Here is a 70,893-nt window from a genome sequence, read left to right on the forward strand (position 1 = left end):
GGACCATGTGGTTCTTCTCTCTTCTTGTATTAATTTGTTCCATCACATTGATTTATTTGCGAATGTTGAACCATCCTTGTACCCCAGGGATGAATCCCACCTGTTCATGGTGGATTATCTTTTTAATGTGCTGTTGGATCCTATTAGCTGAGATCTTGTTGAGAATCTTAGCATCCGTATTCATCAGGGATATTAGTCTGAAATTCTCCTTCTTGGTGGGGTCTTTGCCTGGTTTGGGGATCAGGGTAATGCTGGGTTCACAGAAAGAGTCTGGAAGATTTGCTTCTGCTTCAATTTTTTGAAAGAGATTCAGGATAATAAGTGTTATTTCTTCTTTGAAAGATTGGTAGGATTCCCCAGGGAATCTTTCAGGTCCTGGGTTCCTTTTTGTGAGGAAGATTTTGATCACTGCTTCAACCTTGTTAGTAGATATTGGTTTATTCAGGTTGTCAATTTTTTCCTGGTTTAATTTTGGAAGTTTCTAGTTTTCCAGGAATGCATCCATTTCATATAGGGTGCTTAGCTTATTGGCATGTATCTGTTGATAATAACTTCTGATGATTGTTTCTATGTCCTTGGTGTTAGTTGTGATTGCTCCCTTTTCACTCATAATTTCATTAATTTGGGCCATCTCTTTTTTCTTTTGGATTAATTTGACCAATGGTTTATCGATCTTATTGATTCTTTCAAAAAAACCAGCTTCTAGTTTCATTGATGCGTTCTACTGTATCTCCAGTTTCTATCTCATTAATCTCTGCTCTAATCTTGATTATTTCCCTTCTCGTGTTTGGAGGTGGTTTAATTTGTTGTTGATTTTGCAGTTCCTTAAGGTGTAGAGACAGCTAGTGTATTCTGGGTTTTTCAATATTTTTGAGGGAGGATTGGGTGGCTATGTATTCCCCCTTAGGACCGCCTTTGCTGTATCCCATAGGTTTTGGACCGATGTGTCTTCATTTTCATTAGTTTCCCCTAATTGTTTAAGTTCTTTGGTCTCCTGGTAGATCCAAGCATTCTTAAGCAAGGTTATCTTTAACTTCCAGGTGTTTGAGTTCCTTCCACACTTTTTCTTGTTGTTGAGCTCCAGTTTCAAAGCATTGTGATCTGAGAATATTTAGGGAATAATCTCAATCTTTTGGTATTGGTTGAGCCATGATTAGTGACCCAATATGTGGTCTGTTCTGGAGAAGGTTCCATGTGCACTTGAGAAAAAGGAGCATTCTGTTGTTTTAGGGTGGAATGTTCTGTATGTATCTATGAGGTCCTTCTGGTCCAATGTGTCATTCAATGCCCTTGTTCCTTTATTGATTTTCTGCTTGTATGATCTGTCTATTACTGAGAGTGGCATGTTAAGATCTCCTACTATTAATGCATTCATATCAATATGACTCTTTATCTTGATTAACAGTTTTCTTGTGTAATTGGCTGATCCCATATTGGGGTATACATGTGTACAGTTGTTAGATCTTCTTGGTGGATAGTCCTTTTAAGAATGATGTAGTGTCATCAGGGAGATTCAAATTAAAATCACATTGAGATACCACCTTACACCAGTTAGAATGGCCAAAATTAGCAAGACAGGAAATAACATGTGTTGTAGAGGATGTGGAGAAAGGGGAAACCTCTTACACTGTTGGTGGGAATGCAAGTTGGTGCAGCCACTTTGGAGAACAGTGTGGAGATTCCTCAAGAAATTAAAAATAGAACTTCCCTATGACCCTGCCATTGCACTACTGGGTATTTACCCCAAAGATAAAGATGTTGTGAAAAGAAGGGCCATCTGTACCCCAATGTTCATAGCAGCAATGGCCACGGTCACCAAACTGTGGAAAGAACCAAGATGCCCTTCAACGGATGAATGGATAGGGAAGATGTGGTCCATATCCACTATGGAGTATTATGCCTCTATCAGAAAGGATGAATACCCAACTTTTGTAGCAACATGGATGGGACTGGAAGAGATTATGCTGAGTGAAATAAGTCAAGCAGAGAGATTCAATTACCATATGGTTTCACTTATTTGTGGAACATAACAAGTAACATGGAAGACATGGGGAGATGGAGAGGAGAAGGGAGTTGAGGGAAATTGGAAGGGGAGGTGAACCATAAGAGACTATGGACTCTGAAAAACAACATGATTGTCTTGAAGGGGAAAGGGGTTGGAGGTTCCGGGAACAAGGTAGTAGGTATTGGTGTGGGTATGTATTGCATGGAGCATTGGGTGTCGTGCTATAACAATGAATACTGTTACTTTGAAAAGAAATTTAAAAATACTCTAATTATCAGAAAGATGTATTTCTTCTGTGTATTAATAAAATGTCATTTTTTCCCAAAAAATAATGAAAGACCAAAATGTGAGATATGAAACCATAAAAATCCCTGATTAAAGCACAGGCAGCAATTTCTCTAATGTTTGACATAGCAATTGATTTTTCTAGATATGTCCCATTTAGCAAGTTAAATAAAAGTAAGCAAACAAACAAATAAACAAAAATCATTTTGGGGCTACAACAAAATAAAAAGCTTCTGCACAATGAAGGGAACCATTGGCAAACCTAAGAAGCAACTTAATGAATGGGGAAAAATTGCAAATGGCTTTCTAATAAGGAGTTAGTATCTAAAATATATAAAGAACTTAACTTTACACTCAAAAACCAAATAATGCAATTGAAACATATGTAGAAGTCATGAACAGACATTTCTCCATAGAAGACATACAGGTGTCCAACAGACACATGAATATTTGCTCAATCACTCATCATTAAGGAAATACAAATCAAAACTCCAATGTGATATCACCTCACACCTTTCAGAATGGCTCAAATCAACAACCCAGGAAACGACACATGTTAGTGAGGATGTGGATGAAAAGGAACACTTATGAACTGTGGGTGGAAATGCAAAATGGTGCAGTCACTCTGGAAAACAGTATCAAGGTTCCTCAAAAAGTTAAAATAAGTCTACTTCACGATCCACTAACTGAACTGCTAACTATTTATTATAAAAAAAAGAAACTAATTCTAAGATATGCATGCACCCCCATAATTTTTGTAGCTTTTCATACAATAATCAAATTATGGAAGGAGTCCAAGTGTCCATCAATGGAAGGATGGATAAAGAAAAAGTGGTTGTTTATAGGAATATTATTCAGTTTTAAAAAATGAAATCTTCCCACTTGAAACAATACAGATAGGACTAGAATAAAATGCTAAGCAAAATAAGTCAGTCAAAGACAAATACCATATAATTCCACTGATATGTGGAAACTATTTTTTTCAGTTTGTCAAAATCATAATTTATTTTAATTCTACTTTTCTGGATATAAATTAAGCAAATGCCTATATGCTTAAAACATATTTGTTATCTTCTTTTTTAATGTTTCATTTTTAAATTTAAATTCTAGCTTGTTAGCTTATAGTGCAATAGTAGTTTCAGTAGAATTTATGAATTCATCACTTACAAATAAAAACCAGTGTTCATCACAATAAGTGCCTTCCTTAATGCCCATTACCTATTTAACCCAACCCCCCACCCACCTTCCCTGCAATAACTCTTTATTCTCTGTAGTTAAGAGTCTCTTTCATGGTTTGCCTCCCTGTTGTTTTTTTTTCTCTCACTTTCCCCTATGTTCATCTGTTTTGTTTTTTTAGATTCTACGTATGAATAAAATCATATGATATTTGTCTTTCTCCACCTAATTATTTCACTTTGCATAATATACTCTAGTTCCATCTACTTTGCTGCAAATGGCAAGATATTATTTTATGGCTGAGTAATAGTCCATTGTGAATTTATATCACATCTTTATTCATTCAACTTTTGATAAACATTTGAACTTTTTCCATACTTTGACTATTATTGATAATGCTTCTATAAACATCAGGGTGCATGCATCTCTTTAAATCAGCATTTTTGTATCCTTTGGATAAATGGTGCAATTTCTGGGTCATAGGGTATTTGTATTTTTAAATTTTGAGGAATGTCCATACTGTTTTCCACAGTGGTTGCACCAGTTTGCATTCCCACCAACAGTGTAAGAGTGTTCCCCTCTCCATATCCTCGCTAAAATCTATTGTTTCCTGTGTTGGTAATTTTAGCCATTCTGACTAGTGTGAGGTGATATTTCTTCATGGTTTCAATTTATATTTCCTTGGTGATAAGTGATGTTGAGAATCTTTTCATGTGTCTGTCAGCCACCTGCCCATCATCTTTGGGGGAAAAAAAAAGTTTCATCATGCCAACTCCCCATTTCTTAACTAGGCTATCTGTTTTTTGGGGTATTTGATGAGTTCTTTATAGATTTTGAATACTCTTTATCAGATATGTCATTTGAAAAAATATTTTGCCATTCCAATAGTTACCTTTTAGCTTTTATTATTTTCTTCACTGTGCATAAGTTTTTTTATTGATGAACTCTAATAGTTCCATTTTGCTTGTGTTTTCCTGGCATCCAGAGATGTGTCTATTATTATGTATTGAATTTAATAAATAAAACAAAGTGAAAAAAGTGACAAGCCAAAAAGCAGATTCATAACTATAGAGAACAAATAGGTGGTAATCACAAGAGTGGGTTGAAGGACTAGTGAAATAGGTGATAAGTATTAAGGGTACATATATCTTTCTTTTTGTTTTGTTTTAGGTGCTTTGTTTTTAATTTACATTCCAGTTGGTTAACAGTCTTCTATTAGTTTATTGTCAACAATATAGTAATTCAACACTATACAATACCTGGTGTTCATCACAACATTTGCATTATTTAATGGGGATTAAATGGTACACTTATCTTGATGAGCACTGAGTGATATATGAAACTATTGAATCACTATATTGTTCACATGAAACTATAAACCAGTGTATGTTAAATATACAGGAATTAAATTTTTAAAAGTGTTATACAAAAATTAAAGAAATATATTAAAATGGTATATTTATGTAGTCAATAGAATATTAATCAGCCACAAAAAAGAATGAGATATTGCTCGTTGCAGAAACATGAATGAATCTTAATTGAGTAATGTTAAATAATGTATATCAGGAAAAGACGAATAGCATATTATTTCACTTGTATGTAGAATCTAAAAACAAATGAACAACCCAACCAAAAATGCAGAAACAGACCTATAAATAGAACAAGCTAGTGGTTTCCAGAAAGGAGGTGGTGGGGAAATTTTTTAATTGGGTGAAAGTAAGTAGGTGGTACAATCTTTAACCTATGAAATGAAGAAGTCACAGAGATGAAAGGTACAACATAGGGAATATAATCATTAGTAACATTCTTGGTGACAGGGTCATCACTTGTGACCATCATAGCATAATGTAGAGAGTTGTCAAATCACTGTATCTTACACCTAAAACTAATATAACATTGTGTTACTTGAATACTTGAAGAATATATCTTGTTATGTAAGTATATAGAACACATATCAAAAAACACATAAACTTATGGTTGCATGTGGAGTATGTTATGTCCATTCATATCCCATGGTTGAAACAAGGATGTTGCAAATCCTGAAAATTTGGCAGAAAAGTGTATGAATTCAGAGATATATTATGATTCATATCCAAACAGTATTCTTGTGTTTTATTCTTTCTTCACATCCTTTAACAATAATCTCAGACATAATATCTGAGATACTGTTGGAAAAAAGAGTTAGTTATATAAAATCAAGTCTTATGCATATTCAAATTAATAAACCTTGAACATATTAAAATACAGATGACATAAGTGATATTACAAAAATAATATGCAAAATGCAATTAAGAATAGAATAATTAAATATATAATAATATGAACAATTTAAAATTCATTTCATTTTTTAATTTTTATTATTTTTAAGATTTTATTTGTTTATTTGTAAGAGAGAGCACAAGAGTGGGGGCAGCAGGCAGAGGGAAAACGGGCTCCTGCTGAGCAAGGAGCCAGAGACAGAACTCCATCACAGGACCCTGGGATCATGGCCTCAGCCAAAGACAGATCTTAACTGACTAAATCACCCAGGCTTCCCATTATTTTTAATTATTTTATTTATTTTACTTGATAAAGAGAGAGTGCATGAACAGGGGGAGGGGCAGAGGGAGAGGAATATAGATTTTCTGAAGCCAACACCAATCAGAGCATGAAGCCCAAAGCAGGGCTCTATCTCACGATCCTAAGATCATGACCTCAGAGTAGGAGGCTTAACCAACTGAGCCACCCAGGTGCCCAAAAATGTATCTCATCTTTAGTTCTTTGCATTAAGTCAAATTTTGGAAGTAACATATGTTGGCATTGCCCAGACATAGTTACTAAACTCTACTTAACTATAAGGAAGATCAGCACTGAATTCAATAAATGAGTCAAGAAACATAAACAGGGTGTTAAAAAAAATCTCTGTAAAAAACGTGCACAACTGCTTAATAAGAGAATGAAAATATTTCTGAGAAAAATACAAAACAACTGTGTAAATAAAAAAGTTATTTATTAAAAGATTCACTTTATTAATCTGTTAGAGCTGGTAAAGCAAAATATACATAATATGCTATTTAAAAATATTTCTGTCACAACTATAGGCTATAACTCAAAAATCAAGGCATCACCAGTCTTAGTTTATGGTGATGCTTCTTTCCTTTCTTGTAGATAGCTGCCTTCTTGTGTCTTCACATGGCCTGAGAGATCAAGGGAGAGTTCAGTGGTGTCTCTTACTCCTCTTATGAGGACACTGGATCTATTAGATTAGAGATCTGAACTATAAATTAATTTAACCTTCAGCATCTACTTAAAGTCTTATCTCCAAATACATCACATTAATGGTTAGAGCTAAATACAGTTCATATTAGATTTTAGGGCTTCAGTATATCAAATTTGTGCAAACATGGTTCAGTACATAATGCTCACAATTTTTTGATGTCTGTTTCCTTCCAAATTAATTGATAGCTTCATTGCCATTTAAGTAAACATTCTTAGAGCACAAATGGACAATTTCTCTAAATATATATGGAAATTCAAAATGCTAAGAACAATGAGAGCATTCATAATAAATACAGAATAATACATGGATGGAGCTAGAGTGTATTATGCTAAGTGAAATAAGTCAGTGGCAGAAAGAAAAATACCATATGATTTCTCATATATGTGATATTTTTTTACATATGTTGAAATTTAAGAAACAAATCTGATGAACATAAGGGAAGTGAAGGAAAAATAAGATAAAAATGGAGATGAAGACAAATGGTAAGAGACTCATAACTATAGGGATAAAAACTGAGGGCTGCTGGAGGGGGGGTGGGTGGCAGGATGGGGTGTTGGGTATTAAGGAGGATACAATGTAATAAGCACTCATGTTATATGTAACTGATGAATCACTGAATTCTAACCTTTAAACTAATAATTCACTATATGTTCACTAACCTGAACTGAAATTAAATTTAAATATATAAAGTGTGAAGAATTGCTATTGTGATTTTATACTCTAATTTAGAACTTCGTTATTTAAAATAGTAGGTGTTAGCTCAGGGAAAACATACAAACATAGGAACAAGTATGTGACTATTAAAACCTCACTAGTAAGAATGATTTACATAATACGTGTCACCTTACATTGAAATGAGGGAAATACTGTCTTTTTGGTAGACTATATTGAAAATAAGGATGTGTATATGAAAAAAAAAAAATAGGATGTGTCCCACCCAACTTTTCTCAAAAATCAATTCCATGTATAGATCAAAACGTGAAAGACTGATGAATAAAAAATTAGAAGAAAAGGTACCAAAACTTCTTTAAGAACTCTTATAGAAAATATTACTCCAATAGACACAATGTTAAGTTCAATTACCTTTAAAATAATAGCATATCTCCGAAACAAAATGTGTCAAGGATTAGAGGACAAGTGTCAGAGTAAGGTATTTGCAACAAATAACTGAAAAGTGGCTTATAATATAAAGACCACCTAAATTCCATAAAAATAAGAAAACTACAGTAGAATAAGTAGTTTTGAAATTATTTTCTCCTACAAAAACTTATTTTGGCCTGACTAGTTTTTAGGTCTTTTATCTCTGCAGTAAGGGACTCCCTGGTGTCTTCTATGCCTTTCTTAAGCCCAACTAGTATACTTATGATTGTTGTTTTAAATTCTGGATCAGGTATATTACTCATATCTGTTTTGATCAGATGCCCGGTAATGACCTTTTCTTGTTCTTTCTTTTGGAATGAATCCCTCCATCTCAGCATTTTGTCTAGGTCTCTGTCTTTTGTGTGTTAGGAAAGGCTGTTATGTTTCCTGCTCCTGAGAATGATAAAATTGTTAAAAAGAGGTAATGTGCTATCTAGGGCCTGGCACTTCAAGAAATGTATCTGGCATATGCTTTGTGCACTCTGCCGCTGTGTTTTGGCTGCTCTATCCTTCAGGTGGGTCACCACAGAGTTTCTCCTTGGCCAGAATGTGGCAAGGTTTAACTAGATGTGCTGTGGATGGCTTGTTAAAATAGAACCGATGCTATTTCCACTAGAACTGAAGCTTTACAGGACTTTATCTTCAGTAGACTTGGTTTGTGTGTGGGGGGGAGTAGTTATGCTGGTCTTCTGGAGGAGAGGTCCATTGCTCTAGTTCTCACACTTGTCTGAGAAAATCAGCACCTGCAGAGCACAGTGGGGCAGGTGTTGTGGAAATAGTTTATGCCACCATTCTTGGTACTGTGCTGCTTTTTGCAGTTACTTTATACTGAGGTATGGAAGAGAGAAATGACACCAGCCCCCACCCTTGTCCCTAGAAAAGTGAGTTCATGCCCACCACTGTCTGGGAAGCACTCCCAGAAGAATAAACAATTTCCCCACATGTGCCCTGGATATCCCTCAGATGCCTGCCTTCACCTGACCATGTCCAGTCTCTCTGCCCACCTAGTATTATAGTGTAACTGTGTTCTATCCCAGGCATGGTAGCTGAGTTTTAAAATTCCAAACTTTGGGGACCTGGGGACCTGGTGGTGGGGACCCACTCTGGTCCTCTGGAGGAGGGTCTTACCATGCTGCAACTGATGCAGGTTTGTCCAATAAGGACAGTGACACCAAAGTCCAGGGACATGGGAGTTTGGAGTAAAATGCAGCAAAGAGCCAGTGTCCAGGTTAGCTGACCTTAGAAGGTGTCTTTGTGTCTCTGATGAGTGTCAGGGGAGGGTAATGGCATCTGTCAGCCCTTTTGTTCTCAGAGAGACAATGCAATCTTTCCTACATGCACTCCAAGAAGCGTGAGCCATCTCTCCCAGTGAATCCCAGGCAATCCTTAAAATCACATTATCTGTTCCTGGGGTCTGTGCCCTCCTTTTTCCATAGGAGAACTACAGTGACCTCAGCTCCATACCAGCCATACTACACACCTCTAAAAATGGATAAAGAAGATGTGGTACATATATACAATGGAATATTACTCAGCCATTAGAAAGGGTGGATACTCACTATTTGCATCACCATGGATGGAATTGGAGATGATTATGCTAAGTTAAATAAGTCAAGTAGAGAAAGATAATTATCATATGGTTTCTCATATGTGGAACATAAGGAATAGCATAGAGGATATTAGGAAAAGGAAGGGGAAACTAAAGAGGTAATAATCTGAGAGGGAAATGAACCTGAGAGAGACCCCAGGAAACAAACTGAGGGTTTCAGAGGGGAGGGGGTAGCAGGATGGAGTAACCCGATGATGGGTATTGAGGAAGGCATGTGTTGTGATGAGCACTGGGTGTTATATTCAATGAATCATTGAACACCACATCAAAAACTAATGGTTTATGTTCAGTGGCTAACTGAACATAAAAAAAAAAATAAATTTCAATAGTTGAATGCCATTCATAGTAAAAACTGACAAAAAAAAATCAGCCTCTCTCATTTCCCCAGTCAATAATTCTGGGGAATTGTTTTTCTTGTGTGATCCCTTGTGGACTCCCTCCTCTCTCTCTCTTGTCTCTTCCATGACCAGTGTTCCCTACTTCCCATGACACCCATGATACTTTTCTCCCCCCAAATAACATCTCTGCACCTCTTACCTTTCACAGTGTGGCCTCTATTCTGCCTCTAGTTGTGCAGTTTGTTTTTTTGTTTTGTTTGTTTGGTTCTTGTCAGTCCTCAGACCAATTTCTTCACTATTTGGAATTATTTAATATTTATCTATGTTTTTTAAAGATTTTATTTATTTATTTGACAGAGAAAGAGATCACATATAGGCAGAGAGGCAGGCAGAGAGGGGGAAGCAGGCTCCCTGCAAAGCAGAGAGTCTGATGTGGGGCTCGATCCCAGGACCCCGAGATCATGACCTGGGCCGAAGGCAGCAGCTTAATCCACTGAGTCACCCAGGTGCCCCAATATTTATCTATGTTTAAGGAATGAGGCAAACCTAGGGAATTCCTACTACTCTGTAATCTTCATAACCTTTTGAATTTACTTCTGCATATTTTTTAAGAAAGTGGTCCAGATTCATTGCTTTGCAAGCTGCCATCCAGTTTACCCAACACAGGACATTCTCCAGAATATATCACATACTAGATCACAAACCAGACTCTGACAAGTACAAAAAGATTGAGATTATGGTATGCATATCTTCAGACCACAACAAATGAAATTTGAAGTTAACCACAAGAAAAAAATTAGGAAGACCACAGATATATGGAGGTTGAAAAATATTCTACAAAAACTGAAAGGGTAAACTAAAAAATTAAAGAAATAAAAAAAACAATACGTGGAAACAAATGAAAATGAAACCGTAATATTCCAAAATCTATAGGATCAGCAAAATCAATCCAAGAGGGAAGCATATAGCATTATATACTTGAGAAGCAAGAAAACTCTCAAATAAATAAACCAACTTTACACCGTAAGAAATTTGAAAAAGACAACAAATGAAAACTAAAACCAACAGAAGGGAAATAAGAAAGATTTGAGCAGAAACAAATTAAAACAGAAACAAAAGCAAAAAATTTTTAAAAAGTAGAACAGAATGAAACAAGAGGTTTCTTTGAAAGAATTAATAACCTAGATAAACCCCTAGGCAGTCATCAAAAATAAGATAAAGTAACCAAATAAATAAAACCATTAATGAAAGAGGAAAGAACACAACCAATACCACAGAAATACCAAAAATTATAGGAGAATATTATGAAAAATTATACGTGAAAAAAATCGGGCAATCTAGAAGAAATGGATAACTTCCTAGAAACATAAACTACCAAAACTGAAACAGGAAGAAATAGAAAACTTGAACAGACCCATAACCAGCAGAGAAATTGCATTAGTAATCAAAACTCTCCCAACCAACAGAAGACTGTGACCATATGGCCTTCCAAGATAAATCTAAGAAGTGCCTGCCACCAAGGTCAAAGACTATCTAGAATTTCTATGTTCTCTAAGATTTTGATGGATTCATGTCTCACATTTAGGTCTGTTCTCTAGAATTTTGCCCATGTTCTCTAGGATTTTGATGGATTCATGTCTCACATTTAGGTCTGTGATCCATTTTGAAATTATTTTTGTGTATGGTGTCAGAATATGGTCCAGTTTCATTATTTTTCATGTGGCTGTGAATAAACTGTTATCCAAAGAAGACATACAAATGGCTCTCAGACACATGAAAAGATGCTCAACATCACTGATAACCTGAGAAATCAAATAAAAACAAAAATAAAATATGACCTCTTACCTGCCAGAATGGGTAAAATTAATGACAGAAGAAACAACAGGTGTTGCTGAGGATCCAGAGAAGGGGGAAGCCTCTTACACTCTTTGTGGAAATGCAAACAGGTGCAGCCCCTCTGGAAAACAGTACAGAGGAACATCAAAAATTTAAAAATAGAATTACCCTATGATCCTGAAGTTGTACTACTAGCTATTTATCCACAGGATAAGAAAATACTAACTCAAAGGGATACATGCATGCCAATGTTTATAGCAGCATTATCTACAATAATAAAATCATGGAAAAATAAACAAATATCCATCAACAAATGAGAAAATGAAGAAGTGTGGTATATATACAATGGAATATTACTCAGCCATAAAAGTAATGAAAACTTGCCCTTTACAAAGATGTGGATAGAGTTAGATTCTATTATGCTAAGTGAAATAAATCAATCAGTGAAAGCTAAATATCATATGATTTCACCCCTTTCTGGAATTTAAGAAACAAAACAAATAATTGTAGGAGAAAAAAAAAAAAAGAGTGAGGAATACCAAGAAATAAATTATTAACCTGTAGGAACAAACTGATATTTACCAGAGAGGAGGTAGTTGGGGAGATATTGTAACATGAGTGATAGGTTGGGATGCCTGGGTGACTCAGTCGGTTAGGAATCTCCCTTTGGCTCATGTCACGATCCCTGGAATTGAGCCCCACATTGGGCTCCTTGCTCAGTGGGGAGCCTGCTTCTCCCTCTCCCCCTGCCCACTGCTCTCACTGTTTCTGCTCTTTGTCAAATAAATAAAGAAAATCTTAAAAAATAATAAAATAAAATGGGTTATAGGCATTAAAGAGTGAATTTGCTGTGATAAACACCAGGTGTTGTATGGAATTGCAGAATTACTAAGTTGTATACCTGAAACTAATATTGCACTGTATGTTAAAATGAAATTTAAATAAAAACTTAAGTAAAAGAAGTCACATGATTTTATTGATAAAGTGTAATGTAGAAAATTACTTTTGCGGGGTGCCTGGGTGGCTCAGTGGGTCAAGCCGCTGCCTTCGGCTCAGGTCATGATCCCAGGTCCTGGGTTCGAGCCCCACATCGGGCTCTCTGCTCAGCAGGGAGCCTGCTTCCTCCTCTCTCTCTGCCTGCCTCTCTGCTTACTTGTGATTTCTCTCTGTCAAATAAATAAATAAAATCTTAAAAAAAAAGAAAATTACTTTTGCAATCAGACACAAATTTGAAAATGTATTGAACCTACAGAGGCCTAAGAAACATTTTTAACACTTCCAAATATAACAGAAGAGTCTATGCTAATGTTATTGTTAAGAAAATTTACCAAAATTTAGCTAATCTCTAAAGTATAGCCAGGAATTGGAGTCAAGATGGCCTCTAGAGGGTGAAGTCACCACTTCACCAGAGTTTTCCAGAGGTTGACCCATATGTGTGCTTTCTAGGGAATTATCAAGCTTATAAAGCATCCAGGTGCAGATTGTTCATGTGATTTAAGGTAAGTATGAACCTTCCTGAGAAGTATCTCCTTGAATTTTACTGACTTAAGAAAGAGGCCAGATCACAAATTTTTTCATGTCACTTTATTTTTTTTAATTTAATTTTATTTTTTCATTGTTCCAAGATTCATTGTTTAGGCACCACATCCAGTGTTCCATGCAATATGTGCCCTTCTTAATACCCACCAGCAACCCTCCCAATCCCCCACCCACCTCCCCTCCAAAACCCTCAGTTTGTTTTTCAGAGTCCACAGTCTTTCATGGTTCATCTCCCCCTCTGATTTCCCCTAACTCACTTCTCCTCTCCTTCACCCAACATCCTCTGTGTTATTCCTCATGCTCCACAAGTAAGTGAAACCATATGATAATTGACTCTCTCTTCTTGACTTATTTCAATTTGCAAAAATAATATAGCCATTAGTGAAGGTAAACTTGTTACTTCAATTCACAGATATTTTGTGTGTTGACTTATGTTTCTTTGAAATTTGCAAAGTAACTTAATATAGTAGCTCTGATATGTCTCAAGATCATTTTTATACCTTAATGTTCCTGTCCTTACGATAAATGTATTCTCACAGAATAGACTGAAGCTTTCTGATTTTATTATTTATTTTAGTTATTTGCTTTTATAAAGGGTGACTGAAGATTTTTTTACACTTTGTACACAAGAGTGAAAGATGAAAATATTTATCAAGAATTGAAATACTACAGGTGCGAGGAATGAACTTTTCCTTGAGCTTGATTTTAAAGAATAACTTTAATATTTATGGGCACTTCATGGGAATAAATCATATAAGGAAAATGGTCTCTAAAATATTGAAAGAAATGTTCAAATATCTATATAGTTATTATTAAGAATTTCTCATATTTCCTGTATATTATGAAGGAGAAATTCTATATGCTGATTATTTAATATTTTATATGTTTTACAATCAATTTACAATTTATAATTTCTTTTTTTTTTATTTTTAATGAAGATATATTTTTATCCCCAGGGGTACAGGTCTGCGAATCGCCAGGTTTACACACTTCACAGCACTCACCATAGCACATACCCTCCCCAATATCCATAAACCCCCCACCTCCCTCCCCCCAGCAACCCTCAGTTTGTTTTGTGAGATTAAGAGTCACTTATGGTTTGTCTCCCTCCCAATCCCATCTTGTTTCATTTACTCTTCTCCTACCCCCTTAACCCCCCATGTTGCATCTCCTCTCCCTCATTTCAGGGAGATCATATGATAGTTGTCTTTCTCCGATTGACTTATTTCCTAAGCATGATACCCTCTAGTTCCATCCACGTCGTCGCAAATGGCAAGATTTCATTTCTTTTGATGGCTGCATAGTATTCCATTGTGTATATATACCACATCTTCTTTATCCATTCATCTGTAGATGGACATCTAGGTTCTTTCCATAGTTTGGCTATTGTAGACATGGCTGCTATAAAACATTCGGGTGCATGTGCCCCTTTGGATCACTACGTTTGTATCTTTAGGGTAAATACCCAGCGGTGCAATTGCTGGGTCATAGGGTAGTTCTATTTTCAACATTTTGAGGAACTTCCATGCTGTTTTCCAGAGTGGTTGCACCAGCTTGCATTCCCACCAACAGTGTAGGAGGGGTCCCCTTTCTCCACATCCTCGCCAGCATCTGTCATTTCCTGACTTGTTCATTTTAGCCATTCTGACTGGTGTGAGGTGATATCTCATGGTGGTTTTGATTTGTATTTCCCTGATGCCGAGTGATATGGAGCACTTTTTCATGTGTCTGTTGGCCATCTGGATGTCTTCTTTGCAGAAATGTCTGTTCATGTCCTCTGCCCATTTCTTGATTGGATTATTTGATCCTTGGGTGTTGAGTTTGCTAAGTTCTTTATAGATTTTGGACACTAGCCCTTTATCTGATATGTCATTTGCAAATATCTTCTCCCATTCTGTCAGTTGTCTTTTGGTTTTGTTCACTGTTTCCTTTGCTGTGCAAAAGCTTTGGATCTTGATGAAATCCCAATAGTTCATTTTTGCCCTTGCTTCCATTGCCTTTGGCGATGTTCCTAGGAAGATGTTGCTGCGGCTGAGGTCGAAGAGGTTGCTGCCTGTGTTCTCCTCAAGGATTTGGATGGATTCCTTTCTCACATTGAGATCCTTCATCCATTTTGAGTCTATTTTCGTGTGTGGTGTAAGGAAATGATCCAACTTCATTTTTCTGCATGTGGCTGTCCAATTTTCCCAACACCATTTATTGAAGAGGCTGTCTTTTTTCCATTGGACATTCTTTCCTGCTTTGTCGAAGATGAGTTGACCATAGAGTTGAGGGTCTATTTCTGGGCTCTCTATTCTGTTCCATTGATCTATGTGTCTGTTTTTGGGCCAGTACCATGCTGTCTTGATGACGACAGCTTTGGAATAGAGCTTGAAGTCCGGAATTGTGATGCCACCAACTTTGGCTTTCTTTTTCAATATTCCTTTGGCTATTCGAGGTCTTTTCTGGTTCCATATAAATTTTATGATTATTTGTTCCATTTCTTTGAAAAAAATGGATGGCACTTTGATAGGAATTGTATTAAATGTGTAGATTGCTTTAGGTAGCATAGATATTTTCACAATATTTATTCTTCTAATCCAGGAGCCTGGAACATTTTTCCATTTCTTTGTGTCTTCCTCAATTTCTTTCATGAGTACTTTATAGTTTTCTGTATATAGATTCTTAGCCTCTTTGGTTAGGTTTATTCCTAGCTATCTTATAGTTTTGGGTGCAATTGTAAATGGGATGGACTCCTTAATTTCTCTTTCTTCTGTCTTGTTGTTGGTGTAGAGAAATCCAACTGATTTCTGTGCATTGATTTTATATCCTGACACTTTACTGAATTCCTGGACAAGTTCTAGCAGTTTTGGAGTGGAGTCTTTTGGGTTTTCCACATATAGTATCATATCATCTGCAAAGAGTGATAGTTTGACTTCTTCTTTGCCAATTTGGATGCCTTTAATTTCCTTTTGTTGTCTGATTGCTGAGGCTAGGACTTCTAGTACTAGGTTTAATAGCAGTGGTGATAATGGACATCCCTGCCATCTTCCTGACCTTAGTGGAAAAGCTTTCAGTTTTTCTCCATTGAGAATGATATTTGCAGTGGGTTTTTCATAGCTGGCTTTGAAAATATTGATGTATGTGCCCTCTATCCCTACACTTTGAAGAGTTTTGATCAGGAAAGGATGCTGTACTTTGACAAATGCTTTTTCATCATCTATTGAGAGTATCATATGGTTCTTGTTCTTTCTTTTATTAATGTGTTGTATGACATGGATTGATTTGCAGGTGTTGAATCAAACTTGCAGCCCTGGAATAAATCCCACTTGGTCGTGGTGAATAATCCTTTTAATGTACTGTTGGATCCTATTGGATAGTATTTTGGTGAGAAATTTTGCATCTGTTTTCATCAAGGATATTGGTCTGTAGTTCTCTTTTTGGATGGGATCCTTGTCTGGTTTTGGGATCAAGGTGATGCTGGCCTCATAAAATGAGTTTGGAAGTTTTCCTTCCATTTCTATTTTTTGGAACAGTTTCAGGAGAATAGGAATTAGTTCTTCTTTAAATGTTTGGTAGAAAGCCACTGATTTCTGTACATTGACTTTGTATCCTGCCATGTTACTGAATTGCTGTATGAGTTCTAGTAGTTTTGGGGTGGAGTCTTTTGGGTTTTCCATATAAAGAATCATGTCTGCGAAGAGAGAGAGTTTGACTTCTTCATTGTCAATTTGGATACCTTTTATTTCTCTTTGTTGTCTGATTGCTGTTGCTAGGACATCTAATACTGTGTTGAGCAAGAGTGGTAAGAGTGGACATCCTTCTTGTGGTACTGACCTCAGCGGGAAGGCTCTGAGCTTCTTCCCATTGAGGATGATTTTTGCTGTGTTTATTTCATAGATAGATTTTATGTAGTTCATGAATGTTCCCTCTATCCCTATACTTTGAAGCATTTTAATCAGGAACAGGTGCTGGATTTTGTCAATTTTTTTTTTTTGTATCAATAGAGGACCATGTAGTCCTTCTCTCTTCTCTTATTGGTTTGTTCTATCACAATGATTTATTTGCGGATGTTGAACCATCCTTGTAACCCAGGGATGAATCCCACCTGGTCATTGGGGATAATAATTTAAATGTGCTGTTGGATCCTATTTGCTAGGATCTTGTTGAGAACCTCTGCATCCATATGCATCAGTGATATTGGTCTGAAATTCTTTTTGGTGTGGTCTTTGCCTGGCTTGGGGATCAGGGTAATGCTGGCTTCATAAAAAGAGTCTGGAAGTTTTCCTTCTCCTTCAATTTTTTGAAAGAGCTTCAGGAGAACAGGTGTTATTTCTTCTTTGAAAGTTTGGTAGAATTCTCCAGGAATATGTCAGGTCCTGGGCTCTTGTTTTTCGGGAGGTTTTTGATTACTGCTTCAAACTCATTACTAGATATCGGTCTATTCAATTTGTCAATTTCCTCCTGGTTCATTTTTGGGAGTTCATACATTTCCAGGAATGCATCCATTTCATCTAGGTTGTTTAGCTTATTAGCATATAACTGTTGATAATAACTTCTGATGATTTTTTCTATTTCTTGGTGTTAGTTGTGATCTCTCCCTTTTCATTCATAATTTTATTATTTTGAGCTTTCTCTTTTTTCTTTTAGATTAATGTGGCCAATGGTTTATCGATCTTATTGATTCTTTCACAAAACCAGCTTCTAGTTTCATTGATACTTTCCATTGTATCTCTAGTTTCTATCTCTTTGAACTCTGCTCTAATCTTGATTATTTCCCTTCTTTTGTGTGTGGAGTTTGTTAAATTTGTTGTTGATTCTCCTGTTCTTTAAGGTGTAGAGGCAGCTGGTGTATTCTGGATTTTTCAGTTTTTTTGAGGGACGCTTGGATGGCTTCGTATTTCCCCCTTAGGACCGCCTTTGCTGTATCCCATAGGTTTTGGACCAAAGTGTCTTCATTCTCATTGGTTTCCATGAATTGTTTCAGTTCTTCTTTGATCCCCTGGTTGATCCAAGCATTCTTAAGCAAGGTGGTCTTTAGCTTCCAGGTGTTTGAATTCTTTCCTAACTTTTCCTCGAGATTGAGCTCCAGTTTCAAAGCATTGTGATCTGAGAATATGCAGGGAATAATCTCAGTCTTTTGGTGTCAGTTGAGCCCTGACTTGTGACCCAGTATGTGGTCTATTCTGGAGAAGGTTCCATGTGCACTCGAGAAGAATGAGTATTCTGTATTTTTAGGGAGGAATGTTCTGTATATATCTATGAGGTCCATCTGGTCCAATGTGTCATTCAATGCTCTTGTTTATTAATTCTGCTTGAATGATCTATTACTGAGAGAAGCTTGTTAATGTCTCCTACTATTAATGTCTTCATATCAATTTGACCCTTTTTCCTGATTAATAGTTTTCTTATGTAATTGGCTGCTCCAGTAATGGGGGCATAGATATTTACAATTGTTAGATCTTCTTGGTGGATAGTCCCTTTAAGAATGATGTAGTGTCCTTCTGTATCTCTGACTACAGTCTTTAGTATAAAATCTGTTTTATCTGATATGAGAATCGCTACCCAGCGCTCTTTTGAGGCACATTGGCATGATAAATGCTTCTCCATCCCTTCACTTTTAGTCTGGGTGTATCCCTAGTTTCAACATGGGTCTCTTGTGGACAACATATGGATGAGTCCTGTCATTTTATCCAACCTGCAACCCTGTGTCATTTTATGGGCACATTTAGGCCATTCACATTGAGAGTGATTATTGAAAGATACATTTTTATTGACATCGTGTTACCTTTGAAGTCTTTCTTTCTGTAGATTGTCTCCATATTTCTGTTCAATGATATTTTTAGGGTTTTTCCACTTTTATAGAACCCCCCCTTAATATTTCCTGCAGTGTCGCTTGGTGGTCGCATACTCTTTAAAGCCTTGCCAGTCTTCAAAACTCTATCTCTCCATCCATTTTGATTGTTAATCTTGCTGGATAAAATATTCTTGGCTGCATGTTCTTCTCTTTTAGTGTCCTGAATATATCTTGCCAGCCCTTTCTGGCTTGCCAGGTTTCTGTGGACAGGTCTGACTTTATTCTGAGGGGCTCTTCTCTGTACGAAGAGAGCTTCCTTTTCCTAGCTGCTTTCAAAAGAGTTTGACTACAATTATGATTCCTCATTCTTACTATCCGGTGTCTCGAGGACTTTTGAGATTCTTTAATCTTGAGGGGAGACCCTTCTGCCTCTAGTACATGACCACTGGTTCCATTCGCAAGATTGGGATAATTTTCATGGAAGATTTGTTCCACTATATCTTCTAGACTACTTTCTTTCTCCTCCCCCTCAGGGATTCCAATAATTCTCATTTTGGAATGTTTCATGGCTTATTTATTTCCCTAATTCTGTCTTCGTGGCTTTTAAGCTGTTTGTTCCAGGCTTCCTCCTGATCATTTCTCTCTATCTGTTTGTCCTGCAGATCACTAATTCTATCTTCTGTCTCAGTTACCCTAGCTTTTAGGGAATTTAGATTAGATTGGAACTCATTGAGAGCATTGTGAACATCATCCCTGGTGGCTCTCATTTCTGCCATAATCAATTCCATATTGTCGTCCATGACTTTCTCCAACCTAGCTATTGCCTGGATAATTGTTAGCCTGAATTCCCTTTCCGACATATTGTCTATGTCGATAGCCATTAGCTCTGTTGCAGAAGGCCCAGCCTCTGAATTTTTCTTCTGTTGGGCATTCCTCCTCCTAGTCATTTTGGTGAGAGATGGCTAAATGGATGTAGCTGGCTGTATTGACTGTGGTGCAGTCAAGATGTACCCTGGAACACTTCTGAGCAATCAAGAGTCCCCACCCAAGTGAAAGAAAAAAGAGAGATAAAAGAACAAAAAAGAGAGAGGGAGAGAGAGGGGAAAAAAAAGAAAGATAAAATAAAAGAGAAGGCCCAACCCAAATGGGACCCAAGGTAAGATTTATGAAGTATATATTCAAAAACAGACAAGCAAAAAGACTGATAAAAGTAGATGACAAGAGGAAAAAATATATATACACACATTATATACACACATATACATATATGTATATATATGTGTGTGTATATAATGTGTATATATATTTTTTTCTCTTATCACCTACTTTTATGTATGTATATACATATGTATATAATATGTGTGTATATATATATATATATATATATATATATATATATATATATATGTATATATATATATATATATGAGCAAAACAAAAAAAGAACTTCGTCAAAAAGAACCCCAAGTATAAGATTTATATACTACCAGGACAAACAAAAAACACACAGAAACACTGTGGAAGAGAAATATGGAGAGTGGTTATAAATTCTCAGTGTTGGCGGGGAAGGTTATTTTGATTCTTCCTGGGTGTACCTTGAAATCTTTGTTAAAGGACTCAACTTTCCTAAGATAAAGGGGGATTAAAAGTTGGTTTACCTATAGGCATAGAATTGATTGGGGAAAGGGGATTACCTTGAAGTTTAACTCTATATGAATATTAAAAAAATAAGAAAAAAGAATAAACTAAACTAAATTTAAATTTAAAAAAATTAAAAATGAAAACCAAAGAAAAACATGGGTGTATGTGTCAAAAAGTTCAGGTTAAAATTTTATTATGGAATTTGATGAACTGGACATCTCACTGTGATGGTAAATAGGTTGAAAAATTATCTATAAAATAAATAAACCAGAATAGTGGGAACGAATTAAAAATAAAAGTTGTATCCATGAAATAGTGGTAGTTGTTCTCTTGTCTTTTTTTTTTTTTTTTCTTTTTTCCCACTTGGCTTTCTGGGGAGGGGCCTGCTGCATGGGTTTTCAGGTAGTGTTTCCTGAGTTAAGTCCTCCTGCCTCCCTCAAGGGGGTGGGCTCTGAGTAAAGCGGATATCAAGGCTTTTGTTCTCTGGAGGTTTATTTGTTTGTTTGTTCTTTTGTTTTCTCTCACCTTGACAGCTTTTGATGGTTTTTAGACGTTTAGAGGAAAGCAAACAGTACCCAGGTTTCCCTCTCAGAGAGAAGCCTCACTCAGTTACCATCTGGGTGCTGCAGAGCACATAAATTCCCCCAGGCCGCTGACAGGGCAGGTTCCCAGTCGTGGTCCCTGGAGACGCAGGAACTCCTGGTTGTAGCCAAAACCAAGACAGTTGTGGCTGTCTGGGTAGCTCCAGACCTCCAGAGAGGTCCCAGACAGCAAAAGCACATTGAGATTGTCCCTCAGGCCTGAGCTGGGAGTACACAGACTTTCTAGTTGCAAGAGCAATGGGCTTGCGCCCACATGCACCTCTCTTAGGGGAGGGTGTGTGGCTCGACTCAGACTCTGATAGCATGTCATGGACCTTGCATAGAGAGTGCAAAAAGGCTGTGATTCTACTGGCTGGCAAGGCTTCCAGCCCCTCAAGGGAGCCACCACCCAGGTGCTATTAGTTGCTCTCACAGCTCAGGGACTAAGAACTGTTTTTTTTGCCCCACTCTGTCAGGCTCAGCAGCAGAGGTGGCTGTCCTCAGGCGGGGACTTAATCCCCTATCCGAAACTGCCCCGATTCTCACAATTTTCCCCAAAATACTTTGATCGTTTTCAGTGCTTTCAACCAGACTCCAAGTTAATGCTGGTTCAACGTTGAAGGGCACTCTCATATTGGGATATTACAATCCAATGGATTGCTTCTGGTGGCTACCTCCCCCTTTATTTATCTTCCAGTATCAGAACGAAGTTCCCACACTACTTTATGTGCTCACTGGTGTCTTCTGCCCCCGTAGAGTTCCAGACATGAATAATTCTAATCTCAGACTGATTTCATAGGTTATCATTAAAGTTCAACAGTAGGTAATAAACTCATTTTAGGGGAGAGGTTGAAAAATCACTTCCTCTGAGTTTTCTGTCATTTTGCCTCCTTGCATTTAATTTATTGAGTCCAAGCCCAAATCCAGCAGCAATAGAATTATGTGCAAAGTTGAAAGGAACAAAAGAAGAATAAACTTGGTCACTTCCATCCAAATGGATCTCTATCGCTATCCACACTCGCTTATGCACAAGTATATCTGTAGCCCCACGTTGCTAGGGGCCGAGGTCCACAGGTGGATCGCTGATATGTCTCTGTGGATGGAGCTTGTGCTGGAAACCCTCCACACCTCACCCGCCCTAGTGTTTTGTTCTTCAGTTGGCTCTATGGACACATCTATTCGAGGATTTGTTAGACAGGGTGGAAAATAGTGTCTCTCCCTCCCCGAGCAGAATGGGTTAGGATACCTGCAATGTGCCTAGCCAAGGTGTCCTCGGGACAGATGGGGTTTGGGTTTTGTCTAGAGAAGCTACGTGGCGGAGTGGCTTTCTTGTGGCATTGGCAGGACCTCGGTCTCCTCTGATAGTGTTTGCAAGGTCTGTGGACTCTTGGGGCTGGCCGTTCTGCACACATGATGGGGAGGCAAGAGCGGGGCTGCAGCCACATTGTGGTCCAAGGCCAGCCACACCAGATTCTCAAGTACGGACATGAGCCCTGGAGCCTGTCCTGTCCATGCGTGGCCAGTGCCACGCATATCAGTGAGGTCTCAAGCCCCTGGCATGTGTGAAACACGCAGCACCACTCTGGAAAAGAGCTTGCCAGAGGAGATGTCCATGTGGAAGCTGGAGGAAGTCTGCCCGTTAGCGTCTTGATACTCGTGGCCCTGGAGGACAAGGGCCCAGGGCCTCTGATCTGTGAGGGCCTCTTCACCAAGCTGTGCCACCCCAGGGATCCCTCAAAGTGATCGTCTCACCCTCCGGTAGAGATCACCCAAGCCGAAGAAGGAGGGACCACAAACAGGATCCACGTGTCTGCGGGACATCGTCTCGGGGCTTCAGGACTGCTCTTCGACTTGTTGAGGGTCAGCCTCAGGCAGTGCCTGGAGACCACCTGCAATGTCAGGACAGCAATGTCTGGAAAAGCCACAGAGAGCTGCGCCAATGGTCAGGTGCCCCGACAGGCTCCAGTCAGGACTTGGCACTTGACCATCGTGGGGGTTTGGGGCATTCTTCAAACCACTGTGTTCAGGACACGGCGCCCAAAAAGCCTAGGGCACCCTCTGTGGAGGCCCCCTGCCCCCCTGTCTCCTCGTGCTGCAAGCCACCACTCGGACGAGCCCAGTTAGGAGAGCCACCAACTCCCTGGCCGGGGAGATCCCCTCGAGCTTCCAGAAGATGCGATTCCTATTTTTCTGCAGATGCTCTTTCTTGACTGAAAGCCACTGGTTTCTCTGGGACAGAAGCAAAAGCACACCCTCTGACCCCCACACACACTCACCCCTACCATTAGGAAATGCTCTGGGACTGCCGTCACGTCCTGCGAAAATGACCCCTTCGCCGCCTGTTTCTACTGGCTTCTAATTGTCTCCCTGTGGTTCACCTGATGGAATTGTGGAGCCCTGTGAGCCAAAGGCAACGGGAGCATCATTTGGTCCTCTGTGTACTGTTTCCTTCTGGGCCGCTGGTTGGTTGTTGGGTTGCTTGGTAGTTGCCTGGCCGATTCAATAACTGGCCGGTTCTGGGAATCCACTGTAGTGGTCGACTGATGGCACATTCCAACTCATCTTCCTTTTAACCACTGAAGGGACCACTACAATGTAAGCGGAGTTGGGTATTTTGTAAACACACGCGCGCACGCGCCTGCACGCGCGCGCGCGCGCGCACACACAAACACACACACACACACACACACACGTGCACAGCAGCAGCACCACCACCACCCTTCCAGCACAACTGAAAAACCCCAGCCTCATAGGAGAGGCAACTTGGCCCTTCCGTTTCCATTCTGTTTTGAATTGATCTGAATCTCTCCATCTGCTTCCCAGGTTATGGGAGCTGTCGTCTCCTCCTAGGTCATAAGGCAGGGCTCTCCACTGAGAGCTCAAGTCTCTCTGGACACGCCCTGCCAAGAGCAGTCAAGAATAGGAACACCAGGTGGAGCCAGTGGAAACCCAACGTGATGCAGTCATCATAGCACAGACTATTTCTCTCTGGGAAACCTAGGGAGGCCTGAATCCGTCTCAGACGGCGGAGAGCGTTGATTCCCTTAGACCAGGACATGGTAGCATCTCCACTGGTCCCAAACACTGCACGTTCACACGTCCCATGCCTTTCCTCCGAACTTGTGGTTCCCTTGTCCCCGCAAGCAGCTAAGGCTGTGGACCAATCCATTCCACATACATGGCGATGGCTGGCTTGAAATCTCTCTCTTACGTGCCTCCTATCTCAGCTGTGTGATCTCAGTCTCCTGCCTGGCTCCACAGGGAAGCGTTGCTTCACCAGCTGCCTGGGACCTGCCTGGGTGTCTTCGGAAACGGATTCCCCAAACGTGGAGGGCGCCTAGACACCGAGCGAAGTGGGTGACCGGTCCCAATTGGCGGGGGAAGGTGAAAATACCAGGGCATTTGCCACATACTTTTTTTCAAGTAATACAAAAATCAGCAAACATAAAATCAAAGGGGAGAAAAGGAAAGCTGTCCAACGAAACATGACCGACGTCCCGATAAATACACAGTACGTGTAAACGGTGGAAAGAAAGATAGAAAGCCATGCGATGCAATAGACGGGAACTTAGTTAGGAGGCTCGTCTTGGGTGGCCAAAGGGGACTCGCGTTCCACACCCACATGCCAGAATCTGAAACAAGAGTGGAAAGGCCTTCACCGGGCCCAGTCCTAGACACAGTCCCACATGGGGTCCGTTATCAAAGGAACGAGACTGAGGCAAAGCGAGAGCTATGCAAAGCTTTATACTATGGCAAGCATTAGAAGTCAGACTGACCGGCCAGGGGAACGAGACTGAGACGAAGTGAACGTAATGCAAAGCTTTAGTCTATGCCCAGCATTAGAAGTCAGACTGACGGGCCAGGGCCGCCTCCGAAGAGAGCGACCCCGTCCCGATCTCACAGGCTGGTTGTATAGAGCATAACCGCAGACCTCAAGGCACGTGGCTTCTGTGGTTAGGGCGTTTACGGCCGGAATCCATACCCGGAACCGATCCCAGGAACTACTGGGGCGTTGATTCCGGGAAAGAAGTCCGTGGATGGAAACAACAGTATGGCTACCTAGGCAAAATGGAGTCGCTCTGGCTAAGCAGGCCCTAATAGTTAAACGGGCTTGAACACTAAATCGGCCCTAACCGTCCCCAGAGTCTCAACAGCACTGTTCGATGTCAGGGCTGTCATCCTGGAGACAAGCTTGCGGGAGTGGGAGAGGCACGTTCCATGCAGAGGAGGGTGGGGCGGGCACATCCACCGGCCCAGGTCCAGCTCTCAGCTCAAGCGGTCCCGAAGTCCTGCTGAACACCTCTTCTCCCAAAGGTCGGAGCCACTGAAGGCAGGGCTACCGCCGGGAGCTGTCAAACTGATTGGGGGTGGGCCATCCTGGGCTTTGATAAGTCGCACGCTCCAGGGTCCCGCCCAGTCGACCGGCCAGGGCTCTGGGACCCGAGGCACTCCAGCGGCATGGCTCCCACCGGCACATCAAGGAGTAAGTTCCCCTCAGGGGTCCCGCTCCCTGCTTGGATTCCCCAAAGGCCCCGATTACTTTCCGGCCTTCAGGACAGTGAGAGGGTCCACCCTGCCAGCCGCGACACATGCTGGAAGGTTCTGATCCACAGAGGATTGGGGGAAGGGGGTCGAGAGAGGCTTGCGCATGGCCGCCGTCGGAAGCAAAACTGAAGTCGGTGGCCAGGAGTCCCAACAAGAGCCCCTCTTTGGAAAATAGGCAAGCTAGATCTCAGGCGGCAGGGTATGGGTCGAGATTCGGCACCTCTTTTAGGTGTCACTGACGAAAATGGAACTTTCACCGCCAACGCAGCAGCACTCGGCGGGATGTACTGCCGGATTTTTCCTGGATGTTTCTTAGGAGCAGTGGGGTCCTCTTTGCTCCTCCTCAGGTGCTTTGCTCCCTCACTGCCGGCGCGGGTCTCCTCATTCGTTGGCATGCCATCACATGGCTCGGGAGAGGTTGGTATCTCCCTAGATCCCGGACTACCACCCGTTCCCACGGGCAGATGGCAGGCTGCCAGGGTCCTATCGAGCAGGCTCTCCGGTGAATCCGTGGGTGGCCAAGGGACAAAAATCTCCGGCCTGGGAAGGGGTTGGACAGGGCAGAAAGTGAAGAGCTGAGACGGCACAGCCGGTTCGCATTCCTATGCAAGCCTTTCTAACCCAGTGGCCATTTTCCCTGCAAAAGGCCCACTCCCACCAGGATCCCGACGGAGGCGGCTTGTTTTGAGGCCGTGGCAGAAAGAGGCTCTGCAAGCGTCGTTTCAGCAGAACCGGTACCCTGGCATCACCACCAGAGAACGACTGGCCCGAGAGCTAGACATTCCAGAGTCCAGGGTCCAGGTAGGCTTGCCCTTCTCTTCCCTTCTCCCTGGGGCACAAGTTGTGGACACAATCTGGCTGAAGCCAGTGCATGTCAATCTCTATGCCCAGCAGGGAGCTCAGATGCTTTGGCTCCTGCATGGGCATCCCCGGGGACCCCATGCCCTTTGAAGTCATTCCCAGTCATTCAGTCTGAGAGCACGGGGACCACTGGAGGGCAAGGCCCGGGCACTCCAACGGGTCAACGCATCCAGGCCGACTTCCCCTAGAAATCATTTTCCCAGAGTTATCGCGTGGCCCACACAAAACACTCTGAGACTTTAGGTATGAGGGAAACAAAGGGATGGAAGATACGGAGGTAGCCAGATGATAGACACAGAGATAGACGTAGATGATGTACATTCAGATACAGATACAGATATAGATAGATCCTGTTCACCAGTGCTGCCTGACCATCGGTTCTTCTTTTGCCTCTTAGGTGTGGTTCCAGAACCAGCGCACGAGACAGCTCAGGCAGAGCCGATTGGGGTCTGCAAACGCCCAAGTGGAAGGGCCATCGTGTGGACAGGAACAGCCTCCAGCTTGGACTCCAGGTGAGTCCCCAGCATACCAAACGGGTCCCTTCAGGAGCTTCTCCTTCACACAGGAACGGGTCTGCGTGGGCTTGTCAAGGGTTTGGCAAGAGGGCTTAGGAAAGGAACCCCTATTACCGTGTTGCCCCTGCCTTTCGTGTTCCCAGCGATGGACACTGTGTTTACACCGCCTCTTGGGCAGGTGCGTTGTTGGGCTGGGACAGAAAGGCTTTGAGTCTTCTTGTCCTGAAAGTGCCAGAAAGGACGGAGTCCTTTTCTTGGGTCACCTCAGGCTGAGAGGCAAGTGCTGGCTTGTGTGGGTGGGTCCATGGTGACCTAATGGACTCAGGGAAGGAGAAGCTATGAGGAAAATGCAAAAGCACAAGAACACACACACACACACACACTCACACACTCACAGGCACACACAGACACCAATTTGTCTTTCCACGCTGGATGTGCCTGGGCTCCCAACCCTTCTTCTAACTCTGTTCTCCTTTCAGAATGTTTCCCAAAGGAGGGCAGGAGAAGACGGATAGCCATTTCTCCATCCCAAACCAGTCTCCTCCTTCAAGCCTTTGAGAAGAACCCATTTCCTAGCATTTCTACCAGAGAACACCTGGCCAGACTCACAGGCCTCCCGGAATCCCGCATTCAGGTACATTTGCAGACGGTGCCTGTGAGCTGATGAACGTGCAGGGGAGAGTGGCCCCTGAGACATTCCTGGAGACACGTGGGCTCGTCGGGGTTATCCACGGGTTCCAGTGCCTAGGCAGTAGGGGGAAAGCACGGACCTTGCAAGGGATGGACTGCACAAAAGCAGAATGTGTCAGCCGAAATGGGGATGCTAGGGGAGGCCATGAAGGTGAGGTGGCAGTGCCCGTGTGTGTAGAAATGGTGAGAGCACAGGAGTGGGGAAACGGAAAAGTTGCCACCTCTCTTGAGGTCATGCAAAGTGTCAGTGCTTCAACAGCTTGGGGGCGCTGTCCATGTGGCCCCCCAGGGTTTCCTGAGTGTGGGTGGGGTTGCTTTCCTGTGAGTGGCCAGGTGTTTGTCAGTGTCCTGGGCCTCAGCACCCCCAGGGCGGGAATGGATCCTGCCCACCAGCCACAGCTTTTCTGGATAACCTAATCATCTAGGATTATCGGCCCTGGCATTCTTGGCCCGGTGCGGGGGGGGGGGGGGGGAGAGGTCCCATGGCGGGCCCAGCTGAGAAGGCTTGTTCTCCCTGAGCTCCAGAGAGACTGGTTTCTAGTAAAGTACCTGTGAAACAGCTTTATGGTCTATGGAAGTAGACTCTACGGAAGGCACTCCTTTGGGACAGGAGCCCGTGAGCCTGCTTTAAGGTGGCATGCACGGGCCTGGACTCTGACGAGTCTTGTCCCTGGCAAGAGGGGAGGCTCAACGTGCTCGTTCCTGAGAACCTCCTTCTCATCCAGCCAGCGGAGGAGACGGAGAGACAAATCAAAGGCGGGTGTGGTTGATTTGGACTCCTGGCGGTCCATGACTTCCCCTGGGGGCCGAAGACCTGTGCCTGTAGACCGAGTGTGTGGATGTGAGGCCGAGAGGCACGGGCTGAAGGCCTCCAAGGCAGAGGAGGTGGTTTGCCATTTGGATCAGACCCAATCGGAAACTGGGGGTCCAGTGCTGAGGGACGCCCGGAAGACTTAGAGTAGGCTGGGCAAGGAGGGCAGGTGGCCAGCTAAGTCTTGGTCCCAGGACTCAAGGAATGGCTGGCCGGGAAGCTGCGGCGGGCAATCCAAGAGAGGGCTAGGCAGGGACTGCGCAGAGCACTATAGAGGGGAGCTCAGCAGAGCAGAGCTGGGCGGCTGCCGTTCCATCCAGTCAAAGGGGAATCCCGTCCAGACCAGGTGTCCACAGTTGCCCGGGACTTGCCCCTAGTTCAAGAGGGCCAGGTGAAAGGTGGGAACAGAGCTTCCCTGAGATTCAGAGCAACAGACCTGGCCTTCTCCCCGAGAGATGCCGAGCAGGGGAAGGGGCAAGCCGAGGTGGCATCTGTCACTCCTTCTCATGTCCGCAACCCCTCTTCTCTCTCCCAGGTCTGGTTCCAGAACAGAAGAGCTCGGCACCCAGGGCAGAGCAGAAGTGGCCCCGCGAATGACCGGGCGGCAAACCAGGAAGCCATTCCTCACCTGACTGTCGCGGGGGACCCCGGCCCCCTGCCCGGTGTCCCCGAATGCTCTGAGCTTCTGGCTCCTTCCAATCCTCTGGGAAGCATGCAGGCTCTTGCTGCAGTGATGCTTCCTGATCTCTCCATGGGCTTTGCCCCTCTGGTTTCCTGTGGGGGCCTTGGGAGCCAGTCCCTGGGGGCCACTACGGCCCCGCCCACCCAAGCCTGGCAGGGAGGAAGCAACTCTCCCACTCCTGAAGCCATGAGGAGCCATTCCCTGATGGGACCGACTCTGGGAGGGTCCCTCTCAGCTCGTCACGCACATCTTTGTCCCCTGACCCAAGGGGAATGCCAGCGGCAACAGGAGCACCCTGGCATGGCACCCCTGCCCTTCCAAGATGACAATCCCCTGCCTCCAGATGACAATCCTTGCCAACCCGTGCAGGAGGCAGGGCCCTTGGGTAGCCACTATGCCCCGCAGTGGTTGGGCGAGGTGTCCCGACTTGTCGTGAGCACAGGACAGGCTCCGGATGCAGCAGTTGGGCAGCCTGCACACGCTGAGACCCCTGGCTGGCGGTGGCAGGCACCCCCTACCGCTGGGCTCTCTGTTGCCCTGGACCCACAGCACCCATCTTCTGCAGAAGCCTCAAGTTTCTTAGAGGAGCTTCTATCAGCCACAGAGAGGGAGGAAGACACACAGCCTTTTCCGAGTGGGCATCTGCGGCAGGAGGAGCCTCCGGGACCCCTGGAAGCACCCCTCAGTGAGGACGAGTTTCAGGCCCTGCTGGCCATGCTGCACGATTCCACATGGCCTCAGTCCTAGGACCAGGGAGGCCTCGTCCTCCCCACTCCCCATTCCTTTTCCGAGAGGCAGTCCTTACGGGACAGCAAGGCCAAGGAACAGGAAGCAATGCTCATGCTCCAGAGGAAGCCCGAGGCCTAAAGGAGCAACTGTCTCTTGGAAAGAAAGAAGGGCGTTCCTCAATGCCCCGTGGACGGGGCTCCGTGGCATTCCCGATGGTCATCAATCTCCACAAGGCACCTGAAGGCTTCAAGGACACTGGGCAGTTTACACCCTCCACGACACCTGACTGACCACTGGCGGGACACACACCGGCCCTCCTCCCTGCCATCACCCTCGACTCTGGGGCCAGGGAAACCCTGGCCCTGGCAGCAAACCCAAGCAAGGAAGAGAGGTCGAAGGAGGACACCTCCTCATGCCTTTGCCTCCTGCTGAGGCAGAACGTGCAATCTGCAGAAGCTGAGCGTGTAGACCAAGACAGCACGCTACATGTCCCACTGAGGGAGCCCAGGGAGGCCAAGCCATCCGGGCTGGGAGGGCTTGGAACCGGCCAAACGGGAAATGACCACAGGCCCCCATCGCCCAGTGATCCTGTCCCATCCCAACTCCACAATGACCTGTGGACTTTGCCTGGCTTATTTGCCCCGGAGCCTTTCCAGTGGACACAGATTGACAGCTCCGGGGGCCACAGTCAGTCTCAGAAGGCATTCCAGAAATGTGGGGGACCAATGTGGTTCTTTCCAGAACCTTTGCAATTTTTTTTTCCCCCCCTCTCTCTGGTTGGTGTCTATCGGCATGCCTCTCTACAAACGATATTCCCTCGCTTCTCAGGAAGAAGGCAGATATTCCCTGTCAGCGTCCTTGTGATCTTCCTTTAGCGGGGTCATTCCTCTCCCTTGCGAAAGGGAACTGTGAGGAAATCCATCCTGGATTTTCAAGGCCCGTGGGACACTCCATTGCTATAATAAACCTATCTTTGCCTCCCCAGTGCGGTGTCTTGGTCATGATTCCTTCCGTTCCCCAACCGTCCGGTCATGCTTGTCCATCCTCAGAGACGGGCGATGCTTTCTGGGCCGGGGACGGACTGTGCTAGCCATCGGCATGCCCACGTCTAGTTCACAGCTTCTGGCACAGACAAGCCAGAGAGGCAGCACTGACACTTCCCAGCACTCATCCCCCTCCGCCTGCATGGACGGTGCCTTCTGTGCAAGCATTCCTCCAAGGGATGTAGGTGGCGCACAAGTGGACGTCGTTTCATGCACATTGTACCTGACCCCACTCTTCTCAGCTGAGGTCATATTCATATTTAAGGCTCATCATGGGAGGCAGGCAATGAGTCACTGCCCCCCAACCTTGCTTTTTGCCCCTGCCCTTCCTCCTTGTCTCTCCTTCCCTTTCTTCAGATTTCTGTCTCTTTCCCTCTCCCTCTATCTCATTTTCTTTCACACGTGGACACCTACAGATGTCCACACAGTCTCACGATCATGCTTATGCTTCTTAGAGTACGGGTACAGAACCTCCGGGGAAAGGAATGTGGTCAACACCTTTAGTAGCCTAAGGTGGGCGTCGCTGGGTTATTTCCTTGGGTTTTTATTCTGGCCCTACCCCTTTCCCATAGGCCCTGGGAGATGAGAGATTGTGGATTTGGTTTCTTGAGTCCACCCCTAAACCCATGACCAACACGTATGTGTTGCAAGTTGCAAGGAACCAAAGGAGTCTAATCTCGGTCACTTCCATCCAACTCGATCTCTATCGCTATCCACACGCGCTTATGCACAAGTATATCTGTAGCCCCACGTTGCTAGGGGCCGAGGTCCACAGGTGGATCGCTGATATGTCTCTGTGGATGGAGCTTGTGCTGGAAACCCTCCACACCTCACCCGCCCTAGTGTTTTGTTCTTCAGTTGGCTCTATGGACACATCTACCTGAGGCTTTGGTAGACTCGGTGGAAAGTAGTGTCTCTCCCTCCCCGAGCAGAATGGGTTAGGATACCTGGAATATGCCTAGCCAAGGTGTCCTCGGGACAGATGGGGTTTGGGTTTTGTCTAGAGAAGCTACGTGGCGGAGTGGCTCTCTTGTGGCGTTGGCAGGACCTCGGTCTCCTCTGATAGTGTTTGCAAGGTCTGTGGACTCTTGGGGCTGGCCGTTCTGCACACATGATGGGGAGGCAAGAGCGGGGCTGCAGCCACATTGTGGTCCAAGGCCAGCCACACCAGATTCTCAAGTACGGACATGAGCCCTGGAGCCTGTCCTGTCCATGCGTGACCAGTGCCACGCATATCAGTGAGGTCTCAAGCCCCTGGCATGTGTGCAACACGCAGCACCACTCTGGAAAAGAGCTTGCCAGAGGAGATGTCCATGTGGAAGCTGGAGGAAGTCTGCCCGTTAGCGTCTTGATACTCGTGGCCTTGGAGGCCAAGGGCCCAGGGCCTCTGATCTGTGAGGGCCTCTTCCCCCAGCTGTGCCACCCGCGGGATCCCTCAAAGTGATCGTCTCGCCCTCCGGTAGAGATCACCCAAGCCGAAGAAGGAGGGACCACAAACAGGATCCACGTGTCTGCGGGACAGCGTCTCGGGGCTTCAGGACTGCTCTTCGTCTTGTTGAGGGTCAGCCTCAGGCAGTGCCTGGAGACCACCTGCAATGTCAGGACAGCAATGTCTGGAAAAGCCACAGAGAGCTGCGCCAATGGTCAGGTGCCCCGACAGGCTCCAGTCAGGACCTGGCACTTGACCACCGTGGGGGTTTTGGGCATTCCTCAAACCACTGTGTTCAGGACATGGCGCACAAAATGTTCTAGGGCACCCTCTGTGGAGGCCCCCTGCCCACCTGTCTCCTCGTGCTGCAAGCCACCACTGGGACAAGCCCAGTTAAGAGATCCACCAACTCCCTGGCCGGGGAGATCCCCTCGAGCTTCCAGGAGATGCGATTCCTCTGTTTCTGCAGATGCTCTTTCTTGACCGAAAGCCACTGGTTTCTCTGGGACGGAAGCACAAGCACACCCTCTGACCCCCACACACACTCACCCCTACCATTAGGAAATGCTCTGGGACTGCCGTCACGTCCTGCGAAAATGACCCCTTCGCCGCCTGTTTCTACTGGCTTCTACTTGGCTCCCTGTGGTGGTTCACCTGATGGAATTGCGGAGCATTGTGAGCCTAAAGGTAACGGGAGCGTCATTTGGTCCTCTGTGTACTGTTTCCTTCTGGGCCGCTGGTTGGTTGTTGGGTTGCTTGGTAGTTGCCTGGCCGATTCAATAACTGGCCGGTTCTGGGAATCCACTGTAGTGGCCGACTGATGGCACATTCCATCTCATCTTCCTTTTAACCACTGAAGGGACCACTACAATGTAAGCGGAGTTGGGTATTTTGTAAACACACGCGCGCGCACACACACACACACACACACACACACACACACGTGCACAGCAGCAGCACCACCACCACCCTTCCAGCACAACTGAAAAACCCCAGCCTCATAGGAGAGGCAACTTGGCCCTTCCGTTTCCATTCTGTTTTGAATTGATCTGAATCTCTCCATCTGCTTCCCAGGTTATGGGAGCTGTCGTCTCCTCCTAGGTCATTAGGCAGGGCTCTCCACTGAGAGCTCAAGTCTCTCTGGACACGCCCTGCCAAGAGCAGTCAAGAATAGGAACACCAGGTGGAGCCAGTGGAAACCCAACGTGATGCAGTCATCATAGCACAGACTATTTCTCTCTGGGAAACCTAGGGAGGCCTGAATCCGTCTCAGACGGCGGAGAGCGTTGATTCCCTTAGACCAGGACATGGTAGCATCTCCACTGGTCCCAAACACTGCACGTTCACACGTCCCATGCCTTTCCTCCGAACTTGTGGTTCCCTTGTCCCCGCAAGCAGCTAAGGCTGTGGACCAATCCATTCCACATACATGGCGATGGCTGGCTTGAAATCTCTCTCTTACGTGCCTCCTATCTCAGCTGTGTGATCTCAGTCTCCTGCCTGGCTCCACAGGGAAGCGTTGCTTCACCAGCTGCCTGGGACCTGCCTGGGTGTCTTCGGAAACGGATTCCCCAAACGTGGAGGGCGCCTAGACACCGAGCGAAGTGGGTGACCGGTCCCAATTGGCGGGGGAAGGTGAAAATACCAGGGCATTTGCCACATACTTTTTTTTCAAGTAATACAAAAATCAGCAAACATAAAATCAAAGGGGAGAAAAGGAAAGCTGTCCAACGAAACATGACCGACGTCCCGATAAATACACAGTACGTGTAAACGGTGGAAAGAAAGATAGAAAGCCATGCGATGCAATAGACGGGAACTTAGTTAGGAGGCTCGTCTTGGGTGGCCAAAGGGGACTCGCGTTCCACACCCACATGCCAGAATCTGAAACAAGAGTGGAAAGGCCTTCACCGGGCCCAGTCCTAGACACAGTCCCACATGGGGTCCGTTATCAAAGGAACGAGACTGAGGCAAAGCGAGAGCTATGCAAAGCTTTATACTATGGCAAGCATTAGAAGTCAGACTGACCGGCCAGGGGAACGAGACTGAGACGAAGTGAACGTAATGCAAAGCTTTAGTCTATGCCCAGCATTAGAAGTCAGACTGACGGGCCAGGGCCGCCTCCGAAGAGAGCGACCCCGTCCCGATCTCACAGGCTGGTTGTATAGAGCATAACCGCAGACCTCAAGGCACGTGGCTTCTGTGGTTAGGGCGTTTACGGCCGGAATCCATACCCGGAACCGATCCCAGGAACTACTGGGGCGTTGATTCCGGGAAAGAAGTCCGTGGATGGAAACAACAGTATGGCTACCTAGGCAAAATGGAGTCGCTCTGGCTAAGCAGGCCCTAATAGTTAAACGGGCTTGAACACTAAATCGGCCCTAACCGTCCCCAGAGTCTCAACAGCACTGTTCGATGTCAGGGCTGTCATCCTGGAGACAAGCTTGCGGGAGTGGGAGAGGCACGTTCCATGCAGAGGAGGGTGGGGCGGGCACATCCACCGGCCCAGGTCCAGCTCTCAGCTCAAGCGGTCCCGAAGTCCTGCTGAACACCTCTTCTCCCAAAGGTCGGAGCCACTGAAGGCAGGGCTACCGCCGGGAGCTGTCAAACTGATTGGGGGTGGGCCATCCTGGGCTTTGATAAGTCGCACGCTCCAGGGTCCCGCCCAGTCGACCGGCCAGGGCTCTGGGACCCGAGGCACTCCAGCGGCATGGCTCCCACCGGCACATCAAGGAGTAAGTTCCCCTCAGGGGTCCCGCTCCCTGCTTGGATTCCCCAAAGGCCCCGATTACTTTCCGGCCTTCAGGACAGTGAGAGGGTCCACCCTGCCAGCCGCGACACATGCTGGAAGGTTCTGATCCACAGAGGATTGGGGGAAGGGGGTCGAGAGAGGCTTGCGCATGGCCGCCGTCGGAAGCAAAACTGAAGTCGGTGGCCAGGAGTCCCAACAAGAGCCCCTCTTTGGAAAATAGGCAAGCTAGATCTCAGGCGGCAGGGTATGGGTCGAGATTCGGCACCTCTTTTAGGTGTCACTGACGAAAATGGAACTTTCACCGCCAACGCAGCAGCACTCGGCGGGATGTACTGCCGGATTTTTCCTGGATGTTTCTTAGGAGCAGTGGGGTCCTCTTTGCTCCTCCTCAGGTGCTTTGCTCCCTCACTGCCGGCGCGGGTCTCCTCATTCGTTGGCATGCCATCACATGGCTCGGGAGAGGTTGGTATCTCCCTAGATCCCGGACTACCACCCGTTCCCACGGGCAGATGGCAGGCTGCCAGGGTCCTATCGAGCAGGCTCTCCGGTGAATCCGTGGGTGGCCAAGGGACAAAAATCTCCGGCCTGGGAAGGGGTTGGACAGGGCAGAAAGTGAAGAGCTGAGACGGCACAGCCGGTTCGCATTCCTATGCAAGCCTTTCTAACCCAGTGGCCATTTTCCCTGCAAAAGGCCCACTCCCACCAGGATCCCGACGGAGGCGGCTTGTTTTGAGGCCGTGGCAGAAAGAGGCTCTGCAAGCGTCGTTTCAGCAGAACCGGTACCCTGGCATCACCACCAGAGAACGACTGGCCCGAGAGCTAGACATTCCAGAGTCCAGGGTCCAGGTAGGCTTGCCCTTCTCTTCCCTTCTCCCTGGGGCACAAGTTGTGGACACAATCTGGCTGAAGCCAGTGCATGTCAATCTCTATGCCCAGCAGGGAGCTCAGATGCTTTGGCTCCTGCATGGGCATCCCCGGGGACCCCATGCCCTTTGAAGTCATTCCCAGTCATTCAGTCTGAGAGCACGGGGACCACTGGAGGGCAAGGCCCGGGCACTCCAACGGGTCAACGCATCCAGGCCGACTTCCCCTAGAAATCATTTTCCCAGAGTTATCGCGTGGCCCACACAAAACACTCTGAGACTTTAGGTATGAGGGAAACAAAGGGATGGAAGATACGGAGGTAGCCAGATGATAGACACAGAGATAGACGTAGATGATGTACATTCAGATACAGATACAGATATAGATAGATCCTGTTCACCAGTGCTGCCTGACCATCGGTTCTTCTTTTGCCTCTTAGGTGTGGTTCCAGAACCAGCGCACGAGACAGCTCAGGCAGAGCCGATTGGGGTCTGCAAACGCCCAAGTGGAAGGGCCATCGTGTGGACAGGAACAGCCTCCAGCTTGGACTCCAGGTGAGTCCCCAGCATACCAAACGGGTCCCTTCAGGAGCTTCTCCTTCACACAGGAACGGGTCTGCGTGGGCTTGTCAAGGGTTTGGCAAGAGGGCTTAGGAAAGGAACCCCTATTACCGTGTTGCCCCTGCCTTTCGTGTTCCCAGCGATGGACACTGTGTTTACACCGCCTCTTGGGCAGGTGCGTTGTTGGGCTGGGACAGAAAGGCTTTGAGTCTTCTTGTCCTGAAAGTGCCAGAAAGGACGGAGTCCTTTTCTTGGGTCACCTCAGGCTGAGAGGCAAGTGCTGGCTTGTGTGGGTGGGTCCATGGTGACCTAATGGACTCAGGGAAGGAGAAGCTATGAGGAAAATGCAAAAGCACAAGAACACACACACACACACACACACTCACACACTCACAGGCACACACAGACACCAATTTGTCTTTCCACGCTGGATGTGCCTGGGCTCCCAACCCTTCTTCTAACTCTGTTCTCCTTTCAGAACGTTTCCCAAAGGAGGGCAGGAGAAGACGGATAGCCATTTCTCCATCCCAAACCAGTCTCCTCCTTCAAGCCTTTGAGAAGAACCCATTTCCTAGCATTTCTACCAGAGAACACCTGGCCAGACTCACAGGCCTCCCGGAATCCCGCATTCAGGTACATTTGCAGACGGTGCCTGTGAGCTGATGAACGTGCAGGGGAGAGTGGCCCCTGAGACATTCCTGGAGACACGTGGGCTCGTCGGGGTTATCCACGGGTTCCAGTGCCTAGGCAGTAGGGGGAAAGCACGGACCTTGCAAGGGATGGACTGCACAAAAGCAGAATGTGTCAGCCGAAATGGGGATGCTAGGGGAGGCCATGAAGGTGAGGTGGCAGTGCCCGTGTGTGTAGAAATGGTGAGAGCACAGGAGTGGGGAAACGGAAAAGTTGCCACCTCTCTTGAGGTCATGCAAAGTGTCAGTGCTTCAACAGCTTGGGGGCGCTGTCCATGTGGCCCCCCAGGGTTTCCTGAGTGTGGGTGGGGTTGCTTTCCTGTGAGTGGCCAGGTGTTTGTCAGTGTCCTGGGCCTCAGCACCCCCAGGGCGGGAATGGATCCTGCCCACCAGCCACAGCTTTTCTGGATAACCTAATCATCTAGGATTATCGGCCCTGGCATTCTTGGCCCGGTGCGGGGGGGGAGAGGTCCCATGGCGGGCCCAGCTGAGAAGGCTTGTTCTCCCTGAGCTCCAGAGAGACTGGTTTCTAGTAAAGTACCTGTGAAACAGCTTTATGGTCTATGGAAGTAGACTCTACGGAAGGCACTCCTTTGGGACAGGAGCCCGTGAGCCTGCTTTAAGGTGGCATGCACGGGCCTGGACTCTGACGAGTCTTGTCCCTGGCAAGAGGGGAGGCTCAACGTGCTCGTTCCTGAGAACCTCCTTCTCATCCAGCCAGCGGAGGAGACGGAGAGACAAATCAAAGGCGGGTGTGGTTGATTTGGACTCCTGGCGGTCCATGACTTCCCCTGGGGGCCGAAGACCTGTGCCTGTAGACCGAGTGTGTGGATGTGAGGCCGAGAGGCACGGGCTGAAAGGCCTCCAAGGCAGAGGAGGTGGTTTGCCATTTGGATCAGACCCAATCGGAAACTGGGTGTCCAGTGCTGAGGGACGCCCGGAAGACTTAGAGTAGGCTGGGCAAGGAGGGCAGGTGGCCAGCTAAGTCTTGGTCCCAGGACTCAAGGAATGGCTGGCCGGGAAGCTGCGGCGGGCAATCCAAGAGAGGGCTAGGCAGGGACTGCGCAGAGCACTATAGAGGGGAGCTCAGCAGAGCAGAGCTGGGCGGCTGCCGTTCCATCCAGTCAAAGGGGAATCCCGTCCAGACCAGGTGTCCACAGTTGCCCGGGACTTGCCCCTAGTTCAAGAGGGCCAGGTGAAAGGTGGGAACAGAGCTTCCCTGAGATTCAGAGCAACAGACCTGGCCTTCTCCCCGAGAGATGCCGAGCAGGGGAAGGGGCAAGCCGAGGTGGCATCTGTCACTCCTTCTCATGTCCGCAACCCCTCTTCTCTCTCCCAGGTCTGGTTCCAGAACAGAAGAGCTCGGCACCCAGGGCAGAGCAGAAGTGGCCCCGCGAATGACCGGGCGGCAAACCAGGAAGCCATTCCTCACCTGACTGTCGCGGGGGACCCCGGCCCCCTGCCCGGTGTCCCCGAATGCTCTGAGCTTCTGGCTCCTTCCAATCCTCTGGGAAGCATGCAGGCTCTTGCTGCAGTGATGCTTCCTGATCTCTCCATGGGCTTTGCCCCTCTGGTTTCCTGTGGGGGCCTTGGGAGCCAGTCCCTGGGGGCCACTACGGCCCCGCCCACCCAAGCCTGGCAGGGAGGAAGCAACTCTCCCACTCCTGAAGCCATGAGGAGCCATTCCCTGATGGGACCGACTCTGGGAGGGTCCCTCTCAGCTCGTCACGCACATCTTTGTCCCCTGACCCAAGGGGAATGCCAGCGGCAACAGGAGCACCCTGGCATGGCACCCCTGCCCTTCCAAGATGACAATCCCCTGCCTCCAGATGACAATCCTTGCCAACCCGTGCAGGAGGCAGGGCCCTTGGGTAGCCACTATGCCCCGCAGTGGTTGGGCGAGGTGTCCCGACTTGTCGTGAGCACAGGACAGGCTCCGGATGCAGCAGTTGGGCAGCCTGCACACGCTGAGACCCCTGTCTGGCGGTGGCAGGCACCCCCTACCGCTGGGCTCTCTGTTGCCCTGGACCCACAGCACCCATCTTCTGCAGAAGCCTCAAGTTTCTTAGAGGAGCTTCTATCAGCCACAGAGAGGGAGGAAGACACACAGCCTTTTCCGAGTGGGCATCTGCGGCAGGAGGAGCCTCCGGGACCCCTGGAAGCACCCCTCAGTGAGGACGAGTTTCAGGCCCTGCTGGCCATGCTGCACGATTCCACATGGCCTCAGTCCTAGGACCAGGGAGGCCTCGTCCTCCCCACTCCCCATTCCTTTTCCGAGAGGCAGTCCTTACGGGACAGCAAGGCCAAGGAACAGGAAGCAATGCTCATGCTCCAGAGGAAGCCCGAGGCCTAAAGGAGCAACTGTCTCTTGGAAAGAAAGAAGGGCGTTCCTCAATGCCCCGTGGACGGGGCTCCGTGGCATTCCCGATGGTCATCAATCTCCACAAGGCACCTGAAGGCTTCAAGGACACTGGGCAGTTTACACCCTCCACGACACCTGACTGACCACTGGCGGGACACACACCGGCCCTCCTCCCTGCCATCACCCTCGACTCTGGGGCCAGGGAAACCCTGGCCCTGGCAGCAAACCCAAGCAAGGAAGAGAGGTCGAAGGAGGACACCTCCTCATGCCTTTGCCTCCTGCTGAGGCAGAACGTGCAATCTGCAGAAGCTGAGCGTGTAGACCAAGACAGCACGCTACATGTCCCACTGAGGGAGCCCAGGGAGGCCAAGCCATCCGGGCTGGGAGGGCTTGGAACCGGCCAAACGGGAAATGACCACAGGCCCCCATCGCCCAGTGATCCTGTCCCATCCCAACTCCACAATGACCTGTGGACTTTGCCTGGCTTATTTGCCCCGGAGCCTTTCCAGTGGACACAGATTGACAGCTCCGGGGGCCACAGTCAGTCTCAGAAGGCATTCCAGAAATGTGGGGGACCAATGTGGTTCTTTCCAGAACCTTTGCAATTTTTTTTTCCCCCCCTCTCTCTGGTTGGTGTCTATCGGCATGCCTCTCTACAAACGATATTCCCTCGCTTCTCAGGAAGAAGGCAGATATTCCCTGTCAGCGTCCTTGTGATCTTCCTTTAGCGGGGTCATTCCTCTCCCTTGCGAAAGGGAACTGTGAGGAAATCCATCCTGGATTTTCAAGGCCCGTGGGACACTCCATTGCTATAATAAACCTATCTTTGCCTCCCCAGTGCGGTGTCTTGGTCATGATTCCTTCCGTTCCCCAACCGTCCGGTCATGCTTGTCCATCCTCAGAGACGGGCGATGCTTTCTGGGCCGGGGACGGACTGTGGTAGCCATCGGCATGCCCACGTCTAGTTCACAGCTTCTGGCACAGACAAGCCAGAGAGGCAGCACTGACACTTCCCAGCACTCATCCCCCTCCGCCTGCATGGACGGTGCCTTCTGTGCAAGCATTCCTCCAAGGGATGTAGGTGGCGCACAAGTGGACGTCGTTTCATGCACATTGTACCTGACCCCACTCTTCTCAGCTGAGGTCATATTCATATTTAAGGCTCATCATGGGAGGCAGGCAATGAGTCACTGCCCCCCAACCTTGCTTTTTGCCCCTGCCCTTCCTCCTTGTCTCTCCTTCCCTTTCTTCAGATTTCTGTCTCTTTCCCTCTCCCTCTATCTCATTTTCTTTCACACGTGGACACCTACAGATGTCCACACAGTCTCACGATCATGCTTATGCTTCTTAGAGTACGGGTACAGAACCTCCGGGGAAAGGAATGTGGTCAACACCTTTAGTAGCCTAAGGTGGGCGTCGCCGGGTTATTTCCTTGGGTTTTTATTCTGGCCCTACCCCTTTCCCATAGGCCCTGGGAGATGAGAGATTGTGGATTTGGTTTCTTGAGTCCACCCCTAAACCCATGACCAACACGTATGTGTTGCAAGTTGCAAGGAACCAAAGGAGTCTAATCTCGGTCACTTCCATCCAACTCGATCTCTATCGCTATCCACACGCGCTTATGCACAAGTATATCTGTAGCCCCACGTTGCTAGGGGCCGAGGTCCACAGGTGGATCGCTGATATGTCTCTGTGGATGGAGCTTGTGCTGGAAACCCTCCACACCTCACCCGCCCTAGTGTTTTGTTCTTCAGTTGGCTCTATGGACACATCTACCTGAGGCTTTGGTAGACTCGGTGGAAAGTAGTGTCTCTCCCTCCCCGAGCAGAATGGGTTAGGATACCTGGAATATGCCTAGCCAAGGTGTCCTCGGGACAGATGGGGTTTGGGTTTTGTCTAGAGAAGCTACGTGGCGGAGTGGCTCTCTTGTGGCGTTGGCAGGACCTCGGTCTCCTCTGATAGTGTTTGCAAGGTCTGTGGACTCTTGGGGCTGGCCGTTCTGCACACATGATGGGGAGGCAAGAGCGGGGCTGCAGCCACATTGTGGTCCAAGGCCAGCCACACCAGATTCTCAAGTACGGACATGAGCCCTGGAGCCTGTCCTGTCCATGCGTGACCAGTGCCACGCATACCAGTGAGGTCTCAAGCCCCTGGCATGTGTGCAACACGCAGCACCACTCTGGAAAAGAGCTTGCCAGAGGAGATGTCCATGTGGAAGCTGGAGGAAGTCTGCCCGTTAGCGTCTTGATACTCGTGGCCTTGGAGGCCAAGGGCCCAGGGCCTCTGATCTGTGAGGGCCTCTTCCCCCAGCTGTGCCACCCGCGGGATCCCTCAAAGTGATCGTCTCGCCCTCCAGTTGAGATCACCCAAGCCAAAGAAGGAGGGACCACAAACAGGATCCACGTGTCTGCGGGACATCGTCTCGGGGCTTCAGGACTGCTCTTCGTCTTGTTGAGGGTCAGCCTCAGGCAGTGCCTGGAGACCACCTGCAATGTCAGGACAGCAATGTCTGGAAAAGCCACAGAGAGCGACGCCAATGGTCAGGTGCCTCGACAGGCTCCAGTCAGGACTTGGCACTTGACCATCGTGGGGGTTTTGGGGCATTCTTCAAACCACTGTGTTCAGGACACGGCGCCCAAAAGTCTAGGGCACCCTCTGTGGATGCCCCCTGCCCCCCTGTCTTCTCGTGCTGCAAGCCACCACTCGGACAAGCCCAGTTAGAGATCCACCAACTCCCTGGCCGGGGAGATCCCCTCGAGCTTCCAGAAGATGCGATTCCTATTTTTCTGCAGATGCTCTTTCTTGACCGAAAGCCACTGGTTTCTCTGGGACAGAAGCAAAAGCACACCCTCTGACCCCCACACACACTCACCCCTACCATTAGGAAATGCTCTGGGACTGCCGTCACGTCCTGCGAAAATGACCCCTTCGCCGCCTGTTTCTACTGGCTTCTACTTGGCTCCCTGTGGTGGTTCACCTGATGGAATTGCGGAGCCTTGTGAGCCTAAAGGTAACGGGAGCGTCATTTGGTCCTCTGTGTACTGTTTCCTTCTGGGCCGCTGGTTGGTTGTTGGGTTGCTTGGTAGTTGCCTGGCCGATTCAATAACTGGCCGGTTCTGGGAATCCACTGTAGTGGCCGACTGATGGCACATTCCATCTCATCTTCCTTTTAACCACTGAAGGGACCACTACAATGTAAGCGGAGTTGGGTATTTTGTAAACACACGCGCGCGCACACACACACACACACACACACACGCACACACACGTGCACAGCAGCAGCACCACCACCACCCTTCCAGCACAACTGAAAAACCCCAGCCTCATAGGAGAGGCAACTTGGCCCTTCCGTTTCCATTCTGTTTTGAATTGATCTGAATCTCTCCATCTGCTTCCCAGGTTATGGGAGCTGTCGTCTCCTCCTAGGTCATTAGGCAGGGCTCTCCACTGAGAGCTCAAGTCTCTCCGGACACGCCCTGCCAAGAGCAGTCAAGAATAGGAACACCAGGTGGAGCCAGTGGAAACCCAACGTGATGCAGTCATCATAGCACAGACTATTTCTCTCTGGGAAACCTAGGGAGGCCTGAATCCGTCTCAGACGGCGGAGAGCGTTGATTCCCTTAGACCAGGACATGGTAGCATCTCCACTGGTCCCAAACACTGCACGTTCACACGTCCCATGCCTTTCCTCCGAACTTGTGGTTCCCTTGTCCCCGCAAGCAGCTAAGGCTGTGGACCAATCCATTCCACATACATGGCGATGGCTGGCTTGAAATCTCTCTCTTACGTGCCTCCTATCTCAGCTGTGTGATCTCAGTCTCCTGCCTGGCTCCACAGGGAAGCGTTGCTTCACCAGCTGCCTGGGACCTGCCTGGGTGTCTTCGGAAACGGATTCCCCAAACGTGGAGGGCGCCTAGACACCGAGCGAAGTGGGTGACCGGTCCCAATTGGCGGGGGAAGGTGAAAATACCAGGGCATTTGCCACATACTTTTTTTTCAAGTAATACAAAAATCAGCAAACATAAAATCAAAGGGGAGAAAAGGAAAGCTGTCCAACGAAACATGACCGACGTCCCGATAAATACACAGTACGTGTAAACGGTGGAAAGAAAGATAGAAAGCCATGCGATGCAATAGACGGGAACTTAGTTAGGAGGCTCGTCTTGGGTGGCCAAAGGGGACTCGCGTTCCACACCCACATGCCAGAATCTGAAACAAGAGTGGAAAGGCCTTCACCGGGCCCAGTCCTAGACACAGTCCCACATGGGGTCCGTTATCAAAGGAACGAGACTGAGGCAAAGCGAGAGCTATGCAAAGCTTTATACTATGGCAAGCATTAGAAGTCAGACTGACCGGCCAGGGGAACGAGACTGAGACGAAGTGAACGTAATGCAAAGCTTTAGTCTATGCCCAGCATTAGAAGTCAGACTGACGGGCCAGGGCCGCCTCCGAAGAGAGCGACCCCGTCCCGATCTCACAGGCTGGTTGTATAGAGCATAACCGCAGACCTCAAGGCACGTGGCTTCTGTGGTTAGGGCGTTTACGGCCGGAATCCATACCCGGAACCGATCCCAGGAACTACTGGGGCGTTGATTCCGGGAAAGAAGTCCGTGGATGGAAACAACAGTATGGCTACCTAGGCAAAATGGAGTCGCTCTGGCTAAGCAGGCCCTAATAGTTAAACGGGCTTGAACACTAAATCGGCCCTAACCGTCCCCAGAGTCTCAACAGCACTGTTCGATGTCAGGGCTGTCATCCTGGAGACAAGCTTGCGGGAGTGGGAGAGGCACGTTCCATGCAGAGGAGGGTGGGGCGGGCACATCCACCGGCCCAGGTCCAGCTCTCAGCTCAAGCGGTCCCGAAGTCCTGCTGAACACCTCTTCTCCCAAAGGTCGGAGCCACTGAAGGCAGGGCTACCGCCGGGAGCTGTCAAACTGATTGGGGGTGGGCCATCCTGGGCTTTGATAAGTCGCACGCTCCAGGGTCCCGCCCAGTCGACCGGCCAGGGCTCTGGGACCCGAGGCACTCCAGCGGCATGGCTCCCACCGGCACATCAAGGAGTAAGTTCCCCTCAGGGGTCCCGCTCCCTGCTTGGATTCCCCAAAGGCCCCGATTACTTTCCGGCCTTCAGGACAGTGAGAGGGTCCACCCTGCCAGCCGCGACACATGCTGGAAGGTTCTGATCCACAGAGGATTGGGGGAAGGGGGTCGAGAGAGGCTTGCGCATGGCCGCCGTCGGAAGCAAAACTGAAGTCGGTGGCCAGGAGTCCCAACAAGAGCCCCTCTTTGGAAAATAGGCAAGCTAGATCTCAGGCGGCAGGGTATGGGTCGAGATTCGGCACCTCTTTTAGGTGTCACTGACGAAAATGGAACTTTCACCGCCAACGCAGCAGCACTCGGCGGGATGTACTGCCGGATTTTTCCTGGATGTTTCTTAGGAGCAGTGGGGTCCTCTTTGCTCCTCCTCAGGTGCTTTGCTCCCTCACTGCCGGCGCGGGTCTCCTCATTCATTGGCATGCCATCACATGGCTCGGGAGAGGTTGGTATCTCCCTAGATCCCGGACTACCACCCGTTCCCACGGGCAGATGGCAGGCTGCCAGGGTCCTATCGAGCAGGCTCTCCGGTGAATCCGTGGGTGGCCAAGGGACAAAAATCTCCGGCCTGGGAAGGGGTTGGACAGGGCAGAAAGTGAAGAGCTGAGACGGCACAGCCGGTTCGCATTCCTATGCAAGCCTTTCTAACCCAGTGGCCATTTTCCCTGCAAAAGGCCCACTCCCACCAGGATCCCGACGGAGGCGGCTTGTTTTGAGGCCGTGGCAGAAAGAGGCTCTGCAAGCGTCGTTTCAGCAGAACCGGTACCCTGGCATCACCACCAGAGAACGACTGGCCCGAGAGCTAGACATTCCAGAGTCCAGGGTCCAGGTAGGCTTGCCCTTCTCTTCCCTTCTCCCTGGGGCACAAGTTGTGGACACAATCTGGCTGAAGCCAGTGCATGTCAATCTCTATGCCCAGCAGGGAGCTCAGATGCTTTGGCTCCTGCATGGGCATCCCCGGGGACCCCATGCCCTTTGAAGTCATTCCCAGTCATTCAGTCTGAGAGCACGGGGACCACTGGAGGGCAAGGCCCGGGCACTCCAACGGGTCAACGCATCCAGGCCGACTTCCCCTAGAAATCATTTTCCCAGAGTTATCGCGTGGCCCACACAAAACACTCTGAGACTTTAGGTATGAGGGAAACAAAGGGATGGAAGATACGGAGGTAGCCAGATGATAGACACAGAGATAGACGTAGATGATGTACATTCAGATACAGATACAGATATAGATAGATCCTGTTCACCAGTGCTGCCTGACCATCGGTTCTTCTTTTGCCTCTTAGGTGTGGTTCCAGAACCAGCGCACGAGACAGCTCAGGCAGAGCCGATTGGGGTCTGCAAACGCCCAAGTGGAAGGGCCATCGTGTGGACAGGAACAGCCTCCAGCTTGGACTCCAGGTGAGTCCCCAGCATACCAAACGGGTCCCTTCAGGAGCTTCTCCTTCACACAGGAACGGGTCTGCGTGGGCTTGTCAAGGGTTTGGCAAGAGGGCTTAGGAAAGGAACCCCTATTACCGTGTTGCCCCTGCCTTTCGTGTTCCCAGCGATGGACACTGTGTTTACACCGCCTCTTGGGCAGGTGCGTTGTTGGGCTGGGACAGAAAGGCTTTGAGTCTTCTTGTCCTGAAAGTGCCAGAAAGGACGGAGTCCTTTTCTTGGGTCACCTCAGGCTGAGAGGCAAGTGCTGGCTTGTGTGGGTGGGTCCATGGTGACCTAATGGACTCAGGGAAGGAGAAGCTATGAGGAAAATGCAAAAGCACAAGAACACACACACACACACACACACACTCTCACACACTCACAGGCACACACAGACACCAATTTGTCTTTCCACGCTGGATGTGCCTGGGCTCCCAACCCTTCTTCTAACTCTGTTCTCCTTTCAGAACGTTTCCCAAAGGAGGGCAGGAGAAGACGGATAGCCATTTCTCCATCCCAAACCAGTCTCCTCCTTCAAGCCTTTGAGAAGAACCCATTTCCTAGCATTTCTACCAGAGAACACCTGGCCAGACTCACAGGCCTCCCGGAATCCCGCATTCAGGTACATTTGCAGACGGTGCCTGTGAGCTGATGAACGTGCAGGGGAGAGTGGCCCCTGAGACATTCCTGGAGACACGTGGGCTCGTCGGGGTTATCCACGGGTTCCAGTGCCTAGGCAGTAGGGGGAAAGCACGGACCTTGCAAGGGATGGACTGCACAAAAGCAGAATGTGTCAGCCGAAATGGGGATGCTAGGGGAGGCCATGAAGGTGAGGTGGCAGTGCCCGTGTGTGTAGAAATGGTGAGAGCACAGGAGTGGGGAAACGGAAAAGTTGCCACCTCTCTTGAGGTCATGCAAAGTGTCAGTGCTTCAACAGCTTGGGGGCGCTGTCCATGTGGCCCCCCAGGGTTTCCTGAGTGTGGGTGGGGTTGCTTTCCTGTGAGTGGCCAGGTGTTTGTCAGTGTCCTGGGCCTCAGCACCCCCAGGGCGGGAATGGATCCTGCCCACCAGCCACAGCTTTTCTGGATAACCTAATCATCTAGGATTATCGGCCCTGGCATTCTTGGCCCGGTGCGGGGGGGGAGAGGTCCCATGGCGGGCCCAGCTGAGAAGGCTTGTTCTCCCTGAGCTCCAGAGAGACTGGTTTCTAGTAAAGTACCTGTGAAACAGCTTTATGGTCTATGGAAGTAGACTCTACGGAAGGCACTCCTTTGGGACAGGAGCCCGTGAGCCTGCTTTAAGGTGGCATGCACGGGCCTGGACTCTGACGAGTCTTGTCCCTGGCAAGAGGGGAGGCTCAACGTGCTCGTTCCTGAGAACCTCCTTCTCATCCAGCCAGCGGAGGAGACGGAGAGACAAATCAAAGGCGGGTGTGGTTGATTTGGACTCCTGGCGGTCCATGACTTCCCCTGGGGGCCGAAGACCTGTGCCTGTAGACCGAGTGTGTGGATGTGAGGCCGAGAGGCACGGGCTGAAAGGCCTCCAAGGCAGAGGAGGTGGTTTGCCATTTGGATCAGACCCAATCGGAAACTGGGGGTCCAGTGCTGAGGGACGCCCAGAAGACTTAGAGTAGGCTGGGCAAGGAGGGCAGGTGGCCAGCTAAGTCTTGGTCCCAGGACTCAAGGAATGGCTGGCCGGGAAGCTGCGGACGGGCAATCCAAGAGAGGGCTAGGCAGGGACTGCGCAGAGCACTATAGAGGGGAGCTCAGCAGAGCAGAGCTGGGCGGCTGCCGTTCCATCCAGTCAAAGGGGAATCCCGTCCAGACCAGGTGTCCACAGTTGCCCGGGACTTGCCCCTAGTTCAAGAGGGCCAGGTGAAAGGTGGGAACAGAGCTTCCCTGAGATTCAGAGCAACAGACCTGGCCTTCTCCCCGAGAGATGCCGAGCAGGGGAAGGGGCAAGCCGAGGTGGCATCTGTCACTCCTTCTCATGTCCGCAACCCCTCTTCTCTCTCCCAGGTCTGGTTCCAGAACAGAAGAGCTCGGCACCCAGGGCAGAGCAGAAGTGGCCCCGCGAATGACCGGGCGGCAAACCAGGAAGCCATTCCTCACCTGACTGTCGCGGGGGACCCCGGCCCCCTGCCCGGTGTCCCCGAATGCTCTGAGCTTCTGGCTCCTTCCAATCCTCTGGGAAGCATGCAGGCTCTTGCTGCAGTGATGCTTCCTGATCTCTCCATGGGCTTTGCCCCTCTGGTTTCCTGTGGGGGCCTTGGGAGCCAGTCCCTGGGGGCCACTACGGCCCCGCCCACCCAAGCCTGGCAGGGAGGAAGCAACTCTCCCACTCCTGAAGCCATGAGGAGCCATTCCCTGATGGGACCGACTCTGGGAGGGTCCCTCTCAGCTCGTCACGCACATCTTTGTCCCCTGACCCAAGGGGAATGCCAGCGGCAACAGGAGCACCCTGGCATGGCACCCCTGCCCTTCCAAGATGACAATCCCCTGCCTCCAGATGACAATCCTTGCCAACCCGTGCAGGAGGCAGGGCCCTTGGGTAGCCACTATGCCCCGCAGTGGTTGGGCGAGGTGTCCCGACTTGTCGTGAGCACAGGACAGGCTCCGGATGCAGCAGTTGGGCAGCCTGCACACGCTGAGACCCCTGGCTGGCGGTGGCAGGCACCCCCTACCGCTGGGCTCTCTGTTGCCCTGGACCCACAGCACCCATCTTCTGCAGAAGCCTCAAGTTTCTTAGAGGAGCTTCTATCAGCCACAGAGAGGGAGGAAGACACACAGCCTTTTCCGAGTGGGCATCTGCGGCAGGAGGAGCCTCCGGGACCCCTGGAAGCACCCCTCAGTGAGGACGAGTTTCAGGCCCTGCTGGCCATGCTGCACGATTCCACATGGCCTCAGTCCTAGGACCAGGGAGGCCTCGTCCTCCCCACTCCCCATTCCTTTTCCGAGAGGCAGTCCTTACGGGACAGCAAGGCCAAGGAACAGGAAGCAATGCTCATGCTCCAGAGGAAGCCCGAGGCCTAAAGGAGCAACTGTCTCTTGGAAAGAAAGAAGGGCGTTCCTCAATGCCCCGTGGACGGGGCTCCGTGGCATTCCCGATGGTCATCAATCTCCACAAGGCACCTGAAGGCTTCAAGGACACTGGGCAGTTTACACCCTCCACGACACCTGACTGACCACTGGCGGGACACACACCGGCCCTCCTCCCTGCCATCACCCTCGACTCTGGGGCCAGGGAAACCCTGGCCCTGGCAGCAAACCCAAGCAAGGAAGAGAGGTCGAAGGAGGACACCTCCTCATGCCTTTGCCTCCTGCTGAGGCAGAACGTGCAATCTGCAGAAGCTGAGCGTGTAGACCAAGACAGCACGCTACATGTCCCACTGAGGGAGCCCAGGGAGGCCAAGCCATCCGGGCTGGGAGGGCTTGGAACCGGCCAAACGGGAAATGACCACAGGCCCCCATCGCCCAGTGATCCTGTCCCATCCCAACTCCACAATGACCTGTGGACTTTGCCTGGCTTATTTGCCCCGGAGCCTTTCCAGTGGACACAGATTGACAGCTCCGGGGGCCACAGTCAGTCTCAGAAGGCATTCCAGAAATGTGGGGGACCAATGTGGTTCTTTCCAGAACCTTTGCAATTTTTTTTTTCCCCCCTCTCTCTGGTTGGTGTCTATCGGCATGCCTCTCTACAAACGATATTCCCTCGCTTCTCAGGAAGAAGGCAGATATTCCCTGTCAGCGTCCTTGTGATCTTCCTTTAGCGGGGTCATTCCTCTCCCTTGCGAAAGGGAACTGTGAGGAAATCCATCCTGGATTTTCAAGGCCCGTGGGACACTCCATTGCTATAATAAACCTATCTTTGCCTCCCCAGTGCGGTGTCTTGGTCATGATTCCTTCCGTTCCCCAACCGTCCGGTCATGCTTGTCCATCCTCAGAGACGGGCGATGCTTTCTGGGCCGGGGACGGACTGTGGTAGCCATCGGCATGCCCACGTCTAGTTCACAGCTTCTGGCACAGACAAGCCAGAGAGGCAGCACTGACACTTCCCAGCACTCATCCCCCTCCGCCTGCATGGACGGTGCCTTCTGTGCAAGCATTCCTCCAAGGGATGTAGGTGGCGCACAAGTGGACGTCGTTTCATGCACATTGTACCTGACCCCACTCTTCTCAGCTGAGGTCATATTCATATTTAAGGCTCATCATGGGAGGCAGGCAATGAGTCACTGCCCCCCAACCTTGCTTTTTGCCCCTGCCCTTCCTCCTTGTCTCTCCTTCCCTTTCTTCAGATTTCTGTCTCTTTCCCTCTCCCTCTATCTCATTTTCTTTCACACGTGGACACCTACAGATGTCCACACAGTCTCACGATCATGCTTATGCTTCTTAGAGTACGGGTACAGAACCTCCGGGGAAAGGAATGTGGTCAACACCTTTAGTAGCCTAAGGTGGGCGTCGCCGGGTTATTTCCTTGGGTTTTTATTCTGGCCCTACCCCTTTCCCATAGGCCCTGGGAGATGAGAGATTGTGGATTTGGTTTCTTGAGTCCACCCCTAAACCCATGACCAACACGTATGTGTTGCAAGTTGCAAGGAACCAAAGGAGTCTAATCTCGGTCACTTCCATCCAACTCGATCTCTATCGCTATCCACACGCGCTTATGCACAAGTATATCTGTAGCCCCACGTTGCTAGGGGCCGAGGTCCACAGGTGGATCGCTGATATGTCTCTGTGGATGGAGCTTGTGCTGGAAACCCTCCACACCTCACCCGCCCTAGTGTTTTGTTCTTCAGTTGGCTCTATGGACACATCTACCTGAGGCTTTGGTAGACTCGGTGGAAAGTAGTGTCTCTCCCTCCCCGAGCAGAATGGGTTAGGATACCTGGAATATGCCTAGCCAAGGTGTCCTCGGGACAGATGGGGTTTGGGTTTTGTCTAGAGAAGCTACGTGGCGGAGTGGCTCTCTTGTGGCGTTGGCAGGACCTCGGTCTCCTCTGATAGTGTTTGCAAGGTCTGTGGACTCTTGGGGCTGGCCGTTCTGCACACATGATGGGGAGGCAAGAGCGGGGCTGCAGCCACATTGTGGTCCAAGGCCAGCCACACCAGATTCTCAAGTACGGACATGAGCCCTGGAGCCTGTCCTGTCCATGCGTGACCAGTGCCACGCATATCAGTGAGGTCTCAAGCCCCTGGCATGTGTGCAACACGCAGCACCACTCTGGAAAAGAGCTTGCCAGAGGAGATGTCCATGTGGAAGCTGGAGGAAGTCTGCCCGTTAGCGTCTTGATACTCGTGGCCTTGGAGGCCAAGGGCCCAGGGCCTCTGATCTGTGAGGGCCTCTTCCCCCAGCTGTGCCACCCGCGGGATCCCTCAAAGTGATCGTCTCGCCCTCCGGTAGAGATCACCCAAGCCGAAGAAGGAGGGACCACAAACAGGATCCACGTGTCTGCGGGACAGCGTCTCGGGGCTTCAGGACTGCTCTTCGTCTTGTTGAGGGTCAGCCTCAGGCAGTGCCTGGAGACCACCTGCAATGTCAGGACAGCAATGTCTGGAAAAGCCACAGAGAGCTGCGCCAATGGTCAGGTGCCCCGACAGGCTCCAGTCAGGACCTGGCACTTGACCACCGTGGGGGTTTTGGGCATTCCTCAAACCACTGTGTTCAGGACATGGCGCACAAAATGTTCTAGGGCACCCTCTGTGGAGGCCCCCTGCCCTACCTGTCTCCTCGTGCTGCAAGCCACCACTGGGACAAGCCCAGTTAAGAGATCCACCAACTCCCTGGCCGGGGAGATCCCCTCGAGCTTCCAGGAGATGCGATTCCTCTGTTTCTGCAGATACTCTTTCTTGACCGAAAGCCACTGGTTTCCTCTGGGACGGAAGCACAAGCACACCCTCTGACCCGCACACACACTCACCCCTACTATTAGAAATGCTCTGGGACTGTGGTCACATCCTGTGAACATGACCCCTTCGCCGCCTGTTTCTACTGTGTTCTACTTGTCTCCCTTTGGTTCACCTGATGGAATTATGGAGCCCTGTGAGCCTAAAGGCAATGGGAGCGTCATTTTGTTCTCTGTGTGCTATTTCCTTTTGGGTAGCTGGTTTTTTGTTTGGTTCCCTTGTAGTTGCCTGGCCTATTCAATAACTGGCCTGTTCTGGGAATCCACTGAAGCGGTCGACTGATGGCACATTCTATCTCATCTTCCTTTTCACCACTGAAGGGACCACTAGGATGTAAGCGGAGTGGGTGTTTTGTAAACACACACACACACACACAAACACACACACACAGAGGCACAGGCATAGCAACACCACCACCACCACCTTTCCAAAACTACTGCAAATCCGTAGCTTGAAGGGCCCTTCTGGTTTCCACTCTTTTTTGAATTGATCTGATTTTCTCAGTCTGCTTCCTGGATTACTGAAGCTGTTGTCTCCTCCTAGGTCATCATGTAGGGCTCTCAGTTGAGAACTCAAGTCTCTCTGGACACATCCTACCAAGAGCAGTCAAGAATAGGAGCACCAGGTTGAGCCAGTGGAAACCCAACTTGTTGCAGTCATCATAGCACAGACTATTTTTCTCTGGGAAACCTAGGGAGGCCTGAATCATATTTGACTGTGGGTAGCTTTGATTCCCTTGCAGGAGGACCCATTAACATCTCCAATTGCCACAAACACTCGCCTCCACATGTCTCATGCCTTTCCTCCAAGTTTGTTGTTCTCTTGTTCTCACAAGCACCTAAGAGTGTCTACCAACCCTTCTCACATACATAGCAATGGCCAGCTTGTAATGTCCCTCTCACGTGCCTCTTATCTAAGTTGTTAGAATTTGGTCTACTGACTTGTGGGAGATCGCTCCATTTTCTTGGTTTCCCCCGGCGTCTCCCTACCTTTTTCAGTCTATAGGCCACCCCAGGGCCCTGTGTACAGAACTGGGTCTCAGGTAAAGCCCCTGAAGGAACCAGGCTCCCAAGGGATCAGCCCGGAATGTCCTGCCAGAATTTATTGAGGGGTTGACCCATGATGATTTTCAGATCCCCTGGATTTGTGAGCAACAGGTCACCTCTGTCTCTTCCTATTTCTTACCTTCAGAATGAAGGCTGGGCTACAGGGCCAATGGAGCTAATTTCTGTCCCCAGAAGGAAACAGCAAGGAAACTGTTCAATAACTTGTGAGTCCAAGATGTTCACTGGTGGAGGAAGCCAGGAGGCCAGGGTTGAAGATTCCTAGTTTGCCAGCTGTTCTGTCTGGTAATTGGCCACAGGAACAAGATAACAGGGGGGATATCAGGATGAGGTATCAGATGTAAGCTGCCTGATGATTGTTCATAGGGATAGGGATAGGAATAATCTCCTGGCCATTGGTCAGGCAGGGTAGGGTCAGCCACTTGGGGATTGGCCATGGGGTTGGTGGGGAGAGACTCTTGGCTGTTGGCCAGGTGCACTGTGGTGACCTTATGTGTCCTGATCTTTTCAGTTATGAAAGCCATGGCGCAGTGCTCCAAAGGGGGAGATCCAGTGTGTTCCACCTCTGCTCACATTGTCATGGCACTGGCACCTAACTGCATACACAGGAAGGACCAACCCTCAATCTCCCTCAGATATCTATGCATGCCAGCCCACCTTGCTTCTCTAAATCCATGGTTTTCAAACCAGACTCCCCTGCTCAAGAAAGGAAAACTTTTGACCCACACAGAGAACCACTGACACCTCTGTTTCCCTGCAGATATTCCACACAGCAAAGACCACCTGTCAACCCTACTCTCTGCCCCTCTACACCCACCCACATACATCGTGGGAGTCCAGCACCAGGTTTTCCCTTACTGTTCCCAGAGGCCTCCTCTGCCTGTGAAACTCAGCATCTCTGCCTGGCCCAGGTGAGCTAGCTAGAAGCATTAGCCACCAGTCCCCTTGCACCCCACCACATGATGCCTTCCAAGAATGTGATCCCAAAAATGAAGACAATGCTATGAGCTCAGAAACCTCCCACTGTATACTGGCAACCCACCATGACCACATTCTTGGCTCTCAACTGATTTCCCCATTGCCAGATGGGGAAGAACTGGTTTCATAGTCCCTCGATTCCAACACTTTCAGAGACTCTGTCAGAAACATGGAAGGTCAGGACACAGCAGGAAGAACAACCCAAACCCAGAAACCTGTAGCATCTGTACTGAGACATGAGAAAATTGAGGCTGCTACCCAGACACAAATCCCCCTCTCTAGTAAAGGGCCCAGGTGTGGGCTGGTCTATGAGGGTAAAGACTTTCCCTCTGTTGAGGGCTTACTCTCAAATGTCACTAGTTCATGGCTGGATGCCAAGACCTGGCTGGCACTTGTAGACACCCAGAGTGCAGTATGCACATTGGGTCACTGAGCCAAAATGCTGGTGGCTCCATTGCCACCAGATTTCTGACAGATTTCTGGTCTGGGGCCAACTTCAGTCTGATGTCCTGGTAACATATCACTTGGGGAGCTATTATCATTTCAAGAATTATCTCCCAGGTGAGCATAGGATGTCAAGACCAAAGACAAGAGAAAGACCAACATCGGGAGAACTGTCCATGGCAATGAAAGCCACAGATAAAACTTTGAAATGATTAGTTGGCTTTAACACAAGCAAGAACAGTAATAATTAACTATCCAAGAAAGAGTTTAAGTTAAAGAATTCCCTCACAATATTTGTCAAAGAACATCAAAATTCTTCATAAAAACATCAAAGAACATCTAATCAGACAAATCTCCTTTATCACTTGGTATAGAAGAAAGGCAAGACTGGAAGACCTTGCCAAAGGACCAGGGTTCCTGGGAAATGGCTCATCAGGAGGAGTATCTAGGAGCAAGGAAGGAGACCAAGGCCATGAGTACAGAGGAGTCCTAGGCTGAGCCCCTTCAGCCTAGAAGAGAAGAAGAAGCCTAGAAGAGAAGGCCTCCCTACTGGAAGGGGAGGTGGAAATGGATGTGTTATGGGCAGGCTGATGTCCTTGAGTTTCAGAGCTTCTTTGTACAAATTCAGAGCTTCCTGGAAGGTTTTGCTTTTCAGTCCACATTTCAAAGGGGAGAGGTCACCAAACACACACATTACAGGAGGATACAGAAGGGATGCTGGGTTGGTGTGTGGGTCACCTCCTAGAGTGGGGTGGCATGAGTTTTGGGATGTCTATCAGCTTTAAACAAATAGTTGCACTGCTATGCAAAAGAAGAATTTAGGGTGTTAGGGATGAACAGCTCAGGATCACAGTCACCATTGCACCACACTAGTCACTGAATTCTCCAGATGGTGGGCAGGTGTCTCCATGGCTCTGAGAATGTGGCAATGAACCATATGGAGCTGATAGCACAAGCTGCCCATCCTAGTCAACATTGATGACACACACTGACTCCTCTAGACCTCTAGGCAAGCTGCTGAGGTGGTGCCAGTCTGAAAGAAAGGAAAAGAGAAGCAGAATATCTACACCAAGATGTTTCTGCATAGACCATTTCTGACACAGGAACTCACAGACTGTGGCAAAATGTGGCTCCAAGTTTTGGCCACTTAAAGTCTCTGTTTGCAACAAGAACATTCACATTCTATTGGCCAAAGCAAGTCACACAGCCAAGCCCATTCATAAAAATAGTAAATGTGGTCCATTCATAGGGCTGTGACCAGGAAGAGAAGGTGCAAAAAATGGGAACAAATAATACAATTAAATTTCCTTTCCTTTCCTTTCCTTTCTTTTCCTTTCCTTTCCTTTTCTTTCCTATAAGCCCCTAAACAGAAGGAGCTTCTTTATTCTTTGTTCCCAGTACCCAGCACCATGCCTTGAATTAGTGAATGTAGCCAAAAAGCTTGAATAAAGAGTATGACCAGCTTTTTTCCTAATATGATTATGCTGCTAATTCTTTTCATTTTGGATAAAGAAGGATTTATGTTTGAATCCAAGCAACCTCGTTTTTAGGTCAGGGTTTTGGCAATAACAATAAAGTTAAGAACAGACAGTATTTCATGAGTATTTACTGTGTGCTAGAAACACTGCTAAGGGCTTCAGGTTTCCAATGTCATTTCTACCTTCAAACACATTAATGAGATAGGCACTGCTATCTCTGTTCTGTGGATGAGGTGACTGAGAATCAGAGAGTTTCAGGAATGTACTCAAAATCAGACAGCTAGGAGGAGATGGAGCTATGATGTGAACTCAGATGACTAGTCTGTATAGCCTCCTTTCATGCACTGTGCTATAGCACCCCTACCTGGTAATGTAAGTCTAACCAATGTCACTTTACTCATCTGTAATATAGGGACACACAAGAGCATGACCATTCTGTAGAATTGTTACCAGGTTCACAGAAAAGTCCTATATCAATTGGCTGGCACAGTGAAGCATCCACTCTGGGCACTCAGCAAATATTAAAAAAATACTTTTGGAAATTCAAATTACAGATTAGAAGAGTACTTTAGAGTCCTTCTTTTTATACCAGAAGAGTTAAGGTAATCTAGTGCCAAGTACCATTCTTGCAATTACTCTTTTATATAACTGACCAGTGTTTACTTAATAAGTAGACACAAATGACTAATTACTGGCAGTAGGTTATAATTGTCAGGTTAAAAATAAGATTGAAATATGGGACTTGTTACAAGTTGGGTAATTTGCATTGGTCTCTTTTTTATTATTTTAATTTGAAACCAGGAAGTGGAGTAAAATTTTACTCCTTAAAATGTTGGTGGAAAAAAATCAAGATTTAAATTTGTATTTGTACTGAAAAAGTGATCATAACTAGTAAATCTCAGTCAATCTTATGGTTTAATGAAGAGTTGATATTTTGTAAATGTTAGCAAACTTTCTTGATAGAAATAATATTTATGAATCTCGTCAGTATTGCTCTGTATCTGAAAAAATATCAAATAGTACTCAGACTTGAATTCTTTCTAAACTTGAAAAAGAAAGTGAAAAAAAATGTATCACACTATATACAAAATGCATATTCTGGGGAAAAAAAAATAAGTGCTGACGTTTGGAAAAGTATGTGTGGAGACCTACTCTGCTATATTAGAAACAGGGAGCCATTATGAGGAAAGAAAGTCTGGGATAACATGGATTTTTTTTTCTACCATTGAAATGTAAAATCATGATATCAGTATGACTACTGATGGATCATTGCTGTAAAGAGTAATTATGGCATATGCAATATTTGCTGTAAAAAGTAATTATGGCATATGAGTAATTATGACACATGCAGTAATTATGGCATATGACAATATGCAGTATTGTCATGTGGCTGAAGAGAAGCAGTTACCTAATGTAGGTCCTCTGAAAATGTCCACACTGTTCATAGATAATAGTGTAGTGTGACATTTATTTTCCTTTTTGGGTTTTTTTTTTTTTTTGGCAGATTGAAAAACTAAGATAAATCTTACTGTCTACAACAAATAGATGAATGGATAAAGAACTGGCGGTATATATACACAACAGAAAATTACTCAGCCGTAAAAAAAAAAAAAAAGGATGAGATCTCACCATTTTGAACAACAGGGATGGACCCAGAAGATATAAACTTATGTGAAATATTTCAGACAAAGAAAGACAAATACCATGGGATTCCACTCCTATGTGAAACCTGAAAAGCAAAACAAATGAATAAGCAACCAAACAAAAAAAACAGAATCATACCTATAAATACAGGAAAAATAACAACAACAACAACAACAACAACAAAAACCTGATGGTTGCCAGAGGAGGGGAGCGTGGGAGAAATGGGTGAAGGGCAGTGGGAGAAACAGGCTTCCCTTACAGGATGAACATGTCACAGGGCTGAAAGGCACATCATGGGGAATATGGTCAATGGTATTGTAATAGTATCTCTGGTGGCGGATGGTAGTCAAACTTGTGGTCAGCATAGTATAAGGTAAAAACTTGTCCAATCACTATAATGCCCACTTGATGCTAACATGATATTGTTTGTCAATGATGCTTCATTTCTTTTTTTTAACATGAGTCAGAAAGAATATAAGACAGAATTAGGTTCGTCTGAGAGTGACAAAAACCCAAATGCAATCCTGCTGTGATTAGCCTCACTCAGCCCAGCTAGGCCCACCAGGTAACTCTGACCTCCTGGGAACACACTGCTCTTCACTTCTGTGGTAATTTACTTCTAGTCGCCTTCTTTGCTGATTTCTGTTTCAGCTTCCTTTGCCAGGTTTTCCCTCTGTGCCCCTTCAGTTGGTGTTCAGTCCTAGGTTACATGCTCTTCTCTACACAGTCCTCAAAGGGAAGCCCCACTATCCCCCTGCCTCAGAAAGCAACTCTCAGTTCCTTACTCTTCTCTCCTCTGAGTTCCAGAGCCTGTGTATCTTCTCTGGGGGGAGACAGCTCAATCTGGCAACTCACTCTTTCAACAAGAAATTAATGGGTGTTTCCTGTGTGCCAGTGGGGAACAAATATGGAAAGTTCCTGAACACATTATTTTTTTAATTAGTTTCAGAAGTACAATTTAGTGATGTATCAGTTGCATAGAATACCCAGTGCTCATTCTACCAAGTGCACTCCCTGATACCCATCACCCAGTTACCCCATGTACACCACTACTTCTCCTTCAACAACCCTTTTTTTGATTCCTACAGTTGAGTTTCTCGTGCTTTGCCTTTCCTCTGTCTTTGTCTTATTTTATTTTTCTCTTCCCTTCCCCTATGTTCATCGGTTTTGTTTCTTAAGTTCCACCAGTTAGTGAAATCTTATGGCATTTGTCTTTCTCTGGCTAATTTAAGTTAGCATAATACTCTCTAGTTCCATCCACATCATTGCAATGGCAACATATCATTTTTCTTGGTGGCTGAGTAATATCCCATTGGCATACATAACATATATATAACAAACCTTCTATTTGCACCCCACTGCTTATAATACTTTGCAATAGTCTCTCAAGCAGACTCCCTCATCTCCACTGCTATATCACTCCACTTGAATCTCCACAGCAGATTCAAGTCTCCACACCTCCTCCTTCCAAACAATGGTCCCTTTTCTACTTGTAGACTTGCAGCATTTATATTCTTAAATCTCTGACGATTTGACATCTGGTTGTAAAAAGGGAGGAGACAAACATAACTCCTTCCCCCAGAACTTTCTGATTGGACGCTGGGCACAAAGACTGTGAACCTGGTGACAGGCTGGATTTTGCTGTTCTCCTTCTATGAGAACTGAATATCACTTTGGCAAGCAGGTAAATGTAAGGGCCTGGTTGGCCAGAGGGAGCCATTTTGTTGCAGTGAACTTAGATTGACCCTATGCAGTGAACTTAGATTGACCCTGCCCCTCCCAGAGGAACTTACTTGCAAAGCCTAGATACAAGGGCGAGTCAGGCCAGGTGAAGACATCCAATCAGAGGGGCGCACATATATTTACTGAGGTGAGATTGCATTGGCCACCTGTGTGTCGGTGGGGCTCAACCACCCCTATAAAGGTTAGTCTGCGAGGCTGAGACTGGGTAGGAGTAGAAGAGTAGTCAGAGGAGTAGAAGAGTCGTCGGAGGAGTAGGAGAGTCATCAGAGCCAAGAGAGCTGTCAGAGCTCTTGTAAGAGCTGTCAGAGCTTTCAGAGCTCTTGTAAGAGCTGTAAGAGCCATCAGAGCCATCAGAGCTGTAAGAGCTGTCAGAACTGTCAGAGCTCTTGTAAGAGCTGTCAAAGCTGACAGAGCTCTTGTCCGAGCTGTCAGAGCCGTCAGAGCCATGAGAGCCGTGAGAGCCGCCAGTGGCCCCACGGCCAGCGGCCCCGCCGCCCCGAGCCGCGGCCTCAGGGAGTGGCCTCGCTGGAGCAGCCCCTGTCTGGGGAGTGGCCCTGTCTGGGGAGCAGCCTCGTCCAGAGCGGCCACGTTGGGAGCGGCCTTGCCGGGGTTGTCATCGTCACCTTTTCATAAGAGACAGCCCTGACAGGTCAGTTTGATTCTTGATGCTTGGCACAAAATAAAGCTTTGCTTGACCTTTGCTTTGTATCAGTCTCGTTCCTTTGATCACGGACCCCAACAGTAATGATTTGTGACACAGCTTCATCCTTTTCCAGGTTTATGTTTATTGTAGGAAGATGCACCAAAGATAGATAGATAGATAGATAGATAGATATACTATTTTCTACACCTATATTTAAGCTCTGATGGATGAGTTGAGAGTAGCATTTACTCTAGTGCCATGTTGTCCAACTTACATCACAAGTGTGAGCTTTAATGATGCCTAATTGTCCAACTCTTCATTAACATCCATGTCCGAATTTTAGTGAATTTTGACTCTGAGTGACACATTTAGCTTTGTACTGGCTTAGTCTTTCAATCTCACCATGAACTTCACTATAAATACATAGTAAATATTATTTTTTTCATCTGGAAGGAAATTTAACCTGTTTTCTTTAAAAGATGATTTCCAAGCAGTAATATCAGAAGGGTCACTGAGAAAACCATCAGTCATTGGTCAGCTAAACCTCATGGTTATTGGCCACTCAGATGAAGCCAACCTGAGAGTGTCCTGTTGACTGGCCAGGGTATGGTGGTGACATCACAAGAAGGCACTGTGATGTCCCAGGGCTGTTATATAAGGGTGACAACAGCCCAGGCTGCACTGAGATAAGAGATGTCTCTTTAGCCACAGCTCTTCTTTCTATTCCTCCGTTCCTCTGTTCTGTTCTCCGTCCATGCCCATGGCAAGCCCCCTGCTCACTCCTCCTGCCCCTGGCCTCTCACCAACACTCTGCGCTTCACCTTCATATTTGCACCTACTTTTTTGCCTCTCTGTTGTCCTGAGAGTCCATAAACCCACACCCAACAACTCCTGGGCCCATTTCCCACTGAACGGATGGCCTAGTTGCTCAGGTAGTATGCATTCCCATTTGGCACTAGGAGTGGGAAACTGGGAATAAGAGCATAGTGGATTCTCATACATCTGGGCCACACACCTCTGGGATCACAACAGATCTCCAGTATAGGTAAGCTGAGTCCACAACCTGAGGGAATCACCACATCATTGGACACAGTGGGAGTCCTTGGAACATAGGTCCTCAGATAATGAGTCGTCTGACCCAGGTCAGGAGGGGACAAACTAATCCCCAAGACACCTGGCTGAACAGGATCCCACAGACCACAAACGCTAGAACACAGCAGAACATAAAGAAATTCAGTCCCCAAACAGAGTACCCACCAAGAACCTAAAGCCTGGGAGCCATCTAGACTCATTTGACACTAGGCAGTGATTTACATAGACATGGGGTAGACAAGGAGCCCTCATACCATAAGCTGGCTAGGCCAGTGTGGCACAAGGCAAGTGAGTACAGAGAACACCAAGCTTGCCAAGTGTCAAGAAACCATGAGTCCTGCATCCAAGTTCAGCATTGGGAAAAAAGAATCAACTGGACAGGGGGCTCATCGTGTGGTTTTTTACTTGGAGACTAAGAAAGGAGCTCTGGGATAAGCTAAGCAGACACCTAGACAGAGGGTGCACCATGAACCCTTGGATCTGGAGGCCACCAACCCAACTCAACATGTTATCAAGAATTTACCTAGACAAACTGATCACTATGTGCCATTGGACATGAAGCCCTGTTCCACTGTTCTGCACTCAGGCAAGAATTTACCTGGATAGAAGCTTCACCTCATACCCTTGGATCTAGAGACCAAAATCTCAGATTTGTGCTAGGCCACACAGACACATAGATAGCAGGCTTACCATGTGCTGTAGAACCTGGGGACCAGTAACATATCTCTGTGCTATGCCAAGCAGGAGCCTCGACAGGGGTCTCACAATGTGCCTTTGGAGCTGGAGACCAAACCACAGCTCTGCACCAGGCCAAGGGGACACGTAGACAAAGGGATCACCATGTGCTCTTGGACCTAGAGACCAATGACTCAGCTCTGTGCTAGGCCAGGAAGGCACCTTGAGAGTGGGCTTACCATCTGCCATTGGACCTGGAGACCAAGAACTCAACTCTTTTCTAGGCCAAGAAGGCAACTAGATAAAAATATCACCATGTGCTCATGGAGGTCTACACTAGGCAGTATAATAATAATGCAGCTTTATAGTAGGCCAAACATGCAGCTGGACAGCGGTCTTACCACATGCCCTAGGACATGGATCCTTTCTTTCCCCCAGAGCACAGGGCACTCAAGCACTGGGCTTGCCAGTTGGTCTCAGTCTGTGAGACTTCCAAACCTGCTCAGCACTACACATATATGTCCACCGGTCCCTTGGCCACCTGGAAGCCTTCAACAGGAGTCCTCCAGTCAGGATTAGTACTGGGCTAAAAAGCCAGTGGGACAACAGACTGACCCAAAACCCTCTGAGGGTGACTTCCATTTCTGCAGAGAAGTATACATGGGAGTCACTTCTCACCTGGGATTGACTTAAGACTGAGGTCCTTGTGGCCTAATACCTATGCATAATTCATCTTTTGAGGAGTTCTCCTCAGAAGAAGAAAATGAAATCATGCCCTAGAAGATGAAACAGACCAGTGGTTTGAAGACTTTGCGTTAAATTTCAGGCCATAAAATGAGGACAGGGGCTGAGAGGAAATTATAGAAGAGGCCCAGGCCCAGAGCACTGTGGAGCCATTGTCTGAGATCCTGCAGTTGAACAATACACTGGGTTCCACAAACATCAGGCTCCTAGATGGGCTGCTCCATCCCAGAGGGAGAGTTGGAGTCCTTAAAACAAGAAGCCAAGCAGTGTAGTGAGAGGTAAGCTCAGATCCATGAGGTGGAGAGGTTCTTCATTCAAGTGAAGGCCTTCCTGATTCTCTTACACCATACACAAAGATAAATTCGAAATGGATAAAAGATCTTAATGTGAGGCAGGAATCCATCAGAATCCTAGAGGAAAACATGGGCAGTAACCTCTTCAACATCAGCCACAGCAACTTCTTTCAATATATGTCTCCAAAGTCAAAGGAAACAAAATTGAAAATGAACTTTTAGGACTTCATCAAGATCAAAAGCTTCTGCACAGCAAAAGAAACAGTCAACAAAACAAAGAGGCAACCCATGGAATGGGAGAAGATATTCGCTAATGATAGTTCAGACAAAGGGCTAATATCCAAGGTCTATAAAGAACTTCTCCAATGCAACACACACAAAGGAGAGAATTGTGGCCAAAAATGGGCAGAAGACATGTACAGACACTTCTCCAATGAAGACATGCAAATGGCTAACAGAACATGAAAAAGTATTCATTATCTCTAGCCATTAGGGAGATTCAAATCAAAACCACACTGAGATATCACCTTAAACCAGTTAGAATGGCCAAAATTCACAAAACCGTAAACAACATGTGTTGGAGAGGATGTGGAGAAAGGGGAAACTTCTTACACTATTGGTGGGAATGTAAGTTGGTGCAACCACTTTGGAAAACAGTGTGGAGATTTCTTAAGAAATTAAAAGTAGAGCTTCCCTATGACCCTGCAATTGCACTACAGGGTATTTACCCAAAAGACACAGACGTAGTGAAAAGAATGGCCATCTCTACCCCAATGTTCATAGCAGCAACGGCCACGGTCGCCAAACTGTGGAAAGAACCAAGATGCCCTTCGATTGACAAATGAATGAAGAAGATACAGTTCATATACACTATGGAGTATTGTGCCTCAATCAGAAAGGATGAATACCCAATGCTTGTGTCAAAATGGACAAGAATGGAAGAGATTATGCTGAATTAAATAAGTCAAGCAGAGAGACTCAAATATCATATGGATTTGCTTATTTGTGGAGCATAAGGAATAATGTGGAGGACATGGGGAGATGGAGAGGAGAAGGGAGTTGGGGGAAATTGGAGGGGGAGATGAACCATGAGAGACTATGGACTCTGAGAAACAGAGTTTTGGAGGGGAGGGGGGTGGATGGTTGGCTGAGCCTGGTAGTGGGTATTAAGCAGGGCACGTATTACATGGAGGACTGGATGTGGTGCATAAACGATGAATTCTGGAACACTGAAAAGAAATTTTTAAGAAAGAAAAAAAAAAAGAAGTTCTTCCTGGAAGTTGCTGCCTCCCACGCAATGCCCAACGGGTGAAGTCTGAGCACCCACTTCCTGATGACAGAAGAGGAACTTGGGGAAGTATGGTCATCACCAGGAGTTGGGGTGTGGTATAAATTTGAATATTATGTTCAAAATACAATTTAAAATTTATCATTTCTGAATGAGAAATTTATGAGAAACAACCTCAGGTGATTGTGATGTGCAGCCTGGCATAAAGTAACTACTACCCCTTATGAGTCATCACATCCTCTTGATGCTAGGCATGGGTCTCCATGGCTTTGATACAGTATGAGCGACCCTGAGCACAACCAAAGCACAGCTACTGAGATCAGCAACATTCTGATGTTTGGAAAAGAGAAGCAGTATGTCTGTACAGAAGGATTTCTGCATAAAGCGTTTCTGGTGAGGCCTCCATTGTTGCTGAACTTTTTGTGGGACCCTGATGTTATGGCTTCAACCTGTGGTCACAAAAGCAGGCATTTCTCCACAATAGGTTCCTATGTTACAGGCCTTGGAAGAGCAAATGTGACAAGACCAGGGAACCAGGGCAAGGGGTCCAGAGGCATGGGACCATTCCATCTCTGGGAGACAAGGTGTGAGGTCAGGTTACTAGAGAGAATGATGTGAGGGGCCAGGATGATGGGCTCTGTTCTGACCACAAACATACTGGAGGAACTGGTGGAGACATGTGGGATTCACATTAGGTGTACAGAGTAAGGTACATTGCAAGAGAGGTGGGAAAACGTGCACCTTGGAGACTATAAGGTCTATTTAGGTATGAAGGAAATGGGGCACTTCCAAAAGGCAGAGCTCAGATTCTATGATAAATTGGAGATTGTGGGTCAGAATGGAGTTGGAAGGTGAGATTTCAGGCTCAGCCCCTCCTGGGAAATGTCCCTCTTAACTCCAGGGGTGTGGGTTGGAAACTCAGGTGAAGTGCAAATCCCAGTGAGCTGGGGCCCACATGTGGCTACAGCTGTGCTAGAAGTGGAAGGACCTAGATCTGTGGCTCCTGGACTGAGCTCATTCAAGACAGTGTGCTCATAGCACCCAGACATGAACATATGGGAGCCCTGAGGAAACTTTCTCTGGGTGTGGAAAGTGAAATTTAGGGCAACATGGGGAGTGGGGGCTTATATTTCTAAATGGATGGTGTCTGAGCTGATTTGACAGTGCTGCTTTGAGAGTCATTGTGGAATCTAGTGGAGTCCAGGTCACTTAGACATAAGGGGGATGTGGGTTGCTTATGTGATCCCAGCACTTGCAACCTCCTGTGCTTAGCTACTCAGACGCTGCTCACCATACCCTGGTTTCCACAAACATCAGACTCCTGGGTGGGCTGGCATCCCAGAGCTGCTCACCCTTTGAATCCCCACCCCTTCATCTCTGCAATGAGAGTAGATTGTGAGCCAAGACCTTGTCCTGACCTTTCCTCCCCAAAGCAAAACATCAGTTCTAGGAGGACAGCAGTCTGGGTGCTGTCTCTGACCCATACCTGGTCTTCCCTGCCCCTTGAGATTACAGAGTGTCACACCACACCACCTGCCCAGTCAGAGACCAATGACTGATCCCCTCCTGCCTCCTTCACTGCTGCTTGACACCCACACCTTAAGGTCCTGGGCCTTTAGTGAAGCTGGAACTCCAGCGAGCCAAGGTGGAACTGCTGGTCTTAAGGACTATTCTGAGGTGTGCTGACAGTTGGAACACTGCTACAAGGAGGTAGGGAGGTAGAGAGGTAGATTTGTAGATTAACAGAAGCCACATGTAGTTCAGAAAGGTCCATTCATAGAGGTACCCATCGCCCATTTTGTTTGTTTCCAGTCTTTCAGAAATTACAAATAAATCCAGAATGAACATTTGTGCACAGTGTTTCATGGGAACTTATTTTTTTTTTTTTTATTCTCTGGGATAAAGGTCCAGAACAGTGCTTGCTAGGTTATAGGGTTTATGCTTCACTTCTGTAGAAACTATCAAACTGTCTTACCAGAGTCTCTGTCTCATTTACATTCCCACCAGCAATGCAGGAAAGTTGGTTCTTTCCAACACTTGATGTTTTTATTGTTTTATATTTACCAGCTGTCCTAACAGGCAGATAGTAGTGATAACTCAGTTTCCATTTCCCTCATGGCTAGTAATGTTGAACATTTTTTTCTCTTGTGCTTATTTGTCATCTGCATGTTCTCTTTGGAGAAATGTCTGTTCATGTCTTTTGCCCATTTTCTATTTGGATTTTCTGTTTCCTGTTGAAGGCTGAGAGTTCTTTGCATATTCTAGATAGAAGTTCTTTGTCAGATAATGCAAATATGTTCACCTAGTCTATAGTTTGTCTTTTCATCCTCCTAATAGGAGCAAAAGTTCTTAGTAGAGCAAAAGTTTTCAATTTTGGTAAAGTCCTATTTATCAAGTATTTTTTGTTTGTTTTTTAATTAAGGGTGTTTTCAGTGATATGGTTAAGAACTCACCAATCCATAAGTCCTGAAGTTCTTCTCCCTTGCTTCCTTTGTAAAAGTATTATACTTTTTTTTTTTTTAATTTTTTCTTAAGGTTCAGTTAGCCAGCCTATAGTACCTCATTAGTTTTTGGTGTAGGTCTCAACGATTCATTAGTTGCTTATAACACCCAGCGCTCATCAAAACACATCCCCTCCTTAATACTTTTATATTTTACTTTGAACTGATCCTCATAAGTTTGAGTTCACATTTGTGTAAGGGGTAAAGTTTAGGTGTAGAAAATTTTGTCTGGTCTATGTCAATGGATGTCCAATGGCTCTGACACAATTTGTTGAGTGGACTATATACATTAAGGGAATTAATCACCTTTTTCAAAAATCTATGAGGAATACTGGCATTGGTCTACTTCCAGATCCTTTCTTCTCTTCATAATTTCCACCACTAACAACACATCTTCAGATGGAACATATTGATTCCCCCTATTTCATTCCTTTTCTTTAAAAAAAAAATATTATTCTTAAATTTAAATTTAAGTTAGCTAACAAAGAGTGTATTAGCTTCACAGGTAGAATTTAGGGATTCATCAGTTGTATATTACACCCATTGTGTATATATACCACCTCTTTATTCAATCATCTGTTGATGGACACTTGGGCTCTTTCCATATTTTGGCAACTGTGGACATTGCTGCTATAAACATTGCAGTTTATAGCATGCTATAAATATGTGCAGTTGCCCTTAGAGTAATTAGGTTTGTAATTTATTTGAATAAATAGTAGTGCAATTGCTAGGTCAAAGGGTAGTTATATTTATCATTTTGAGGAACCTCTATACTCTTTTCCAGAGTAGCTATACCAGTTTGAATACCAACCCATGGTTTAAGAGTGTTCCCCTTTCTCTGCAGCCTAGACAATAGTTGTCCTTTCCTGACATGGGTATGAGGCTATGTATCACTGTGGTTTTGATTTGGATTTCCCTCAGGGAGGGTGACGTTGAGCATTTTTTCATGTGTCTTTTAGCCATTTGTATGTCTTCTCTGGAGAAATGTCTGTTCATGAGTTCTGTCCATTTCTTGACTGGGTTATTTGTTTGTTTGGTTGGTTGTTGAGTTTGGCAAATTCTTTATGGATTTCAGACACAAGCTCTTTATCTGATAAGTCATTTGCAAATATCTTCTCCCATTCTATAAGTTGTCTTTTAGTTTTAGGGTTCCCTTTTCTGTTCAAATGCTTTTCATCTTGAAGAAATCTCAATAGTTCATTTTTACTTTTGTTTCTTTTGCCATCAGAGATGATTCTAGCAAGAAGATGCTGTTGGTGAGTCCAAAATAGTTGTCTGCATTCTCCTCTAGGATTTTCATGGATTTCTATCTCACATTAAAGTCTTTCATCCACATGCAGTTTATTTTGTATATAGTGTAAGAAAATTGTCTGGTTTCATTCTTCTTCATGTGGCTGTCTATTTTCCCAACACCATTTGTTGAGAAGACTGTCTTTTCTGCAATGGATATTCATTCCTACTCTGGTGAAGATTAGTTGACCATAGAGTTGAGGGTCCTTTACTGGGGGGTTTATTCAGTTCCATGGATCTATGTGTCTGTTTTTGTGTGAATCCCATACTGCCTTAATGTTTACAGATTTCTAACACTGCTTGAAGTCCAGAATTTTGATGGCTTCACCTTTGGTTTTTCTCTTTCAACATTCTTTTGGCTATCCAGGGGCTTTTCTGATTCCATGCAGGTTTTAGGATTGTTTCTTCCAGCTCCATGAAAAAAGCTGATGGTATTGATAAAAACTGAGTGTCTAGATTGATGGAAACTTGAATGTCTAGAATGACTTGGGTGTTACATTTTAACAATATATGTTCTCCTAATCCATGAGCATGGAATGTTTTTCCATATCTTCATGTCTTCCTCAATTTCTTTTGTAAGTGTTCTGCAGGTTTCAGAGTACATCTCTCAACATCTTTGGTTAAGTTAATGCCTCTTATGGTATCTTATGGTTTTTTATGTAGTTGTTAATTGGATCAATTCTTTGAGATCTCTTTCTGCTGCTTCAGTATATAGAAATGGAACAGACTTCTATACATTGTTTTTATATACTTTGACTTTGCTGGATTACTGGATCAGTTCTACCAATTTTTGTTTAAGTCTTTTGAGTTATTTACATGATATCATACCTTCTGTGAAGAGTGAAAAGGTTGACTTCCTCTTTGACAATCTGGATGCCTTTTCTTTTTCTTTTCTGATTGCTAAGGGTAGGACTCTCAGTACAAGGTTGAACAACAGTGGTGACAGTGCTCATCCCTGTCATGTTCTTGACCTTATAGGAAAAGGTCTTAATTTTTCCCCATTGAGGGTGGTATTCACTCTTGGCCTTTCATATGTAGCATTTATGATATTTATGTCACGTGGTGGAGAGATTGTTTCAAGAAAGAATGTGGTAGCTTGAGACAAGATGGTGGGGAACTAGGAGGAGACGCTATTTCAACATGTACCCTAAAGTGAGCTGATTACCTACCAAGGAACTCTGATCACCCATGAAATCAGCCTGAGATTAGAATTATACATGTTTGGATCTCTATGGGGGCAGAAGACACCAGTGGGCAGGTAAAACAGAGTGGGAACATCAGAATGATATCAGAAGATAAACAAAAGGGGGAGGGAGCCTCCAGAAGTGGCCCATTGGAAAGTAATACCCCAATATGAGAGTGCCCTGTATCTGGGGACCAGCATTAACTTGGAGTCTCATTGAAAGCACTCCAAAAGGCAAAGGATCATGGGGGGAAATTGTGGGAATTGGGGCAGTTAGGGACAGGGGCTTAAGTCCCCAGTCCCAGGACAGCCACCTGTGGCACTGAGCCAGAGAAAGTGCAGCAAAGAAACCAAGTCTTGGTCCCTGAGTACCGAGCATGCCTGAGAGCACCTGGGTGGTGGCTCCCATAGGGGCTGGGAGCCTCGCCAGCTGGCAGAACCACAGCCTTTTTGCACTCTCCATGCTTGCGCCACACTGTGCTGTCAGAGCCTGAGTCACACCCCACACTTCCCCCTGAGAGAAGTGCTGTAGGCTCCAACTGGCAGAACCACAGACTTGTGCACTCTCCATGCACACAGGCCACGCGACACCAGAGTCTGAGTGGCGCCCCACACCATCTCTTGAGAGAGGTGGCTGCAGGCGCCAGCCTGGTGATTTTGGGCCCAGAAAGTCTGAGGACTCCTAACTCGGGCCATCAGGAAAATCTCAGTGTGCTATCACTGCTTGGGGCCTCTCTGGCTGTCTAGAGCTGCGCAAAAAGCTGCTGCTGTCATGGTTTTGGGTACAAGCAGAAGTTCCTGCGTCCCCAGGGACCGCGACTGGGAAGTGCTCTGCCAGCAGCCAAGGGGGAATTTATGTGCTCCGGAGCACCCAGAGGGGAACAGACTGAGCTTCTCTCTGAGAGGGAGGTCTGGGTGCAGTTTGCTATCCTCTAAACCTCTAAAAACCATCAAAGGCTGTCAAGGAGAGAGAAAACAAATGAACAAACAAACAAAAAATCCTCCAGAGAACAAAAGCCTGAAAAACCGGTTTCCTCAAAGCCCACCCCCTTGAGGAGGGTGGGAGGACTTAACTCAGGGAACACTACCTGAAAAGCCACGTGACAGGACCCTCCCTCAGAAAGCAACCAGGAAAAAAACAAAAACAAAAACAAGAAAACAACCAGCACTACTTCATAGATACAACTTTTATTTTTAATTTGTTCCCACTATTCTGGTTCACTTTTTTTTATAGATAATTTTTTAACCTATTTACCATCACAGTGAGATGTCCAGTACATCAAATTCCATAATAACCTTTTAACCTGAACTTTTTGATACATATACCCATGTTTTTCTTTTGCTTTTCTATTTTTTTAATTTTTTTAAATTTTATTTTAGTTTAGTTTAGTTTATTCTTTTTGTAATTTTTATTTTTTAATATTCACATATAGTTAAACTTCAAGGTAATCCCCTTTCCCCAATCAATGCTACCCCTATAGGTAAACCAATTTTTAATCCCCCTCTTTCTTAGGAAAGTTGAGTCCTTTAAGAAAGATATCAAGACACATCCAGGAAGAATCAAAATAACCTTCCTCGCCAACACTAAGAATTTATAAGCACTCTCCCCTCTTTTTCTTCTCCCAGTGTTTCTGTTTGTGTTTGTCCTGGTAGTATATAAATCTTATACTTGGGGTTCTTTTTGACTAGGGTCTTTT

General features: G+C 46.9%; 3 protein-coding genes across 3 annotated transcripts; all 3 read left to right on the top strand.

Moving 5' to 3' along the window:
- Nucleotides 1–25,456: 25,456 nt before the first annotated feature.
- Nucleotides 25,457–30,401, top strand: LOC125101253 (double homeobox protein 4-like protein 4). The gene is made up of 5 exons (XM_047731831.1): nucleotides 25,457–25,668; nucleotides 26,392–26,531; nucleotides 26,989–27,382; nucleotides 27,586–27,740; nucleotides 29,143–30,401. Exons 1-5 carry the CDS (start codon nucleotides 25,644–25,646, stop codon nucleotides 30,034–30,036), a joined length of 1,608 nt encoding a protein of 535 aa, XP_047587787.1. The 5' UTR covers nucleotides 25,457–25,643; the 3' UTR covers nucleotides 30,037–30,401.
- Nucleotides 30,402–35,013: 4,612 nt separating this feature from the next.
- Nucleotides 35,014–39,588, top strand: LOC125101254 (double homeobox protein 4-like protein 4). The gene is made up of 5 exons (XM_047731832.1): nucleotides 35,014–35,225; nucleotides 35,949–36,088; nucleotides 36,546–36,660; nucleotides 37,145–37,299; nucleotides 38,695–39,588. The coding sequence occupies exons 1-5, from the start codon at nucleotides 35,201–35,203 to the stop codon at nucleotides 39,586–39,588; spliced, it is 1,329 nt and encodes a 442-aa protein (XP_047587788.1). The 5' UTR covers nucleotides 35,014–35,200.
- A 4,977-nt stretch (nucleotides 39,589–44,565) lies between these two features.
- LOC125100292 (double homeobox protein 4-like protein 4) lies at nucleotides 44,566–49,510 on the top strand. The gene is made up of 5 exons (XM_047730393.1): nucleotides 44,566–44,777; nucleotides 45,501–45,640; nucleotides 46,098–46,212; nucleotides 46,701–46,855; nucleotides 48,252–49,510. The coding sequence occupies exons 1-5, from the start codon at nucleotides 44,753–44,755 to the stop codon at nucleotides 49,143–49,145; spliced, it is 1,329 nt and encodes a 442-aa protein (XP_047586349.1). The 5' UTR covers nucleotides 44,566–44,752; the 3' UTR covers nucleotides 49,146–49,510.
- Nucleotides 49,511–70,893: the final 21,383 nt, after the last annotated feature.

This window comes from Lutra lutra, chromosome 5, assembly GCF_902655055.1.
Source record: "Lutra lutra chromosome 5, mLutLut1.2, whole genome shotgun sequence".
Lineage (NCBI taxonomy): Eukaryota > Metazoa > Chordata > Mammalia > Carnivora > Mustelidae > Lutra > Lutra lutra.

What these genes read in the sequence shown, in the direction of transcription:
- LOC125101253 (XM_047731831.1), top strand. Translation starts at nt 25,644, where the DNA reads ATGGCTCCCACCGGCACATCAAGGA. An exon ending in TTCCAGAGTCCAGGGTCCAG is followed by an intron (nt 26,532 to 26,988) that starts GTAGGCTTGCCC and finishes TTTGCCTCTTAG; the next exon opens with GTGTGGTTCCAGAACCAGCG. An exon ending in TCCCGGAATCCCGCATTCAG is followed by an intron (nt 27,741 to 29,142) that starts GTACATTTGCAG and finishes TCTCTCTCCCAG; the next exon opens with GTCTGGTTCCAGAACAGAAG.
- LOC125100292 (XM_047730393.1), top strand. Translation starts at nt 44,753, where the DNA reads ATGGCTCCCACCGGCACATCAAGGA. An exon ending in TCCCACCGGCACATCAAGGA is followed by an intron (nt 44,778 to 45,500) that starts GTAAGTTCCCCT and finishes CACTCCCACCAG; the next exon opens with GATCCCGACGGAGGCGGCTT. An exon ending in TTCCAGAGTCCAGGGTCCAG is followed by an intron (nt 45,641 to 46,097) that starts GTAGGCTTGCCC and finishes TTTGCCTCTTAG; the next exon opens with GTGTGGTTCCAGAACCAGCG.
- LOC125101254 (XM_047731832.1), top strand. Translation starts at nt 35,201, where the DNA reads ATGGCTCCCACCGGCACATCAAGGA. An exon ending in TCCCACCGGCACATCAAGGA is followed by an intron (nt 35,226 to 35,948) that starts GTAAGTTCCCCT and finishes CACTCCCACCAG; the next exon opens with GATCCCGACGGAGGCGGCTT. An exon ending in GCCTCCAGCTTGGACTCCAG is followed by an intron (nt 36,661 to 37,144) that starts GTGAGTCCCCAG and finishes TTCTCCTTTCAG; the next exon opens with AACGTTTCCCAAAGGAGGGC.